Genomic DNA, 63,391 nt, shown 5'->3' with positions numbered 1-63,391 from the left:
TTTGTATTACTACAATTATACTGTCGAGGTGCTCTGTGCTTTTTGGTTGCACATTTTCAGTTAATTTGCTCTAAATCTATCTGATGCAAAACTGCATTATAGCTATGAATGTTATTTATGAGCCTGAATCGACCTTTCACACCATGTTGACCAGCAGGCAACGTTTATCCTTAATGAAATGTATTGACCATGAATACAGAAGATTATTTTTCTGAGAAATATTTTTGAACTTATTTTAAAGTGTCATAATGAAGCACAAGCTGGGAGAAAACAAATATACTCATTTTAATCTTGCTATTAAAGGGGACGTGATCTGTATATCTAGAAGCCTAGATGAAATGAAAGATCCACAAAATACTGAATGACCTTTTCTGCACAGGTAGGAAGTACATTTTTCTTTTGTGAATTTAATGAGAGGATATAAAACTGGAAGCTTTTTTGAATGGGATGGTTTAATAACTTCTTACAGCTCTAGTAATAGGACTGTATTTGTTTAGGTCTCTATTTACCATGTTCTGGTTTTTAAATTATTTTGAATAACCAAGAAAACTGAATCCTGCAGGACAATAATGTTGCCTGTCAAATATGTCGAATATTGTTTTTTTTTTTTTTTTTTGTGACGTGCTGTACTGTAGGAGTGATCAGCATCAGCGGGGATCAGCAATGTCTCTTTGTAGCGATGCCTTAATTACCTCTTTTTTTGCTCAAAAAATAAAGGCTTAACTGCTTTTTCATCTTTACAGTGATTTACTTTTGCTTCTGTGAGTTTTCTCTCAGTGCACCATCCCACATGTATGAGATTTACACATCTGATGCTCAGGTTCGAAGCAAACGAGATGGTGCACGAGTGAGCTTTGCATTGTTCCCATTGGCCCCCGAAGCCAAAAAGTGTATTTTTTTTCACTGATTTCACTTGTTTTGCTTCAGTTGTAGGAAAAGTGAATTCTCCATTTTCTTTTCTCCAAAAAAGCTGATGATGGCTGACAAAGCTTACTACCCCTTTTTCTACACCATACTGAAATCACACACACACACACACACACACACACAGTCTGAACTGCTTGTCCCATACGGGGCCGCAGGGAGCCGAAGCCTAACCCGGAAACTCAGGGCATAAGGCTGGAGAGGGAGGTGGAGGGGACACACACACAGGACAGGACAGGACACCAGTCCATTGCAAGGCACCCCAAGTGCGTTGCAGCAGCCTGGTGCCTATCCAGGAATCACTGGACACAGAGCAACAAAGGCTACACCCTGGGCAGGTCACCAGTCCATCACAGGGTAGTCACACACATCATGACCACATACATCACCAATTTATCTAAAGCACATGTCTTTGGATTGTAGGAGGAAACCAAAGCCCTTTTTTTTTTAACTGTACAAGCATTTCATATACAATGTATATTTTCATTACATATATATATTTTGAAGTTTCCATAGGTCCCACATCCTCTTCATGTAACCCCTTTCACTGGGCTTACTTGTGTAGTAGTATTCCAACAGTTCCCTATTCTCATCTCTTGTCCATGTATGCCTTGTTCTAGTTCCAATAGCCCACTTATCAGCATCTCCTGGTTCCCCAACATCAGGCACAGACCTTGTTAATCTGGGCAACATCTGAGCTGGCATGACTCTCTTTGTTTCACTCTCATATCCAAGGTAGGCAGAGCCAAACATAAGGAGGTCTTGCCTAAGGACCCCCTACTAGAGGAGGGACCATGACCAGGATTCAAACCCCAGTCTCCCATGTGAAAGGCAGCAATCTTACCACTACACTATCCAGCCACTTTCTACAAACAATCCCTACTGTGACCATCACTGAGACCAACCAGCTGATGTACAACACAGCAACAGTGATTCTTGAGATGCTTGGATACAAGATAAATACCAAGCATAAGAAGCAGTATCCTCCATGGAAAAGAAGGCTAGAGGCCAAGATCAAGGCAGCACGAAGGGAAGTTAGCCAGCTATCGGAACTGCAGAAAGGCGTGATGAAGACCCTGCCTAAGAAGTACAGCAAGCTGTCTATACCTGAGGCCTTAGAAACTGCCAAGCAAAGACTCACAGCCTTGGCTAACCGCCTGAAGAGGTACACAACAGAGATAGAGGGCAGAAGAATAAACCAGATGTTCTCCACAGAACCATCCAAAGTGTACACTCAGTGGCAGGGTAATAACATGAGAGCGGACCCACCAAGGTTGGAGACTGAGCAATACTGGAAAAACAGATGGGAGAAGGAGGCATCACATAACAACAAAGCCCAGTGGCTAGTGGATCTAAGAGCAGACCACAGCAACCTCCCTGAACAGGATCCAGTAACCATCACAGTGGCAGACATCCAAGCAAGAGTCTCAAGTATGAAGAACTGGACAGCACCAGGTCCTGACATGATCCACGCCTTCTGGCTAAAGAAGCTAACTGGACTCCATGAGCACCTGGCAACACAAATGAACCAGCTGCTAATGGATGGGACCCACCCTGAATGGTTAACAGAAGGCCGGACAGTCCTGATCCTGAAGGACCCCCAGAAAGGGGCAGTCCCATCCAACTATCGCCCGATAACCCGCCTCTGCACAACATGGAAGCTGCTCTCAGGTATCATAGTGGCTAAGATGAACAGGCATATGGCTCAATACATGAGCGGGGCCCAGAAAGGAATTGGTAGAAACACCAGAGGAGCAAAACACCAGCTACTGGTAGACAGAACAGTCACTCGAGACTGCAAGACCAGACAGACCAACCTGTGCACCGCCTGGATTGACTACAAGAAAGCCTATGACTCGATGCCTCACTCATGGATCCTGGAATGCTTAGAACTATACAAGATCAACAGGACACTAAGAGCCTTCATCAGGAACTCAATGGGGCAGTGGAAAACAACCCTAGAGGCCAACTCCAAGCAAATTGCGCAAGTCACCATCAAGTGCGGCATCTACCAAGGGGATGCATTGTCCCCACTGCTGTTCTGCATAGGCCTGAACCCCCTCAACCAGATCATCACCAAGACTGGCTACGGATACCGACTACGGAATGGAGTAAACATCAGTCACCTCCTCTACATGGATGACATCAAGCTGTATGCCAAGAGTGAACGAGACATCGATTCCCTGATCCACACCACCAGGATCTACAGTAATGACATCGGAATGTCATTTGAACTGGATAAGTGTAGCCGGATGGTAAGAGAGAGAGGGAAGGTAGTCAGAACTGAGGGGATTGTACTACCAGAAGGCAACATAGCAGATGTTGAGGACAGCTACAAGTACCTTGGAATCCCGCAGGCGCATGGGAATCATGAAGAGGCCGCAAGGAAAGCAGCAACCGCCAAATACCTGCAGAGAATAAGGTAAGTCCTGAGAAGTCAGCTGAATGGGAAGAACAAGGTCTGGGCTATCAACACCTACGCCCTGCCGGTCATCAGATACCCTGCTGGCATAATAGGCTGGCCAAAAGAGGAGATAGAAGCCACTGACATCAAGACAAGGAAGCTCCTGACAATGCATGGAGGGTTTCACCCCAAATCCAGCACCCTGAGGCTGTATGCTAAGCGGAAAGAAGGATGCCGAGGACTAGTGAGCATCAGAGCCACTATCCAGGATGAAACAACAAAGATCCTTGACTACATCAGGAAGATGGCCCCGACTGATGAGATACTTAGTGAATACCTCAGGCAGCAGAAACCCGAGAAGGAGGACGAGGAAGAATAGGAACCATCATGGAAGGACAAACCCCTACACGGTATGTACCACCGACAGATTGAAGAAGTGGCTGATATCGAAAAATCATACCAGTGGCTGGACAAAGCTGGACTGAAAGACAGCACAGAGGCACTAATCATAGCAGCACAGGAACAAGCTCTAAGTACAAGATCAATAGAGGCCGGGGTCTACCGCACCAGGCAGGACCCCAGGTGCAGGCTGCGCAAAGATGCCCCTGAGACAATCCAGCACATAACAGCAGGGTGTAAGATGCTAGCGGGCAAGGCATATATGGAACGCCATAACCAAGTGGCTGGCATAGTGTACAGGAACATCTGTGCAGAGTATGGGCTGGAAGTCCCAGGATCAAAATAGGATACACCCCCAAGGGTGGCCGAGAATGACCAAGCTAAGATCCTGTGGGACTTCCAGATCCAGACTGACAAACTGGTAACGGCTAACCAACCGGACATAGTAGTGGTGGACAAACAGAGGAAGAAAGCCATAGTGATAGATGTCGCTATCCCAAGCGATGGAAACATCAGAAAGAAAGAACATGAGAAGCTTGAGAAATACCAAGGACTGAGAGAGGAGCTAGAAAAGATGTGGAAGGTGAAGGCAACAGTGGTCCCCGGGGTAATCGGAACACTTGGGGCTGTGACCCCTAAGCAGGGAGAGTGGCTCCAGCAGATCCCCGGAACAACATCCGAGATCTATGTCCAGAAGAGCGCGGTCCTAGGAACAGCTAAGATACTGCGCAGAACCCTCAAGCTCCCAGGCCTCTGGTAGAGGACCCGAGCTTGAAGGAGTAAGACCGCCTGCAAAAAGGGGGGCGAGTGGGGAAATTTTTATATATAGTAGGGGAGTGCAGTGGGTTGGACCAGGTCCTGCTCTCCAGTGGCTCTGGGGTTCGAGTCCCGCTTGGGGTGCCTTGCGACAGACTGGCGTCCGTTTCTGGGTAGGTCCCCTCCCCCCTCAGCCCTGTGCCGCCAGGAAAGGCTCCGGTTTGCCAGGACAAGCGGCTGTGGACATTGCGTGAGAGTGTGTGTGTGTACATACATCTGAGTGACAGCATGAGGCTTTACTGACATTTGAGGGTATGCTTGAGGTTTGATTTTTTTGGTGATGTTACAAAGCTGTTTATCTGCACTGTTTATTTTGTATTCCTTTTTTGTTCATGTTTATCAAGGAGCCAATAATTTTGAAGACCACTGTAAAATGTGGTATTCTTTCCCCATTTGTACTGCGCTGAGGAATCGCTGGTTGAGTTTGTCTGCTTAATGACAGCAGAGTCCTTCTTGTTACATGAACCTTGCATGTGTTTGCAGTTTCATCACATTTAGTTTCTTTAACCACCTTACCCGTCCACTGTGGCCTGTTGGTGTAGCACTGGTGTCTATCTGAGATCGGGTGTGGGTTTGATCCCCATTCAGCCTGCGTGAGTTTCCTCCGTGTGTCCACATGGGTTTCCTCCCACAGTCAAGACATTTCAGGTGAGCTGGTGACTTTAAATCTCCGCTGAGCTATTTGTAAAGTATCACTTGGGATAAATGATCAGTAAATCAAATCACACAAACTCATTCATCATGATACTGCCTTTCAAGACAATTCTACACATTTTATTGTGTTTTTCACAGGTAAGGTTTTCCTTTGCCTTTTCTTGAAGCACTTCATTTAAAACATTTTTTGCTTTAGAGCTCATCACTGTGACAGATCATGGTTTTTATACCATGATGAAAACGATTTCTGACAGATGTTTCTGAGAGACGGGAGTGGCCTATAGTTAAGAGATATCTGAGATGTCCAGAAGGGGTGCCAAATATGGCGGGTCTGTTTGTCTTATGGGGCACTCAGCGACACAAAGCTTGTGTATTGAATTGAAATTTCTGTTCTCATAAGAGATTTTTCGTGATCCCATAGCTTGTTCTGTGAATTATGAGTGGTGTCCCGGTAGTATGAGCTGTACCGTGGCACATGCAGAATAAAAACGGCCTTCACCGAAGAAATGTGTCAACTGATCAGGCAAGACCTGATATTGTTTATATAAACATAATACAAAATGTTACTAAAATACACCGCATGTTCCCTGTCAGCTAAGAGGGAAGCAAAGGACGGATTTCCTTTTCCTGACAGCCTGCAAGCAAACATTTGACAGATATTGTTATTACAAGAGAAAAACTGATATAAAAATATATGCATACAATTTCGAAGTGGTTCTAGTGTTTGAATTTTATACTCAAACAGCTAGGTAGCGCAGTGACTGCTCATCCTTGGTTTGACTGGAGCCGCAGTTGATGTTCTCAGACAAGATGGTTTACAGGGGCTGTAGGAATAGAAAAGAAAGCGATTAACTATTATATGCAGAAATAGCACAGTTTTCAGGTAATATGTCAATAATGCTGCTGAGCTTCCTTTGCTTTTCAACCCAGAAAGACTTGAGGCAGGAGTAGCTTCAGGTCCCACACTTTTCCCATGTATGCAGCAGGAAGTTGTTTGCCAAAGGAATTCAGTTTATATATCTCTAGGATGAAAGAGGCAGCTGCTGGAACTTGAGCCATCGGTGTTATCGTACCCCTTTGTTCTTGCAGGTTCCGCACAGGCAGCCAAAGAGCCCGTTGATCATCTGGATCCCACAGAGAACCAGCTCCAGGATGCTGGTCAGCACGAGGGTGGAGAACAAGCCTATGTTGAACTGCACTATGTTTGGGGGCTCCGTGCACAATGACCAAAGGTTCTTGTTCTGCAGGTAGCTGTCTTTAGCTTCCCTGAGGCAGAAAGAAGGACAAGAGGAAGGGCTGTGAGTGTGAGTGTGTGTGTGTGTGTGTGTGTGCAGCATGGGACAAGTGTTTCCATGTATAGTGTCTCTTTGCTTACATTCCCTTGAAGGGCGTGGACCACAATAGGATGGTACGACAGGTAGGACCATTGACCAGACCCATTACTGCCACAGTGAAACTGTAGAGGGCACCAGCTACGCCAACGGCAGCAAACAGGATGGACAGGAACATCTGCAGCGGGAGTCGACTGGATCTCAAACACCTGACGCTGGTAACCTGCACTTCGTCATTCAGCATTTGGTGAACTAAATACATCTTTTCATTTAGCCCAAATGATCCAGGGAGGAGATGATGAACATTTGTGTTAAAATAAAAAAGAATCACATTTTAATTATAGATATGTGCAGCATACATATTCTTGCTGCAGTGTAGCAACAGCGCACTGACCCCACAGCGGTTACCGCAGCAGCCGTCCTTCCCTGTCATTTGGATGTGGATAGCTGGGACGAGCACCTGGGGTGTAGGGGAAGGAGACGATGCAGCAGTCAGCAGTCATCCTCTTTCTTTCGCTCTCTTTTTATTATTAGCATCACCTTATTATCAATGTTACTGATTACAACAGCAGTTAAACTTATTAATACAACTTAACACAATGACATCATGGTATTGCTGAAAGTAATATGATTGAAGACCAGTTCTTAGGTGACTCATTAAATACATTTTAAAGCAATCTGTTTTACCCTTTTTTTTTTTTACTATACACAGGTTTAACAGAAGCAACAGCGTCACACCCTTTGGCACTCAAACGAAAAACCTTGGAGTCAAGATTAACTCAGGCTTTTAACCTAGGGTCTGTCGATGGGCTTCGGGGGATTTGTGAAGCAGAGATTTGCTTCGAAAATAATACCATCCAACAAAATAAGTTAAAAATATAATGTTATTTTCAATTAGATAATTCTATGTGAAGGTAGTGAAATCTCATTGCTTGAATTTAAGTGCACCATTTGCTCTGAAATTCATTTATGGATATTTTTCCAAGAGGGGATCTTTATTTTCTCATTCCGATTCTCAGATTCTTAAAAGGATCTGTGGCCTGGAAAATAGTTAAGAGTCTGAAGGATGAACCCAACGTTCAATGCAAAAACAAACAGGTGCCATCCTGCTGACTTTCCATGTTCGGCCGTCCCACTGTGTGTTTATACTCAACACCGATTATTTCACGATCCCATTGAGCTTGGATCCATCCTGCAGCATTAATCCCTGTTAACATGGAATTCCTGCTCAACTGTTTTCATTTCCATGTGTCTTATGCACACCCTGATCAAAAAAGCTCATCCTAACAGTATCCTTTAGCCATCTGTTCTGCATCTTGAAAAATTTTTTTGTTGTTTTGCTAAAAAAGTGGTTATTTTACCTAAGCTGAGGGTGATGATTTTTTTAAAAATGCCATAAAAAAATTGTATCACGTCAAGCCCTTGTACAAAAAAGGTTTCTCATATTTCCCAATATGTTATATATTATTCTGTATTGATGTGACACTTGCAAGCATGAACAAATTATTTGATGTGGTGAAACAGCCACAGGTGTGACAAAATAGATCTGGATCATATATGCACTTTCTTTTGGCCCTGTTGTCCCGTGTACAGATGACACTATTATCCCTGACCTTGTATAAATGAATCCAAGACACCACTCTGCTAATATCACTTACATTACATATTTAGCAAATGCTTTTTTTCCAAAGTGACTTCCAACGAACTCTATGTAGTGTTATCAGCCCACACACCTTATTCACCATGGTGACTTACACTGCTAGATACACTGCTTACACTGGGTTACTCATCCATAAATCAGTGGAACACACACTCTCTCTGTCACTCACACACTATGGGTGAACCTGAAGAGCATGTCTCGGGACTGTGGGAGGAAACCCATGCAGACACAGGGAGAACATGCAAACTCCAAACAGAGCGAGTGGGGATCGAACCCACATCTTCTGCCACCAACCAGGCGCTGGGAGACAGCAGCCCTACTCATTGCACTGTTGTGCTGCTGTGCCACCCAATATCACTTGGCTCACTGGAAGGTCGCAGTCACCCATTTGTGGCAAAAACTGATGAAAAGGAGAGAAACTGTTGGTTGTTCCTCCCACAGTGGTTACTGGTAAAAATCTACCAAAAAATATATTGTATGGACTGTGAACAAAAAACGTGACATGCTAGATGAAAACGGCCATTATTTCTGGATTCAGCACACTGACACAATGGGAAAACAGGTGTTAGTCTTCAGTCAGAATGAAGAAGGCAGGGCGGTGTGATTCATAGCTGGTGAACAGAGCAGCACGTTGCTGCCGCAATAACAGAGTCGCAGGTCCGAGTGGCCGGATGGGCCAGTGACCCAACTGCCCAGGAATTCACAAAACAAACATTACAAAAGGTGTGTTGAAACTGTAACAAGATCCCCACCCCCACATAGAAGAAGGTGCTCGCACTCACCATGAGCCCCCCTCCGACGAGGCCCCCCATGTATTTGACCTCCTCGGTGATGCGTTGCCCGTAGCCCTCTCGCTCCTCCGTCACGTACTTGGTCTTCCCGTCGGGGAAGAAAAGGACGATGTTGCACAGGATAGAGATGAGGGCCAAGGGGTACAGCGCAGCCCCGATGCACCGGGCACATTTTGCCGTGCACATGCTGCCCTGACGTGTTGCGAAGAGGACTCGGCTGGGTGTCGCTACGAGGGCCACACGGGACTGGGTTTTGCTCCTATATCCCTCAGATGCTCCTGGCTCTTCCCACGTCCGAGAGTTCTCCCAGGGTCCTGCTGTCGTTTACTGGAGGAATTCCTTCTCCTTAGTTCTCCTTCTTCTCTGTAACTGTGACCAAACAACTACCTTGACTCACTATAGAAGTGCTGGGACCTGGGGGTGGAGTCTAGAGGGGGAAGTTCCCTTGACCAGCCTTTCTGTACCAGAAACAACGGGTTATACAGTGAGGGTTGGGGGTTGGGGTTGATAAACTGACTCTGTGTGTGTGTGTGACTCTGTGTGTGTGTGTGTGTGTGTGTGTGTGTGTGTGGCTACACTGTGATGGACTAGAGCCCCTTCCAGGGTGTACCCCTCCTCAACCTTGCACCCAGTGACTCTAGGATAGGCTCCTGACTACCACAACCCTGTTCAGGACAGGCAGTTATTGAATAGATGGATGACATCCTCTTATTAAAAACATAATGTTATTTTATTATTTTATTTGGGGTGCCTCGCAACGGACTGGTGTCCCATCGTGGGTGTGTCCCCTCCCCCTTTGGCCTTGCGCCCCGTGTTGCCGGGTAAGGCTCCAGCCTGCAGCAACCACGCTCGGGGACAAGCGGTTGTTGACAATGGCTTATTTTCTTTGTCTGTTTGCAGGAAATAAAAGTGGATTTGTGCAAGCAGGAGAGGGTAACACCATGCAAGAGCAGACGTGCCTTGGTAGGTGGGGTAACGCACGGGGCTGGAAGCTGCTGGCTGATGTGGGCAAACAGCTCCAGGTACCGCAGGTCGTTGCGGTTACTTCATTACATACAGATATAGTGTTGTATTCAGAGTGCGAGTGGATCATGTACTTTATAGAATTAACTGTGGCTAAATCAGCTACGTCATTGTTGGGGGAATTTGATGTTAGAGGCCGCTTGTTAAGTTGAAGGAGCTGTCTGAGATGGCTGAGAAGATGAGTCAGTGGCTATGGATGAGAAGAGAGCAGGGTAGTTGGGGTTACAGGTAGGAAGGAAGTGTGTAGGGGGGAAAAATTAGTGACTGCTAACTAGTAATGGGAGGAAGCTGGTGGTAATTAAGAATTGCAGCTTTGTGACCTTTTCGCTGGCAGTTATGGAGGCACTCTGTGATGGTCTGAGTTTGTGAAGGTGCTGCATTTGCAGCTATGTATGGAACTGTGGTTTAATGTGGGTAGTTGTGTGTGGAACTGTGGTTTTTGTTGAGGGTGAAGGGCATCTAAAGTCTGTGGACTGGGTTCTTGTGTACAGCCGTTGTAATATACGCATGGGGTGTAACATCTTGTCCTGTGTCTCTTGAATGAATGTGTTAACTGAATAGTATGATAGGAGCATTATGGTGGCGATGGGACTTAACCCTTCTAATTAAAGTGGTGCACTAAGCTGCGGTTTCAACTACTTCATGTAGCCATCTGCACTTAGCAAAACAGGAAACTAATAATGCACTAGTGGTCTTCGGCTGAAAGACACATGCAAGCCAAATATAAAAGTTAAGACACGAACAAGCCAGAAGCTATGAGACACCAAGCCACGGCAATGTCTAATACCAGGTATTTCAGTCAATAAAATCTGAATTAAATAGGAGCTTTTAGAAACAGGACACCTTGTATGAGCTAAATTAATAGTCCTACAAGCTATCCTGTTGCCACTGTTTCACATTATAACATGAAACCAGTATATTTTTTGAAGATGAACTTCTCCTTTACACTATGACCTGTGGACAATCCTGTCGCATCCGAATAATGTGCAATAACTGAGGCTGGTCTGACTTCCCTAACAGGACATAACTGCTCTGAATGAAATACAGCACGATTACTTCTCTGGTAATGAGTCACTGATAAACCCGAAAAACAAATACATCTTTGAAGGGATGTTTAAATTTTATGGGCAAACAGTTCCCGCTGCCATGGTGCTCCTCAGCTTTATGGGAGGTTTCCGAGGAGCGGCCTGATATGTGACTGCAAACAGAGGACGGCTGTCCGCTTGCAATGTCTGCTCAAGGCGAGTTACCAAGGGAAAGAATCCAAATTACTCATCCACAGGCAACTCATTCATCCTTAATTTGTTTACGGCTGAAATACTGAACTAAACTGATTTAGAAATCTGCAACTATAGGCTTTCCGATGGAGACATACGCGTCATGACCTTCCACCTTGACTCGTAAAAAACGCAAAATCCATTTAGAAAGCATAAAACGATAACTGAGACAGGTTGGTTGGGGGGAGGGTGCAATACCTGCTGTGGGAGTGCCACAGAAAGAATTTCTGCTTGTTCCACAGAAGTGAAATGTGTTTTTTCAACAGAATGTTGAATGTGTAACACACATGCTGAGGCATGTCCAGTTCAGGAAGTCCTCAGGTGTGTGGTTTAAGTAGGTCAACTTATAGCAATTACATTTATTCATTTAGGGGACACTTTTCTCCAAAGCAACTTACAATGTTAAGGTTGCAGTGATTATATGCTTACAATCATTTATATAGCTGGGTAATTTTACTGGAGCAATTTAGGGTAAGTACCTTCCTCAAGGGTACTACAGCCAGAGGAGGAGCTCAAACTGGCAACCTTTGGATCCAAGGGCACTAGCGCTAACCACTACACTACCAGCCGTCCCTCCCATTGACTCTTTTATGACTCACTTTAGGTAACTAATTATTCTGGTGAGGGTTGCAGCAGCCTGGTGCCTATCCAAGAATCACTGGACACAGAGCAACAAAGGCTACACCCTGGGCAGGTCGCCAGTCCATCACAGGGTAGCCACACACATCATAACCACATACATCACCAATTGACCTGAAGCACATATCTTTGGACTGTGGGAGGAAACCAGAGGCCTTTTTATTTTTATTAACTGTACAAGCATTACATATACAATGTATATCCCAGTCATGGCCTACCTCCAGTAGGGAGTCCTTAGGCAAGACCTCCTTACGCTTGGCTCTGCCTACCTCGGATATGAGAGTGAAACAAACAAAGAGAGTCACGCCGGCTCAGACGTCGCCCGGATTAACAAGGTCTGCGCCAGATGTTGGGGAACCAGGACATACTGACGATAAGTGGGCTACTGGAACTAGAACAAGGCATGTATGGACAAGAGATGAGAATAGGGAACTGTTGGAATGCTACTACACAAGTAACCCCAGTGAAAGGGGTTACATGAAGAGGATGTGGGACCAATGGATACTTCGAAACCCAACATCAAGACTAACGCCTAAACAACTAGTAGCTCAGTGTTCCAACATAAATTATTAGTCCTACAAGCTATCCTGTTGCCACTGTTTCACATTACGACATGAAACCAGTATCTTTTTCGAAGATGAACTTCTCCCAGTTTCCTCCCACAGTCCAAAAATATGTGAAGAAGAAAGCAATAGTAATTTAGGTCCATACCTCACTCACCATGTAAAACACAAGTTGTTGCCAAGATTTTACTTTGACTCAGTGGTCTAACCCTTACCTTAGAGTATACAGTGGATAAGAGACTTTCAATAAGTGTACACTTACGCTTGATGTCCCACCATGGATGTCAACCAAGGCAGTGAAAAGGTTTTCATTTTTATCTTCCTTAAAATTATCCATTTGGTTTTCACTGACATATTGTTAGTTACAAGATCGTGTTATTGATGAAAAACCATTTCTATTGAACTCAGTCTTGACATCAAAAAAACGTTTCAATAACGGTGTTTAGACTTTTCATGTCCAGTATATGCGGTCTGTAAATACAGAAAGGGGGGAGGGAAAAAAAAAACAACAAATACAGAATTTAGATTCAGCAAGGAAACAGAAAAAAAGGATATGAGTGTATGTAAGAACAAATGTTGAGGGAAAACAGAAGAGGTCCCAGCACCGATTCTTGAGGTACACCGCTGCAGAGAGCAAACAGGAGATTCTGTTACTGTTGTTGTTGTTAATTCCAATAATAATAATAGTAGTTGTTCACAATATGAGTGACTTATAAAAGCCAAGTAAGGCAGGAAAAGAAGCGATTTGGCTTTGCTCGGGGTGAACATTTGCTTCGACTTTTGCGCTGCTGACTGGAAGGCAACTGTGCTGGGAAGGTCTACAGACAGAGGTCTGGGAGAAGTAGAGCAAAGGTTTGAGAGGAGAGACCAGGGGAGAAGAGAGAAGAGAAGAGAAGAGAAGAGCAGAGCAGAGCAGAGCAGCGCCTAACCCTACACTCCTCCTGGACAAGAGGCTCGTGTGCTCGGCGCTTCGCCATGGACGCGCTCAGGTCCGTCCTGCTCGCTTTCGTCATGCCAGAAAAATGTTACCAAGAACTCTTCGTCAAGCTGAACCTCTTCCACGGTGAGACGAGAAGCGAAACGGAAACGTGGTGAAAACTTGCGGTTAACGCGCATGAGTGAACAAGTTCTGTAAAACGCGTCTACTCAGAATGTTAAAAAAAGGAAGTGAAAGTAACGCTGACGTGCCAGTGGGCAGTTTAACCGAGTCAAATGCTCGGACTCACACTCGGTGTGACACTGTGGTTAGTGTTTTTTCGGGTTCGAGACGTTTCGTTCGCAGCGCTTTTGTTTTCCTCCTAGTCTATCTGTTAGGGAGCAAACACACAGTACATAACTACATCTACATTTATAAATTTACACGCAGTTTGTGGGAAAAACACCGTTACTTTTTTTTTTTTTTTTGCTTTTTGCAAGAGTCCATTGAGTTATTGCGTAAACAGACGACAAAACGGACAAGTTCTGTGTTTGAAGAAGTCAAACTCCCTACATGGTCAGTGAAAGGACAGCCCGCGAGCTCTCTGCGCATGCGCACCTGCGGGCCCGTAGCGGAGGCGTTTGCTTTTGCACGAGGACACGTTTGCACGCGAGTGCGTGGACTTCTGAATGTCCTTCTCCCAGTTTTTTGAGCTTCCACGTGTCCTAAACTACTGAGCTACAGTCAATCGGCTGTGGAAATGCAGCTGGTAGCCTCCTGGTGAGAGCTGCTGTCTTTGAACCCAAAAGGTTGCAGGTTTGAATCTCACCTCCAGCTGTAATACCATTGAGCAAGGGTACCTACCCTAGAAATTGCTTCAGTAAAAAATACCCAGCTGTATAAATAATTGTAAGTAGGTTATGAGTCATTTAGAGAAGAGCAGCTGCTAAATGAAGTAATGTAACGGCAGTGGGTGTAACGGATACGGGAGGACTAAACAGCAGGTTACAGATTGAGAGCACAACAGTAGTAAATGTCAGGGTTACTCACAATGATTTTACTTTAATCACACACACACGAACCGGAGCTTAACCTGGCAACACAAGACTGGAGGGGGAGGGGACACACCCAGGACAGGACGCCACTCCATCACAAGGCACCCCAAGCCAAACCCGCTGCGCCACTGCACTCCCCCCCGCCCCCTTCAGTCAGTAAATGATTAAATAAGATGAATGAAAGTATTTCCAGTGACTTTTGAGTATTCATCTCTCAGTGTTTGGACTGCTGTCAGTTTCACTCCTGCAGCTGAGCTTTCACTGTCGTGTTTCGCTTCTCTTTTCAGTGCCATGCGTGAGAGTCGTCCTGAGGCGCACGCTGGGTATCTGGATCATGCTGGGCTCCGTCACCGGTGAGCACAGTTTCTTCCACGCCATTCCATCTGTCACTTTTACAGAGAGGGGTGAGCGGTTCACGATTAAGGATTCCATCTGCGAAATCGTGGATTGTGAAATTCACAGACTAGGCAACGTTGTCTTCTTTCATCAGAAATGTGCCTATGTTACGAAGATATTTAACAGAGCTGTAGAAATAATCTATAACGCCTTCCCTCCGTCATCCTCCACAGTGAAACTGCCCCAGATCTTTAAGATGATGAGGGCGAAGAGTGCGGATGCCCTGAGCTTCCCCTCCGTCCTGGTGGAGCTGTGCATAGTGACTGGAACCCTAGCCGACCGCATCGCCCGCAACTTTCCCATCGAGTACTAGGTTTTGCTCCTTGATGGGATTGGGGACTCTGGTGAACTATACATTGCTGAATTACACATGCGGTGTTGCTATTTTGGTACAACATTATTGTGTACGTGTTGATCATTTTGAAGGGTTTTTGAGAAATTTGCAGCTATTTTAGTGTGCGTCTTACATGTGTGTTTCGCAGTGCTTGGGGTGACGTGCTCTTCATATTAATCCAGACCGTGACCATCGGTTTTCTCATCCAACACTACAGAGGACACACAGGGAGAGGTATTTACTGTCCGTAGTGGACCTATAATCTTTCTTTTTTTTGTTTTTTTGCTTCTGTTTTCTTCTTAAATATTCCTTTCTTTAGTGTTTCCACCCTTATTTTTATTATAAGGATATTGAGGAAAATGTACGAAAATGTTTTGCTACCTAATATTATCATTGCATATTTAGCTGCGTTGTCAACACATTTGTCCAATGCGAAACGTAATTTCATCCATTAGTAGCGGAACAATTTAGGTCCAGTTGCCTTTCATCTGTGATCAGCATCTTCCTCAGGCCACCTGTTTCATCATTCTGTGTGCCAGTGATACTGTGGTAATGCGGCGGCTGCACTGGGTTTTAATGAAAAGGATCAGTGAGAGATCAATCCAGTCGTGTGTTCTCACTCTAGGTTTGCTGTTCCTGGTGGTCTACAGCAGCCTGGCGCTCCTCCTGACCTCCCCTTTGGTCCCCAAGCTGTTTACCACAACAGTGCAGGCTTCAAGCACACCCGCTTTGGTTGCAGCCCGGGTACGAGACAGCCGTCCACCGGCAGCTGGCCGTGTGTCAGTTTCATGTTGATGTAAAGTGTCACGGTCAGACATCGATATCTTTACGTTTCTCAGCTCCTCCAGGTGTGGACTTGCTACCGGAGCGGTCACACGGGCCAGCTGTCGGCCCCATCTGTCTTCCTGCTCTTTGTGGGCTCTCTGGCGCACGCCCTCTCCATCTTCGTGGTACGCTGGCTGCGGGATTCGGAGGAGCCGACATGACGTGACGAGCGTAGAACCTGTAGTCTTTACACTTTGGAAACAGCTTCTTTACACCTCTCCCTACTTCTGCCTGACTCCACTCTCCTTGTGCCCTCTTGCTCCAGGAAACGGGGGATTATCAGATGACGCTCCCGTATATCATCATCTTCTGCTCCAACGGCCTCCTAGCATGTCAGATGCTGTGCTACTGGCGCCGTGCTCCGGCGCTCAAGACAAAGGCGGAGTAGAGAAGAACGCAGCAGTCGTGGCCTCTCCGGCTTCATCGTCCTTCGCCAAGGACCCTCTCTTGACACACTTTTGCACTCGGTGCCTCAGAAGTTTATAATGAGCCAAGTTCAAAATAACACATTGATAAGCTCTTCGTTTTGTCATGAAATGTTACCTTTTCCACAAACGCATACTCTGTGCCATCCTGGGACATGTGCCAATTTACGTTAAAGCTAATGTACGAACGTGTATACCACCTTACGCACACAGTGTAATTCCTCAATAAGCTGTCAAACCAAAACAGTGTTAAGTTTTATAGGATTACTATCAGTATACAGACACAGGGCTCATATATTTACTGGTAGAAGTATAAATTGAATACCGTTGTAAAACTTAAGTTTTACCTTGTCTTTTTAAGCAGCTGTTTCTTTTTAAAAATATTGACAGGTGATTTTTTTGTTATAATAATGAGCCACAGTTTTGCTTTAATCAAATCCTTTTGGGGAGTGCTGTGTTATTAATTATGCAGACAGTGTTTTAGGCTTCAACTTGTCCAATACAGGTCATGCTCACACCTACAGAGGACATTATATTCCAAGTGACGCTCCAGACGTAATCGGAGAATCGCATGTTGGGGAATTGTGTTGTACCACAGTTTTATAAGTTCGGAAAACCTAAATAGTCATGTTTTTGAATAAGACTTTTGAATGAATTTGATAAAAGTAATTTAGTTGTTCCTTCTTTCAGCTGGTGCGTGAACCATCGATCCTCCTTTATCATGCGCAGAACTGGAAATCAAAAGGTGATATGTAAAGATTTCTGTCATGTAACTTTGTAGCACTTACCCATTAAAACCCATTATGTTTCTTCACAAGTGCCTGCAAGCAGGTCTGAACACAACATACGGAAACACTGTGCATTTGTACCACTAGATGGAAGCACAGTTAAGGTAAAAGTACTTCAGAAATCACAGCGAGACAATATAGTTAGGGTGATCAGAAAAGTTTTAAAAAATCAGCTATAAACATGCCCCTTCACAGATGCAAAATTTGTTATGTTAAAGATAAATAAAAATGTAAAACAACATCCTAAATCCTAAAATGGGTTTTACCTGAAACAAGTACTTGCGGTTCTCCAGTCTTTATAAAAATTTCTTTGCATATTGTTTTAAGTGTTTTTAAACAGAAAAACTATGATTTAAAAAGGCAAGACAGGGAACCACAGGGATGTGGGTTTTTGTGTTTTTTTAAACTGGTCACTGTTTTTTAAACTGAAAAACTGTGATAAAAAAGGCAAGACAGGGAACCATAGGGTTGGCCAGAAATAATACACTTTGAGCACATTAAAATGAAACACAAAAGCAGAATCTCATAAGGGATTTTATCTGTTCACTGCTCTAGTTATCGCTGCGAATTCCTTCAAGTAGGTAAAGTCTCTGAAGCTATGAAAAAATGAATTTCTGTGATTTTTTTTTTAGGCCTTGTCCTTTTAGTACCTTTGATTTCATGCCAGTTTTGGGCCTGTGTGGTAGATTTACTGTAGGTGTGCGTGATAACTGCCTGCGTGGGTGAATGAATCCTTCGGTACGCTGGATTTGAAAGGCCCAAACGCCGACTTGAAGGGCGTGAGAATTGATAAATATCTACAGTTGCATGATTACAGATAACATTTCCATCTGATAAATGAAATAAGGCTTCTGATGCTGTGGTACTGACCAAGACACTGGACTCGCACTGCATCATGTAGAAATGTCCAGCTCTATTAATGTATAAATATATAAGAAAAATCTGCATTTCAATGAATTCTGACAGTTGACCTGATTCATCATGAACTCTCCTCTGAGTTATTTTTATTTTTTTATTCATTTACCTGAATCTTTTACTTAGAACAACTTAGAATTTCAGGTTGTTCCCCTAAGCACCTTGCAATGTCTTACCCTTCTGTACAGCAGGGTAGTTTTTACTGTGCCGATTAAGAGTAAGGGCCTTGATCAAGGGAGCTACAGCAGTGTTTTATTGTACATGGGACAAGCTACTCTGAATAAAAGCTTCTGCGAGGGAAAATAAGGTAACTGAGCAGAGATTCCACACTCTTGCGTGACTCGGCATCCGAGGACTGTGCCAAAAATGTAGCAGAAGTCAGTGAACCGTGGAGCAGCAACCAGCTTTCCTCATGTGTCATGGCTCACCTGCTGAAGAGATGACTTTCTCAGGAAAGTGACAAACAAATGATGCTTCCTATAGCTGCCTGGATCAAATTTAAGACCTTGGTTATGGCCTACAAATGCATCAATAGAACTGCTCCCCACTATCTACAAGACTTGATCATCCACGACAACCCAACCAGACTGCTATGCTCTTCCACATCTGCCTGCTTGGTGGTCCCGCACAGGGAAGGTAAAGCACGAAAGTTCTCAGTTCTGGCTCCGTTGTGGCGGAATGACATTCCCCCTCTCACTCAGAACTGCTGAATCTCTGTCCACATTTAAAAAGGGTTTTAAAATTCACCTCTTCCAGACTTACAGACAGTTTTATGCAGCTACTGGTGGGATGAACTTTGGTTTCTATGGTGTAAAGAAACTAACTGTACTTAAGAATCACACATCTGCAACTATGTCTCTTTCTCCTAAAGTAATGAACACATTCTATTTTCTATGAGATGTACATCGCTCTGCAGAAGAGCGTCTGCTAAATGAATAAATGTAAATGTAAATGATGGGCGATTTGCTCCAAGGTGTCCAATGCTATGCTTTACACTGCGTTTATAGCAATACTTGGTGGAAAATGCTGCTACCACATTTCTGTATGTGACGTACTCCTTTACCCGGAAGTATTGTCATCAGCCTGTATTTCTTTTAAGGTACTTTTAGGATTGGACGATATAATTCTCCCCATGAGAAATAAAGGAAATAGCTTCTCCTAAAGGAAATTGTCCTTACTGATCATTAGAAAAAATTAAGCAGAGGGAGAAGTCTAAGTATGGAGCACAGAGAACCAGAATCATTACATTGCCTAAACCATACAATCTGAAATAGCATAAACAAGAAAATTGTACCAATATTATATTATTGATTGTAAAACAAGTTTCTACATTGTGGTACACTACACAGTAAAATTTTCTCATTCGCATAAGTAAGATTTTTTTAACCACAGGTTCTTAATTTTAAAACTTATTACAATTTATGTTATAGTTTACAGTACCTTTTATTCAACATGTTGCACAATACACACACACACATTTTCAGAACCGCTTGTCCCATACGGGGTTGCGGGAAACCGGAGCCTACCCGGTAACACAGGGCGTAAGGCCAGAGGAGGAGGGGACACACCCCAGGGCGGGACGCCAGTCCGCCGCAAGGCACCCCAAGCAGGACCCGAACCCCAGATCCACCGGAGAGCAGGACCCGGTCCAACCCACTGCGCCACTGCACCCCCGTTGCACAATATTATGATAATTTTTAACATACAATCATAACCTGCACAGTTTTCTGAAGGGTATTAACCTGTTCACTTTCTCTGCAGCTCAGCATGATCTTACTAAACTGATACTTTTCCTATAGCAACCCAACCCCCCAACCCCCCCGATACCCCCCACGTAAAAAGTACTGACACACACTCTATCCAGTATTTAAATGTCATGGTCAATTCATTGAAATTACAGCTCATGCTCATTTTAACAGCTAAACCATGTTGATGTATTCATGTGGCAGAGATGGGGTTTGGGACAACCCAGTGCGAGTTTGCTCCCGCCATTCCTACCCCGACCCCCTCCCCCACTAAGAGTCAAACTAGCCTGAATTGCTGTCCGATTTCCATGAGAAAGGTGGGCAGCAGCCTGCAGAGGTCAAACCCAGGCCAAAGAAGATGGGAGATGTATGGCGAGTCGGAGGGCAATGCTAATTTTCTGCCCCGAGGCAAGGCCTAGAAGAGGGGAACAAAGATTTTAGTGGGAGGTCAGCTGATCAGGTGGGGGTGCTGCACCCACATAGACCGCACGTGTATGGTCAAAGGTCCCAATGCACCTCCCACGCAAGCGCGTGGACAGTTACAACAAGGCTTGGCCCCCTTTATTCATTTAGCTGATGCTTTTCTCTAAAGCGACTTTTAATGTAAGCTACCTACAATTATTTACCTATTTATTATACAGCTGGGTAATTTTACAGGAGCAATTTAGGATAAGTACCTTGCTCAAGGGTACTGCAACTGGAGGTGGGATTTGAACCTGCAACCTTTGAATCCAAAGGTAGAAAATCTGCTGAGTTTGAAATTTAAAACATTGCTATTAGTTTTCATTCGATATTTTGTCTATCAGCCTGGGGGTGGCTTTGATTCGTGTTTATTTTTTATTGTCATCAGAAGGAAATTTACAAAGACCTGTAGTAGAAGCTTTTTAAAAACATCAGGAAAAAATGTTTAAATCAGTTCCACCGCTCTGGTGTCATGGTTAAAACAACTCTTTAATGGAAGGATATATAAATGTGCGCTCACACAGGTAAACGGTTTTGGCCAAACAACGGCCTAAATAAAACACACGTGTTGCGTTGCGTTCATAGCTGTGCCATCACTAGTTGTCTGTTACAGCACAGTCCCAGTAGTGCAAATCATTTAAAAATACACAAAAACTGAGTCCGTTGCTTCATTCTTTGGCGTCGCCGGTCGGTCAAGATTCAAGCAACGCATCTCGTTTCATCAAAAAAACGGTATCAGTTTCAATATGAAGAATGTGCAGTGTTTATTACCATGTCATTTATTAACGGCACTCCTTTTCCTTTTAAGAACATTCGTTGTAGTTCCAGTGCTGGGTTAGAATTAATAAGTCTTTGGTAAATGTAACATTTCCATTTTCTTTTCTGGGTCCAGGGGGTTGCAGCACCAAACATGTAACATGTAGGTCCGCTCTCTCCTTTCTTCAGAAATTCTTTTTCCAAAGCACCATAAGCTTCATTTTTAAGGCACGGGACAGTTGCGACATGCTCTGTTCTTCGTCTCGTTCAAGTATCCGATGCGGGCGTCTTGGAGCTGGGCATCATGTGTAGTTGAGGGTCATGTTCTCGCTAACATAGTGCATGTGGTGGTACCCTGGGTTGAGCATGTCATTCCTCAGCATGTACATGTTGATGGAGCCTCTTGGATCCACTTGTAGAGTTTCAGGGAGCTGATCAGGGGGTCCACACGGGGTGGGCGACACCAGCTCCGACTGGACTATTGCTGGCACTAAGCCACACTGCTGGACACTGTTGCCATAAGGCAGGCTGTTGAAGAAGAGGAAAGGGGAGTTAACAGCACTGGACGAGGGAAAAATTTTTTTTAGAAATCATTACTACTACATTGATCGTCTCAATTTGACTTAGGGTTGGGAGAAGTATAGCAAAACCACCCCGAAAGTTATAAAAATTCCTAATTCTTTGTTAGAAAATATACCAGCCATAGGTTACTCACGTGTTCGAAAAGAACAGCACTGTTCTTACATGGGACGGGAAAAGAAAGCAAAAGGTATGTGTGCGCGCCACCCGGGACTCACCTGTACGGGCCGCCGCCGTTCACGTAGGTCTGCGCGGGGGCCACATTCGGGGGGTACTGCACGGCCGACATCTCCCACTGGTACTGCTGAGGGTATCCTACGGGGTCGTCCCCCACATCAGGGTAAGCCTGCGAGGGCCCCCTGCCGTAGCTCTGCCCGGCTCCCGCGGCGTGAACCGGCGCGGTCGCCACGCCAGAATGCGCGTGGGAGGAGACGAGATCGTTCATGGGCTTCGGGATCTTGATCCTGCGGCGGGGTTTGTACTTGTAGTCTGGGTAGTCCTTCAGGTGCTGGGCGCGCAACCTCCGCGCCTCGTCCATGAAGGGCTTCTTCTCGACCTCCCCCAGGAGCTTCCACTCGACCCCCAGGCGCTTGCTGATCTCCGAGTTGTGCATCTTGGGGTTCTCCTGGGCCACCTTCTTCCTCTGGATGCGCGACCACACCATGAAGGCGTTCATGGGCCGCTTCACCTTGTCCTGGAGCTCCGCGGACTGTGCCTCGGCCGGCTTCTCCACGGGACGCACAGCCAAGTGGCCCATAGGGGAGAACCCGCTGCCGGGCGCCCGGGGCGGGGTCGGAAGATCTAGAAACTGGGCCGTGGGCTCCATGGCATCGAATATTATATGGTGTAGAGCTCAAACGCGGTAGGGCTGTCCTGTCTGTGGGACGCGAGGAGCGCGTGTTTCTCCTGCTTGCAGTTCGCGTTGAGCGCAGGACGCGCCTCCAGCTCCGTGTCCTCCAGGTGTCCGAAGTCGCTAGAAAACAGGCCGATCAAGTCTCACTTGAGGACACTTGAGGAGACTTGAGGAGACCCGGTGTGCCGTGGGGATCCTCTCCGTGGTGAGAGATTTCAGTCTTTCGTCCAGCAACGCAGCGATGACTGAGGAACGACGGTGGGAATGAGAGTCATCCTTATGCGTTTTTGTACCTGTAAGGGGGCGGGGGGTGTCCGGCCAATCCGCTCAGCTCCCCTCGCATCTGCATCTCTATAGCAGGAGCAGGGGTGTGGTGAATGTGTGAAGTGCGCGCTAAGGGGGGATGGGGGCCGGGGGGGCTATAGGGGTATGAGGAGAAAAGTTTTTTTTTTTTTTAAAAAAAAAAGCTTTACATGCCCAGGAAGACTGTATTCTAAATAAATTTAATTGACCGCTGCAGTCCCAAAGATACTATTATCCCGCGTGAATCAGGGTAAAAGGCTTTAATTAAGATAAACACAGATTAATTCCATTTAAATTCTGTACATGTGCAGCATGGTAATCCTGCGCCTGTGTCTAAAGCTCTTCGTCCGCTGTTGGAGCACTTTCGCGCATTCTGAGCTGTGCGTCACGCCGGAGAAAAAGTGAATAGCAGAGATTCTCAGGGATTCAAGAGCACCTTGGTGTGCTCAGGTATACGAACTGGTGTGCTTAGTGCTATTTCCCGAATGAGTGTTAAGATGAACAGGAGAAGAGGTCATACCTTGGAGCACTTGTTTCCTCTCTAGTTTTTATTCACACCATATGACGTGTGGAAGCAGGTTCCAAACCTGGTCAAGCAAGAAAGAACAGTTTCTGTGTACTGCAGTGGTCATGGTGAGGGTGAGTGGGTTGTTCATTCCAGCCATCTGGAATAAAGAACAGCAACCACATTTATCCTTGCAGTTCTGTCTCCTCCAGAAGATGAGCAAATCCCTGTGGGGAGCAGTGCTGTGCCCCCCTCTCCCCCCAGTCCTCATCCATCCTCAACCCCCTGTGGTGCAGGTCCCCTCCAATGGGGCATCTCAAGGTGTTTGGGTGTGGAGACAGCAAGTGTACCACTACACACTTGCTGTAGAACAACTGTGCTCATTATAATGACATTCCGAATGCAGGACCATGCCCCCCCCAAAATCTGTACTAACCACCCTTTCAGTCAAACCTCTTCACATCCTGACAAATGTCCTCCTTTGTAAATCTAATCAAAACTTTTGCTGAGATGTATGTCGCTTTGGACGAAGCGTCTGCTAAATGAATAAATGTAAATGTAATCACTAACACTTGTAAAAGCACTTCACCATACATACATAATATTTAACGTAATTTAAATTTAATTTTAGAGGCAGCATCATTACAGTTAGCCATGTTCTTATACTCTTAGAAAGGGAAACATAACAATGCTGAGTTTTCAGTTGCTAAAAAATAGATTAACATCAGCACGAAAAGCACTTATACCGGGTACAGTGGTCCCCCCTTATCCACGGGTTCGCTTATCGCGGTTTCAGTTACCCGCGGTCCAAAAATATTAAATAGAAAATTCCACATTTTTTCCGTAATTTTTAAATTGCGCGACGTTGTGAGTACCGTGATGAAATCTTGCGCCTTCCCGCCCGGGAGGTGAATCATCCCTTTGTCCAGCGTATCCAGGCTGCATAGGCTGGGGTCCAGACGAAACCTCCCTAGGACAAAAACCCCTCGGACTGTCCTGGGCGGGGGTTGTCCTACACTCGCATACGCTACTCGCCTATTAGTCACTTAGAAGCTCCCAGAGACTGTCGCAGTATCGGAATGCTTCTGTTCAAGTAACCCTTTTTTTATTTTTTAAAAAAAAAAAAAGAAAAAAATCAATACTTACGAGGACCTGGGCACTGGTCCTTAGTTTTCTTTCTTCTTCTTCTGTAGGAGAAAACTGTATATATAGGCTTCGGTACTATCCGCGGTTTCAGGCATCTGCTGGGGGTCTTGGAACATATCCCGCGCGGATAAGGGGGGGCTACTGTATTAGAATATCTGCCAGAGACTATTTCAGCACCGTGCCGTGGATAACATCTGAACATCTTTACCTATAATATAAACATGTGTTCTCTAAATTGCAATATCATAATCATAAAGTAGAGAGTTGCCTTATGCACAGATCAAAAACGACGCACAGATCTTACCAGATACATTACCTTAACACCACAGGGCTACTACTATTACAGTGTACACAATTATGGTACAGTACTTATAATAAAAAATATGAAAATATGCAGGGGAGCAGGAGGGGACGAACACCACTTTTTCTCTGACCTCCAAAGATGTATTTTTCTCCCGTTTTCTGGGAGTTTTTTTTTTCCCTTTCCTCATTTGCCAAGCGGCTAATTTCAAAACAGCAATCCAGCAAATTACTTTTCTTTTCAGAAAGTCTTTGGTTTTAGTCACTTTCTGGTGTCTGTTGGTGTCTGCACGAGCTGTGAAAAGCGGCACATGAAATGAAATGCTAAACGCTTGTTTGTTGATGTGATGAGTTAATGACATCTCTCGATCTCCATTGTCCTCAGCTCATTGTTATTTTGCCGACCTATAAACACTTTTTGTCTCCTTTTAAGCCGCCCTGGACAAAAGGGTCAGCTAGAGAAAGAATAATTATTTATTGTAAAATAAATCTTTATTTTTGTGATGCTTTCCCACAGCGACTTAGAATGTTCTTTACCAGTTTATTATATACAGTGGGGTAGTTTTTATTGGACAATTTCAGGAGAGTTCTTTGATCAAGGGCACTACAGTAGGAGGTGTAAATTCGAACCCGGGTCTTTTGAGTGCCAGGTCTATGCTACTGGCTGAGAAGCCATAGAAATAGAAAATACAAACCAGTGTACTCTACAGTATAGTGTACAGTGTATAGTGTGTGTGTGTGTGTGTGAGAGAGAGAGAGAGAGAGAGAGAGAGAGAGAGAGAGAGAGAGAGAGAGATTAAACTTGTATTGTAAGGGGGACATAGTGGTATGGCAGGTTTGACCTGTGCCCGCTCTCTGGTGGGTCTGGGGTTTGAGTCCCCCCGGTTGGGGCGCCCTGTGGTGGAGTGGCATTCCATCCTGGGTGTCCTGCCCACCCTTGGTCCTGCACCCTTACATTGCCAGGTTAGACTCGGGTTTGCTGCAGCCCTACTCAGGACAAGTGGTTTCAGTGTGTGTGTTTGATAGGGGTGTCTGTGTGGCAAGTTCATGAGTCACCCTAGAAAAGCATTATGTAACTCATTAGAAGGTTAGTTTGCGTGTTCGGGATCTTTGGTTGGGATCAGCAATCAATATCTAGTATTTTAGTTTATGAGGTTGTTAAGGTGTTGGGCACCTTGTGGTTTATTGGGTTGGTCAGTGTGTTGATCATTCCAGCGATGTGTCATAAAGAGCTTCTGTTTTCATCAGCTCAACATCTTACCTGCTGCTCTGTTCCCACCAGTCTTATAGCACAGTTAATCCTGCAGTTCTTTTTTGTGCAAAAATTCAACAATCCCTGTGGTCAGCAGTGCTGTGCCCCACCCCACACACCCCACCCCACCTGTAAGTGTTTGGGGGTGGAGGCAGCAGGTGTGAAAATCTTTCTAAAGGTGCCAGTTGGTGCCTGATTGTCCCCCTTGTAATGACCCCCCCCAGTTTGCATAACGGCCAGTCCAACCCTGGACCGTGCCCCTCCCCCCCCGTTTAGAATATGTTTCAAATCACTGCCCCGCCCCCGACCCCAACTGTAGAGTCTCTTTCACACCACCCTTCCGACCAAACATCTATATCCAACCAAACGCAGATCCCTTAATTACAACTTCAGTAAACGCACAATCTTCATTAAAATATGCATGTTATAAGATCAAGCTTCTGATAGATGAGATGAATTAGAAAGAAAAGTATTTCCAGTTCCTTAGATGAGAAGCAGAGGCATTGCCACGGGTCATTTGTTCACAACTCCGTGGGTATGAGAAAGGTTTACGTTCAGTTTAGATGAGCAGTACAGCTACACGTACATTCAAATTATTAATAACTAAAGAGTGGGAATATCGTCACTTGAATGCTGAATATCCTTATGAAGAATCTAAATATCTTTATTTACCATATAAATATATTTTATTTATTGGCGGGCCAACACAGCGCGTGAAAGCCAAAAAATTCGTAAAAAAACAGAACAGAAAAATTACGGAACATGCTGCCATAAAAAAATAGCGCTTATAAATCTGGTATATACTTATAAAAACAAACATTTATTATTATGATTACATTTACCTGACGTTTTTCTCCAAAGCGACTTACAATGTTAAGGTCACAATTATAAGCTTACAGTTATTTACCCATGTATAGAGCTGGGTATTTTACTGGAGTAATTTAGGGTAAGTAGCTCGCTCAAGGATACTAGAGACGGAGGAGGGGATCGAACCTGCGACCTTTTGGGTCCAATAATAGCTCTTATTATTCTTATTCTTATTCTTATTATTATTATTATTTGACAAATACATTGGGGACCGGGAGAGAGATCATCCTGTGGTACTTTTACCCCATCAGTGTTTTTTCCCCCTTTTCCTTGTCCTGGGAGGTTTTTGCGCGTCTTCGGTGTTAAGTGATCTAAAATAATGTAATTAATTGCCATACGGCTTATTTCAACTGAAAACTCCAGCAAACTGCATTTTTTGGTTCTTTGGTTCTTGTTTTTAATTTGTCTTCTGTATGAGCCGATGCTGTGTCGCCACTGAAGATGAGCGCAATAAGTTAATAGCGAAAATAAATGTTGAAGTGACCGTTATGCGATACGTTGATCAGTGTTAATTACAACACAATATCTCATCCTTCGCTCTCATCATGCTCATTGTCACCTGGACACTTTATAAACACCTTTCTCTTGTTATGTAATCTTTTAAGCTGCCCGCGTATAACAAATCAATAAATGTGATTACTGGAGTGGAAAAGTGCAACCCCCCGCAAATATACACCATATACTTCTATATAATAATAATAATAATAATAATAATAATAATAATAACGCACCCTTTTTGTACCACACAGCTTACTTATATTGTGCACTTTGTACATGTATTTTATACACTGTTTTTACTGTATTTCAGTACTAGTCACTCACCCATTTACTCACACTATCACATTTACAATCGTGAAATACAGGAAATTGCATTAACATTGATAACACGATGCCAGTGACAACGCAGAACACGAGGACACTCGCCAACACACTTTCCGTGCGCTCTGATTGGATGCACTGATTTATAATAAAAAAATAATAGGATGGACTGTATTGTTATCAGACGCTCTCTGCTAACAATACAGTATCTTCTTAATTTTTCTAAATAAATAAGTGCATACAATCGGATCGGATCTTTCACTTTGGAGAAAAGGCTCTGCTAAATGAATAAATATAAATGTCAGTGTATGTGTAAAAAGCCCATCACATCAGCAGCAGGAGAGGTTAGGATGCAGACACGTGATTCTACAGTACAGTTAATTTGTCGCATCGCACCATATGAACCAGTGTACATAGGTGCATATATTTTTTTTCCATTATCATTATATACACTGTTCAAGTTGATTCTCTTAAAAATAGAATAAACGACCACTTTTACTTATTGACTTTAGTGCAGTTTTAGTTTTGTTGTGTTTTAACTCTGTATATGTACTTTATCATTCACCTATTCCACTAAAACAGCAATAGGGGAGACGTGTTGCGAAAAGGGAATCACCTAAAAATTGTAGGTAAGGTGTATGGTAATACCCTGGGAACAGGTGAGGGGACCGCCCATCTTGAGCGGTAAATGTTACCAGGTAAGTTTTCCTTTAATTATTTATTAAGTATGGTTTTAAGCCTTAGGGTACATCCTTTAGTGTTGTAAAGGTTCTGCCATGTGGTTCTTATGTTAGTTGGTCTTACTGATTTTAGTATTTATTTTAAATTTTATTGTTTGCATGGCAGTTTTTATGATTAATTTATTTATTGAATAAAGATTTTAATTATCGGAAATGATGAATGGAGAAATTTATTCCTGTCGAGTTGGACAGTGTGCAGAACCAGACACCCATGGGTGGGTTGGTGATCTATTCTGATAAGAAGAAAAAAAAAAAAAAAAAAAAAAAAAAAACGACCACTTTTAACCTTGGTGTATTTTTTGGTGTGTTTTAAGATTCAGTCTCGCAGTGTTTATACCAGTTGGTTTTGTGGATTTTATTCGATTTTATTGCTGATGTTTTAGTATTGGCATGATGGCTTTTAGGATTTATTTGTTTATTGAATTGTAAACGGCGGAATTGATGAATGGAGACATTTTACCTCTAATTAGACACTTTTACTGTTCTGGTAACCTATTCTGATTCGTTAAGAAGGAAAAAAAAAACAGAAGAAAAAGAAGGGCTATTTCTACAGATTTTTTGTTCCGGTGTTTTACTCACTAACAGCTCTACGAACTTGTCTTTTCTCTTTCATCTGCCTCCGTCTGTGTCGTGAAGATGATAATTAAAAGAATAAATGGGAACTGAATTTGAAGTGAAATAACTTCAATGTGAATGTGGGAAAATGAGCGCACACTTAGGGAATGGAGGAGCCCGGGGCACGAGGGGTTAACCTTACGAGCTCAGAGGAGATGCTTCCATCCACAGGTGACCCTCCCGAAACTGGCACCAGTGGGGGGGAAATGCTCCCTCCCACAGGACCCCCCACCGCGCGCGCGCGCACTCGGAACAAAGCGCTCCTGGTGGCACGTGATCTTGGCGGCGCTCCAACTACTATGCATTTTTTTTTGGCTCTTCAGAAGACCCCCGCGGGCTGTTTACTGTTTTGGGGGTCTGAATGGGCGCTTTGCTCCTTTATTCGTTTTAAAAAAGAGCGAGTTACGCGAGACCTTAAAACTTAATGTGCGTTTTTTTTTTTCCCCACGGTACCACTGGCGCACGAGACGTGGATTCCGCGCCGTCTCTTTATTGGAAACGTGATTACTGAGCAGTGATTTCCTTAGTTATTGTTAGCTGTGCTCCGCTCTTCAGCGCTCCGCGTCACCTTCTTGAGAAAAGAGATATAGAAAAAATAAAATTAAAAATTAAAATCAATAAAATTATATACAAATTATATACCAACCTTGGTGAAGGTGAATAAGGTGTGTGGGCTAGTAACACTAAAAAGTATCCATTGTAAGTCACTTTGGAGAAAAGCTAAGTGAATAAATACATATACACATTTATATACTGTATCTATACATAATAATCTCCCTCCCACCCCTACATGGGGTGGTGTGTTTGTGTCTTCCTCAAGCTCCAAGGCCTCTGGTAGAGGATCTGAGGATTCTGCACAGCATCTTATCTGTTCCTAGGGCTGTGCTCTTCTGGACAGAGACTTCATATGTCGTTCCCAGGATCTGCTGGAGCCCCTCTCCCAGTTTGGGGCTCACAGCCCCCCCAAGTGCTCCTATTACCACTGGAACCACTTTGGACTTCAGCTTCCACATACATTCCAATTCTTTCAGCCCTTGGTACTTCTCGATCTTCTCATGCTCCTTCTTTCTGATACTGCAGTCGTTTGAGATTGCTACATCTATCAGTCACCCTCTTCTCTTTGTCAATCACTATATTTGGTTGGTCAGCCAGGAACTTGTAGTCCCACAGGACCTTAACTCTGCTGTTTCTAACCACCTTTGGTGGCGTCTCCCCTTTGGACTTGGGGCTTCCAGTCCATATTCTGCACCGCTGTTCCTGTACACTACCCCAGCCCCTTCATTTTATAGTGGTGTGCAAAATGGCAGGATGACAAAGGGTTCAAAGGTCAGGGTTATACTGAAAAAGTAAAAATATTCAGTGTCGAAAACATTCCGACCAGGACAGAAAAGTGATACAAACCAAGTGGTTAGAAATGTGACTGCAATTTTATTTCAATGTCAAATAAATAGTATACAGAACCCACTGTAGAAATAAAAAGTAATGTTCTTAAACAACCTAGACATAAGTGTCTGGGGAAAAAATGTCTCCACTGTGGTAAAAACCTTCACACTGCCAGTTTAACTCAGTCACATGACATCACGTGCACTTTGGTCCTTGAAATTCCATCATCCTCCAAAAACACACCAAGGTAGGTTACGGACGAGCCACATCCCCCACTGCATGTTCTGAGGTCCTGCAGTAATGAATGTCAATAGTGGTGAAGAGGTGACACCCACACAGAGCCCCTCAGAGCACTGGACTGGGAAACACTGAAAACAAACATAGGATTCATTTTTTTTTTTTTTTTTTTTTTAATCAATAGCTGTGCATCAACCCAATTTGCAAATTAAAACCATGTTGAAATAATGTAAACAAAGTGTGTTGCACCACTGCTATAAGAATCCACTGGTGTGATTTAGTTCACTGCATATTTTGGCACAAAAATATGTAACATTCAATTCAATATAGCAAACCAAAACTAGTGGGGGGAAAAAAAAAAAGCAGAAACCATGAACTAAGTGAAGGGCATCATTTCTAAAAAGAAAACATCTGCTTTAACACCGTGTCTATACAGTACATTTAGCTGGAGTTCACCTGGGACACTGTTTAAAAATGCAAGCACCAGCATTAGGTGTGAAAACCATTAAAACATCAAAACCATCATTTGAGCACCTTTAAATTTCAACAGAAAGAAAAATTTATACTCATCGGTATCCTGAAAGGGGCCACCAAAGTCCACTGTCCATACAGGTGGGAGTTTGACTGGTAGAAACTGTTCAATGTCCTTAAGGGAGGTTTGAAGCAATCAGTTCAGAGAAGGCATGATGGGACCAAGGTGTCTGAACCATTCCCAATTTTTATTAAAAGGGTGCACATGAACAAGGTAACCGTGAGGGGCGCAAGAGTCTCCATATCGGAGACTCCGGTCACGCACATCACTGAAGTAGGGTGAAGGAGAAGTGAGAACGTGAATCAAGAAATCTGTGGCGTTTCGGCTGCTGTCAAACAGTGTGAAAGACTGATATGTGAAGGGGCCAGCGGATGATGGAGACTAGGGGGCGCTCTAGATCAGGTCAGCCACATTCATGGGCATCTCCTCCACGGTGGTGTTATAGAAGGTCTCGATGTCCCGCAGGGTGCGCTTGTCTTCCTCCGTTATCATGTTGATAGCGACCCCCTTTCTGCCGAAACGGCCCCCTCGTCCGATCCTGGGGAGACCGCCACACAGCCACATTAGTTCTCTGGGACCAACTTGAAGCATTTTTAACACTTCTGGTCGACAGCTTAACATAGAACTAGAACCACTTTAACAACATCACCCAGAGCAAATTGGCCAGTTAGGTTTCAGAATTTGGCCAATGCTCATTACCATTAACTATTTGAAGAATGCGACACCGGCACCCCCACCTGTGAATGTAATTCTCTCGGTTGGTCGGCAGGTCGTAGTTGATCACCAGTGACACCTGCTGCACATCAATACCTCTGGCCTGCAGGAACAGGGCATTAATCAGCTCTCATTTAGCACTTAAGTGGCTCTCGGTTCATCTCCGTGCAACAGATCTTGAATTTCTGCTCTAGAAAAACCTGTTTTTACGAAAGCAGCCGACAGGCCCGGCAGTTCTGCAAGAAACAAGGCGGGCTGTGGGTTTCGGTGAAGCTCTGTCTGCTGTTACAGTTGTGAGCAGGGATGGAGAGGCCCAGCCACAGTGGAGAACAGCAGCTTCAATCTGCCAAAGAAAATAGTGCTTCCCACAGCACCAGGCAGCAGCTGGGGAGTCAGGAAACTTTGGCCAGTTTCACAGGGATGGAATCAGGGAGGTGTGTGAACCACAGTGGTTACTCAAGGTTACTTAAATGAGCTGGGTGGTGGTGAGACCAGCAAGCTTGACCCATGGAAGGATATGGGGGGGATGATTTGAGATGTGGACTGGTGAAGACGTAGAAACCCCAGATCATTTATGATGTGCCTATGAAGATCTGTTATACAGCAGCTAAAACCAAGATGCGGGGGGGGGGGGGGGGGGGGGGGGGGGGGGGACTAAAGCAGCTCACCAGTAAGTCGGTGGTGATGAGGACACGGCTGGATCCTGAACGGAACTCCCGCATGATCAGGTCCCTCTCTTTCTGGTCCATGTCACCGTGCTGAAACCGAGGGAAACCCAGCGAGATCCTGTTTACCAGCGCAGCAGCAAGATGACTGGGTGGGATAAAACTGACACACTACTTACAGCAAGTACACTCATGTTCATGGGACCCCCCCATTTGCAGAACGTGACCCAAGAAATATGTGCAAATAAACCATGCTGCAAACCCTCCTCGGCAACTTTTAAAAAAAAAAAAAAAAGGTATGAAGGGCTGTGAAAAGGCTTATTTCCACACTTCTAGGGGGACAATCAGTTCCAAACGGTCAATAAACCTCCCCTTCTTGTCCCACTCAAAAGGGATCCAAAGGACCACCAGTTCTCAGGTTTGTCCCCAATGTGGTGGATCAAACTCCCTCTGTCTCTCAAAGTTTATGAATCCCTACCAGCTTTCAATAAGGGTATCAAACCCATCTCTCTCCTGTTTTCCTGACAGCTACAAAAATGAGTGCAACACCATCTGCTATGATTATCTGTATATTTGCTATTTAAATGTCACTTCTGTAAGTGGCTACCTTGAGGGATGTGAACCAGCAACATGGTGGTATCAGACAAACAAGCTGTGCTTTGTTATTCCTGTGTCAGTGCTTAAAGCTGTCATTTATGCTCTTTTTCTTATCCTTCAGTCCTATATTGCTTTGGGGAAGAGAGGCTGCCACATGCAAAAATAAGTGTCGCATGTATGATGCAATCATATGGCTACAAGATCAGCTTCTTCGCTTTGCAATTTTCCAAAGTTGCATTAGATACATTTTCAAGTACACGTCACGGTTCACTTTTCAAACACCAAAGGATCAAGAGTCTCACCAGGGCAGAGACAGTGAAGTCCCTGGCGTGCATCTTCTCAGTCAGCCAGTCCACTTTCCGGCGAGTATTGATGAATATAACAGCCTGGGTGATCGTCAGGGTCTCGTAGAGGTCGCACAGGGTGTCCAGCTTCCACTCCTGATGAAAGAAAGCAGCAAAGCAAGACCAGGTTCAGACCAAGACCCAATTTACACTACATTTTAACCTCAGGAGCTGTGACGTGGTCCAATAACTGCACCTCCTTCTCCACGTTGATGTAGAACTGCCGGATGCCCTCCAGGGTGAGCTCCTCCTTCTTCACCAGAATGCGGATGGGATCACGCATGAACTTCTTTGTGACCTCCAGCACATCCTGTGGCATCGTAGCTGACAAGAGCACCACCTGGTGGAAGGCAGGAGGCAGCCTTTAACCATCCATGTTAAACGTACCTGCAGCAATTTGCACCGAGACCACTGGGGTCCCAATTTGGAGGAAGCCTAAGACTCTAAACAAGGCAATTTAAGTCAAGTCAGTGCCCATTACAAGCGCAGCCCCCCCCCCCCGATTCAGGGATGGCCAAAGTCAGTGTAGAATATTTCTCCAAGTTCACCACTCACGGCACTTAAATCAGGTGGAAACACACAAGCTGCAGCTCACCACATTATGTTTCAAGCATATGTTCAAGGAACGCACTGTAATTTTCAGCTCCCACAACCACGATGTGAGGGGTGCTTTAACCACACAATTTGCATGCAACAAGAACTTTAGGTGAAGGCAAAAATGGCAATCAGCTTCATAATAAGTACTCCTGATGCTGCAAAATTCTATGTTGCATGGTATAATTACGGTGATATTTACATGGTCACCTGCCACACAAAGCGTGCAGATGCATCAGAAGACCTTTCTGGAAAAAACCAGCCAGGAAAAGAGGAAACAATAAGAACCCATCATCATTCAGGAGTAGAAATGACAGTCAGCTTGGGAAGCTGGTAGCATAGTGGTTAGAGCAGCTGCTTTCGGACCAGGTTGCAGGTTCAACTCTCACAATTTTAATCAGATTTTTTCTCATTTTCACTCATTTTAAATTAGTATTAATTTGAATGAACCTCTAAGTGAATAAACATACTAAGGCATACCAAATTTATTTTGGAAATATTCAATATTTTTACAGACTAACCCATACATTAATCAGAAACATTTAAACCGATTGTGACAGACGGTAAAGGTGACTTTGGAGTTACAGAAAATACAAACTACAAACATTCTTCTGGTCCCAGGTGTGTTTACAAGTTGCAGTTTCCCCACTCCAGTTAAGCATTAAAAACACAAGGCCATCAATTTAACAGGTCATTTTTTCTGCCTATAGACCATCTATATCAAAGTTAGTATGTTCAGAGGTACTCAATCCCAGCAAGCCATTAGTTACCTGTACGCTGGTGCTGAGCTTCTGGAAGATCTCATAGATTTGATCCTTGAATCCCCGGCTCAGCATCTCATCAGCCTCATCCAGAACAAACATCATAATGTGCTTTGGAGCTGAGAAGAGGATGGAAACACATTTCTGTATTTAAATGATACTATGCATTTTACATAAAGAAATGTGAGACATGGAACGGAACACTCGGGTCTTACGTAGAGGCAGGGGTGCGGTTAAAGAACTCAATATTGTTCACGAATGTAAGGTCCTGTCAGCAGGAGACACTCACAGAGATACCTGCGGTTGAGCATGTCAAACACGCGCCCTGGGGTTCCCACCACGATGTGGGGAGCCTCTGCCTGCAGCCTCTGCATTTCATTGCGCACGTTGGTGCCACCGATGCAGGCGTGGCAAGTGGCACCCATGTAGTCCCCGAGAGCAAGCACCACCTTCTGTATCTGCAGGAGGGAGGGGCAGACGGCGCTGAGGACATGGAGCAGCTCAAAGGTCCAGCAACAAATGGATGAGGGGTTTACATCAAACATCCATCTGTGCAGGAAAGAACAGTGTACAAATATGTATGTGAGCTCACCTGCTGAGCCAGCTCCCTGGTGGGGGCCAGGACCAAGGCCTGAGTTGCCCTCATATCGATCTCGATCCGCTGCAGGATGGAGATGGCGAAGGTGGCAGTCTTCCCAGTGCCCGACTGGGCCTGTGCAATGACATCATAACCTGGAGAACAGGAAGAAGGTAAAGGCTGGTGTTACAGTGACAGCCTGCAAAGAGCCACCTACACAAAAAAAAAAAAAAAAAAAAAAAAAAAAAAAAAAGTGTTGAGCCCTGCTACATCTGCCACCTCCATCATTCAAGTACATAACCTAAACCAAGATGCACCTGTGAACCAGGAGGAACCGTCTCTGTTTACTTACATTTATTCATATACGTAGCACTGTATACAAATCGCCAAGCTGACTAAGGTTTGCACATGAACCTACTTAGAATTATTTACCCATTCATGCAGCTGGGTAATTCTTACTGAATCAGTTCAGCATAACCGCACTGATCAAGGGTACTACAGCAGGTGCAGGGATCGAAAGACAGGCCCTTATAATAGCAAGATGATGCTGTTAACCACTATTCCTCCTGCTGAATGAAACACTTATAAAAATAAAAAAAGTCAGAGGGTTTCTAACCCAGGCATCCAAAAGACAAATGTGACCACCGAAGCCCATTATGTCCACAGCTGGGGGGCGGCAGCAGTGGGTATTACTATAATACAATACACACACAGTCTGAACAGCTTGTCCCATACGGGGTCACGGGGAACCGGAGCCTACCCGGCAACACAGGGCGTAAGGCCGAAGGGGGAGGGGACACACCCAGGACGGGATGCCAGTCCGTCACAAGGCACCTCAAGTGGGACTTGAACCCTAGGCCCACCGGAGAGCAGGACCCGGTCCAACCCACCGCGCCCCCCCCCCAAAATAGTTTACATTTATTCATTTAGCAGACATTTTTCTCCAAAGCAACATACATCTTGTAGAATACAATGAGTGCATTACATTAGCAGGAAAAAAGACAATATTATTATAATAATTATAATCCTCACACAGGACTCGCACTCACTCTTGACACAAGGTAGAATGGCTCTCTGCTGGATTGCAGACGGCTTCTCGAAACCATAGGCATAGATTCCCCTGAGGAGGGCCTCGCGCAGGTCCATCTCGTCGAAGCTGTCCACGATCTCGTTCCAGTTGCTCTGGACCGTGGGCAGACAGCAAAACACATCAAACTCCACAAAGCAATTCCATTGGCTCGTTCCCCTAATATCTATTCGTTACCCACAAGTCTTTGCTCCTTTTTGCTTCCCAGTTCCATTTGGTCACACCGAAAAAGCTGGCTGTACTAGTTTTAGGGGGACTCGCTAGTTCTGTAAAATTTGGTCACTAGTTCGAGGGGTGGGGGATGACCAAGTGTGTGACGAACCATTCGGCACGCAACCGTCACTGCCGCTTCAGCGGCACGCCGGCGATGGCCGTTGGTTGAGAAACTCACCTCAATGATCCCGTCCGGCTCCATGCCCTCGGGGCCATTCTCTCGACACCTGCGAGGAGCAGATGAGTCAGTGTCCTAACACAGGCACAACACATACTCGAGGAGTGTTACTCATGATACAGTTGCAAAACACACCAACTTGACAACTCAGAGCAGCGTGTGCGCGAGAGAGCGTGTTGTTGTATGTATGTGTGAGAACTGTAGCTACGGTAGTATCTATCACTGCTGCAAGTCACCTTGGACCAATTAAAAAAAAAAAAAAAAAAAAAAAAGTCAGATAAACAGCACACGGTATTAAGGAACACGCTGCGAGACACTGAGAAAAGCCTGTTACGTGAACAGGCCCTGAAGCTCCGCCTCCTCCGGTCAAGGCCTCCACCTTCTCCCGGGAAATCATGTGCTACAGGTCCCGCGGGGCAGACAGCGACACCACCGTCACACGGCCGCCCGGCGGGTACAGCGCTACTACTGCCACTGATCTCCGTGATTGGATCGGAACCTACCTGTGGCTCAATATGCAGTTTGAGCTCAACTAATACACCCGAACCGAGCTGAAACCAGCAGTTCCCGACTCCCGGGCCGAATCTAGCTACTTTCGCAATCGCCCACCGCACCGGCGACGGGTCCAATTAACCACAGCCAGGTTCTGTAAAGGTGGTTTAAACTTTAAACCGAAAATGAAGCGGAACGGATTTTCCCGAGCGAAGCGTGACAGCCGAGACAGACAGTGCGAACCCTTCCGCTAGCCGTTAGCTGTACTACTTCAGCATTCCAACACGTGCTCCCAACTAGTCTAATCCTATTTCTGCCCTTTATACAATAGAATTTATATCCTCATGATAGAAAGGCAAAAGGAAGACATAAAGGAGCGATTTAAACCGCGACCTCTCCTACCTCTCTTCATAATCAGCCGACATTATCACAAAGGGATCGAGTGCTGCGAAAAAGTGTGATATATCTCAACGTCATCTGACAAGCCGTCCTTTGATTGGCTTAACTGGCCATCAGTGTGCAGTAGAACGCGACATTTGAACATTTTATTGGCTAACAAAAGCGTCAGTTTGCCGAAACTTGGGATCGCATTTCTCCTAATAAGGAAAAAAGGGCGGAACTTAACCTGACGTCCTTCCCTAAAACACTTATGTGGTCGTTTTCGGGATTTCATTGGATTTCTGGGACATGACGAAGAAGTCTTGCGACATAAGAAGCAGACGTAGGTCTTTCCAGCGAAGAGAAGTTTCTTTAAAAAAAAAAAAAAAAAACAACAAAAAAAACAGAACAGAATGCCGTGAGTGTAGTTGTTTGACATTCAGAATAAGGCCTAAATATCACAGCATTTTTTTAAACTCCATAAATAAAGCTTAAATCAAGAATAAATTATGTCTTTGTGTTTGTATATCCATATAAATATGATTAGCAAGTACTTTTCCTCCACTTGAGTGGTGACGGATCTGTATTGTTGCAGCCATTTTTGAGGAAATAGGTGAATTATGACTGAGGCTGTTAGTTAATGCAACAAATCTATTAATGTGGTTGAACTAGACAGCTGAAAACTACAAGTTCAGCAGTGTATAGCTGCAGGCTCCATTGAACACTGCTGCAGTACCCCTAAGAAAATAAAATGATCAACTAAACAAATCAATGATTATACACCAGGCTTTTAAAAATAATTGGGAGATCAGATGACCCCCTAATTTGGCAGAATTCATTTAAGCCATGTAGCCTCCAACCAAGCATACAGCATGGTGAGCACATCAGTATTGCATTAGCTCCTGGTCATATGCTTCCTTTTATTTGTAACTTGTACCACAATGTATGCATTTTAAAAGTTATAAAACAGCTGCATGTCTCATTTTCAGTCTTCTCTTAACTAACAATGTTTAACTTAAGTGGACTGTAGCCATAGTCAAAAAACACCATACAGAGAAACAGAATACAGCTGTTTGGGTCCACAGAATCAGACTTTTCAAACAGTTTTGTATATGTATATATACACTGTATATATGTGTATTTTTTATGAAATGAAATAAAACCGACTGCTTCATCTCCTCCCTCCTTTGTGAAATAGCTTATCAGTTGCTGGCATCAAGATGACAAGAACGCATTTATTTGTTTGGCCATGGCCAGCAGTGATATTTTAGAGTTCCTCATTGTGTTCATTGGTAACTCTGGGCAAGAGCACAGTTGACCTCAGTCAACCACAAGATACAGAAGATAAAGTTACAAAACCAGGGAGGAAAAGGGGTTTTAGAGACAACTGGAAAGGGGGAAAAGATGTCCTTATTGTAAAAGTCTCTTGGCTGTCAGTGAAAATGGCTGAGCGGTCCATATGGTCGACTCCTGGTTCTCTAGCTCATTCTCATGCTGTGTGCATTCAGGCCTCAGAGAGAAAGTTTGCAGTCACACAGTTCTTTGTACATGAGCCTCCGGAGCCGGGGCATGTCTTGCTGGCCGAAGTTAAAGGGCTGTCCCAGGGCCAGGCACTTGCAGTACTGGAAAAGAGGAGCGAGAGACAAGATGGAAGAGCAACAGCAGGAGCAATGCAGCGGTCAAAGAGATTGGACTTGCAAATCTTTGAGAATGTAAGCCACTTTTAACAGAATAAAGTAAAGTATGAAGCAGTGAGAGGAAAGAATGACCCCAAAAGTAGGCTTGCAGAAACTCACCTGAAGTACAAATGCCCCACAGTCACTATCATTGTTCTGCCTGGCAACATTCTGAGACAGAACACAGAGAACATGTGGACTTGCAATGGTTTTTAACAGCCAAAACCAGAAAATTTATCTTACTTAGGCAAACTCATTAAACCCTTGTTTAATCAGCTATGATATTTTAGAAGGTGATTTGCTAACATTACTTTAGTAAAATGCTCAGTAGTCTTTGCCTTGAAGCAGAACATTTATATTAGCAAGGGTCAATGAAATCAGCTTTTCTTCACAATCCACAAATATGAAACAATGCATACAGACATCAGAGATACATTTCCTATACCACAACAGTGACTGGTACATTTTCTTTTTTTTTTTTTAATTTTACTGAACTGCTTACAAATACACAGTCAGCCACCAGCCTTGTGGATTTTTGTACACTATACACAAACAGGGGAGTGTTGCACCTGTTGAAACACAGCCTACCATTTTGAAAACACCTTTCCATCCAGTGAGGAAATCTCTCTGTTCCTTCTTGATAGCCTCTGCCTGCAGGTACTTTGCAATGTGCTGTAACAAAAAAAGACGTCACACAATGAGGCTTTTGTAAAAGGGATCTCATCAATAAGTGTAAGTGTGGAGATGACTCAGCAGAGAAAGGTGAGGATGAAGTAAGCCAATTTCAAGTCACTCAGCTGTAGATTGGACGAACAAAGGAACAGTTGCACTGGAGAACAGTGTTTAGACAATATAACATACATGGTGAGAGAGAAGGACAGTATGTCAGCCTAAAAGTGCACAAAAGCCTTGCTAAACAGAGTGAAAAAGAGGATGCGGACTCAGAGGATGCGTACCAACTTAAAAGACAAATCAGATGTTCCCACCAAGACCCTCACCTTGGGACATCGGCGGTTTAGGGTGCGCTGGGAGTCAAAGTAGGTGATGACGCGACGTGGAACATCCACGCACACCAGTGACCAGTGAACCTCGAGGTGAATGGGCATCAGCAGGAGTTCCTTCCGGAAGATGTCAACCTGCAAAGGTTGCGTAGGGAAAACAGCAGTAGGAGACCAAGCCTGTGAGGAACTGATCTGCTGTATCTCCGTAACCTTTGACCACAAAGACCCTCACCAGTGTGACTCACATTTTTTGTCCACCGTTTGACTCCTTCATATCCTTTTGTCCTCAACTTGTCATAAAAGAAACTGTTGAAGAAATGAACCTGAGCAAAAAAACAGAAAGGCTTTAAACATTTAAGATTTTAAAACTCTCGAACAGGATGAAAATTTAAATGTGAAGGCTGTTGTATTTTTGGCTCTTACACGCAAGAATACGCTGGAACTTTACGTATACTGTATGAAGTGTGTGTGTCTGCAAAATACATACACTTACTGTAAATAACTGTGTGTACATCTACATATGCATTGGCACGTGTACAGATGCACACGTCTCACCTTTTCTGGGACAGTGTCCATCACCAGGTCACCATACATGTTCATAACCTAATGAGGAAATAGAGTAATGTGTTAAAATTAGCAGAAAAAGTGTGTAGTGCCATGGTAAGGTTGCTGTATTGATAGGAATAGCCTTTTTGGCATTTACAACCCTGCTGTACAGATTTTCAGGAACAAATTTGGTTTGAATACTGGGGGAAGGATGTACTTTTCTGAAATCAATAAGAATAAATCTTACAGCTTCAAGTCCATAAAATGATATTGTTCTTCTATCCTTGGGCAGAATGCCTGAAATTTTTCCATCTAATACTTGTACTTCAGAGACTCAAAGTCCTTGAAGTTCTGTCATAAAGAAATTACTACACCTGTTCAGTAGCAGAAAGCAACAATGAATTCCTTGGACCTACCTGGTCATTGAGCCAGTTCTGCCCATACAACGTACTGAGGTCATCCATTGTAAGAACGTGGCGCTTGTAGTTCACCCGAAACCCTCGCACCACAGCAGTGCCGGAGAGCCGCTGGTAAGACTGAATTAGATGCTGCACCACCATCTTCCTTTGGTTAGAACACAACACTTGCTCAAGCTCTGCATTTCATTGGTGTGACAGCTTCAGTTTTACCACAGGTCCTCATATGAAATTAATTCTGTCATAACTTAGATTAACTTAAGTTAAACATAGGTTTAAATTAATACAATGAATCAGAAAAACATGCACAGGTTAAAAAGATATACATTCACAGAAGAATAGAAACACACCTTAGGATTCTTAAAACTTAAATAGAACAGAACACCGGTAGAGTTGTAGAATATTCTCCTGTATAATGTAACTTGTGACAGACTACGCTACTGAAGTGAGTCTATATATATATATACATATATACATACATATATATATATACATACATACACATATACACACACACACACACACATATACATACACATACACACACACCACATTTAATTTATATGGATGAGATTGGACCATGACAAAGACCTGTGCGGCTGGGAGAAACTCTCACTGAAGATATCCTGCAGCTTCTCCACCACCTCATCAACGTGGATAGGAATCAAGCTGCCATACCTTTGCAGGAACTCATCCAGGATCCCTGGAATGCAAGAGTGGAGTCCCAATGCATTAGTCTAGATGGCCGCACACTTCATCTTTCCCCCGAACATCTATATAGATTTTTTTATAGATCTTTTTCTACCATGTCACAAAAATTGCTGGATGCACAATCAGCAACAAGTGCAGTCATCATTACCTTGGACACATGTCATGTGTTCTTCTGTGAGCACATTAGGAGGTGTATCCTTATCCTGCTGGGGACTCGATGTGTCGATGTGTGACTCGGCAGGGGAATCATGTCCTTCCCCCTTATTAGTCTGAATCTCCTCTATGAAACCATTCAATCCAAAGCACCGTGACTCTGGAGAAGGAGCACAGCCAAAGATGCACATGGTTAAGAATGAACGTTATGCTTCACATAACACAGAATATAAACATATTAAATGTAAAACTAGAAGCAACTGCCTGCACTTTCACCCAAAGGAACTAAATACAGCAGTAGTACAAAACGTTACAAAAACTGGATTAATGTAAACACTTCACTGTCATGTTGAGACACAAATCTCATTAAGTCTGACAGAAAAAAAAAAAAAAAGCTTTTGGCAGGTAAATACAAAAAATAAAATTGGGGGGGGATTTTTTTTTTTGGGACCACTCACCAGCACCCGACCCCGTGAGCTTGCCAAAGTTACCAGGGTCTCCATTCAGCAGGGGCCCTGCTAGCTGTGAAAGGCTGCCTTCTCGACACCTCCTTGCCTGTCTGTGCCCAAGATTCCGATACCTCCGGGCACGTCGGCGCCACGACTTCCACCGTAGAGTAAGGCTAGAGTGGAAGCCTGGGCACCCACGGAGCCTCAGCCTCCGTGCCTTGAGTCGGTTGTGCCCTGTCCAGGCCGGGCTGTTGGGCAAATCCCTGGCTTCATACCCAGCCCGCTGCTGTGAGTGCTGTGGAGATGAGGCTGCCTTCCACTCCTTCACACCACACTCCTCCCAGCTGAATCCTTCATATTCCTCCTCATTCACCTCTGCCTCTTTCTCTAAATATCCTACTGCCCATACCTTCTCATTCACTTCTTGCCGGCCTATTTTCAGGTGCGAAAGGCTGGAAGTGGGGCCCAGAAGGTGGGCTCCTCTGATGCCTGTAACCCCACTGCCCTCTTGTGCCCCTGCTAAGTTCAGCTCATTCTGCCAACAGTTTTGTGCAAGGCTGCCACCACTGTCCCGCATTGTCCACGCAAAACCCACCACCTGCGCCAGCTCGCCTCCAACCTGGGAAGATGACGAGATGAAGTTAGGGAATGGGAGTATGAGGCAATAAGCATGTGAAGCATTGTTTGTTCATTGCTCTTTAGAATATTATCAAGTCTGAGCTGAACTACACTGCTTGCTCACACCTAAAGCTATGCCAGCTCTATACACACATTTTCAGTGACAGTTTCCTTCTGTTGAAAATCCTTTTCTATCAGGGCTGCAGACACTGAGCACTGGGGAGTGGTACTAAGAGGCACCAGCTAATCCAGTTTACCTTTGTTAAATTGCCAAAACTCCATTTTGGGCTCTAATCCATTTCATAGGGCACTTGTGAGTTTATTTTCAACAAGGTTTAGCATTAATTAACTAAGTGTCAGATCCTTATGCGAGTACAAATAACACCTGGAAACCCCCCCCCCAAAATACACAAATCAATTAGCCTAAACAGAAACGGACGGAGCAGTACTCTCCCACAGAGGAGAGGAAGCACAGCTATTGTTAATATTTTCCCTTTTCTTTAAAAAAAATTAAAATGATCCCACCCATCATCACATTTCATGTGGCCCGCAAATCATGCAGCATGCAAATACAACAGGTAACTACTAGCATTTAACATGGGACATGATCAGGCGCGTTTGGCATCTCGGCGACTGCAACGCTGGCTGGCCAAGCGTGTGTGTGTAGCTATGTGTTTATATTGTGTGTTGCTAGCTAGCCAGATGCAGGGGCCAATGAACCCTCACACTCACCGTTATACTGCGGCTTTCTGTAGAATGTCACCTTAAGCCTTTTCGTTTGCAGTTTATATGTACCTACGAAACCGGTATGCGAACGTAAACAAGAAGAAAGGCTCTTTAAACCGTGTCCCCTTCAATGGGAGCCGGCGCCTCTTTACAACGAAGGCAGCGCGCGTCTGCCGCGTCACGCTGACGTCACCCGGGCGCGAGCCCGCGCGGAGACAGGGCGACAAGCACCAGGCCGGGGTTCGGGTGGTAGCCCGCATAATTCTCAACCGTACAGAGGTGTGGAGGAAGCTTGTGTGAAATCTGACATATTCGTTATTTTGTCCATTACTATTAGTGACAAGATTACGTGTATTACAGACATTATTAAAACAAAGTGGTTCCAAAGGCAAATCTCAATAGCCTCAAAATAATTCTGTGAGAAATTTAACATGATTTCCATTATTTACTCAGTGAGTGAGTGGGAATTGAAATATTGCTATAGTATTGGAATAATATTTTATGAGACGGTGTTTGTCGTTACATTATATTTCTGCTGGTTTCCGTTACAACGTCGTAGGTTCTAACATATGTTACTAGATAATACGGTATTTTTTAGATAAATGATTTTTACTTTACAGTACACGTTGGTATTGGTAACATCGCCGAATACGTACTGCAGATGTAAACAACAATTTCACTAAAACTTGTACAGAAAATTGATTTGTGAATTACACGGAGCCTACCGGATTCAGATTGTGTTCGATTAAAATTAGCTTTTGAAAACTACTTTAGAGTTTAACGTTTTTAAAAATATTTTTGCTTAGTTTAAGCAGTTGTTTTCTAGTCTGAAGCGGTTACACACTCAGAGTCTGGTGCCTGAATATTTTGGGACTGATGCGTGACAACTTTTTGTTACCTCGCAAATTGCTAACTATCAAGACTTAAGTGTAGTGTCAAAATCAGTGTTAGCACACATTTACCTTTGGAGCTGACTTCTTACACGCAGTAAAACTTAACAAGTTAACGTAGTGTAGTTTGCTGATTAGAAAAGCTCCCCCAAATTCCAGGACTGGGAGTCGATTCCACGCCTGCGCGAGACATGAACTACGGCTACCGAGCGCGCGCGCGGCGCGTGCCGTTGTAGCGCTGAAGCAGCCCGCCAAGAGCGCGTGCTTCAGGTTGTCGTTGTGACGTGGTGCAAATGAAATCCAAAGTAGTTCATTCATTAATGAATTTATTTATCAGAATACATAAATGGACTAAAATTCTGAGTCTAAGAATGAACATGTTTTAACTGTCATACAACTGTTATAAGACTTAAGAGGCAAAGTGAACAGGTATCTCAAGAAAAAAGAGGAGAGATGAATATTACATAAAAGATAATGACATCACATGACTAACAACAAAAAAATTTTAAAGACTGAAACATCCAACTTTGTAAACTAGTACGTTACACAAAAGGTATGTGGCATGTGCCATATCACAGGGAACATACTGTACACACACACACATTTTCAGAACTGCTTGTCCCATACGGGGTCAGGTAAGAGAAATCAGCAAGTACAGCATAACATCATAAAAAATATTTGTGCATCTTTTTTGCGAATACATTTAGCTCACTGGGAAATGACTGGGGGCTCACTTTTTGCTGACTGAAAGAAATGTTACACTGCTTTATAATAAAATGATCAGTCTGGGAACAGTGATGGATACGAACAAAATGGGTCAGATCCTGTTGTCACAAAGTGAGATGTATGACTGCCACTGAGGGCCAAAATATCCCCAAACATGAGTTATTGTGTGTGTGTGTGTGTGTGAACAGAAACTTCAACCAGCTCTTTGTGCTGAACAACTTCTCACTGACAACAAGTCTTGAACTCTTCTCTCCTTGCCCCCCAGTGCTATAGGCCTCTCTCAGCGGAATATGGTGAAGCGTTGGTTTTTGTCTCCAGTTTTCTCAAAGAACATGAAATCCTGTTGGGTGAGAAGAGTTGAGAAGGTAAGAAATGGGCAAAGCCAGAGGTGAAGTCAAACAACCAAGCCAAGGTGGAGTCAACAGAGAACTGTGGAGGACTGCAGACCAAGAGAAACCAATGTCTGTAGTCATTTCAGTTGGTTTATGTTGTCATGGCAACAAATCAAATGTAGCAAGAGAGGAACAGATTTAAATTTACTCATATATCTATCTGTGTTCAATTTTGTTTGGAATGTTTTCTTCTTAGTTTGTTTACTGGCTCCTCATCTTATGAACACAACTGAGAATAGAAATCTCCAAAGTTACTTTTCCCGCTTAGTGACAATCAGTAAAAGGCTAATAACACAGACATTCCTCAATTTATTTTGTAGTTTCGTAGTCCAGTAGAAAGTTTGGATATCAGTATAACAAATAAAAACTACAGTTTAATGGGTAACCAGGTTGTGCTTGCTCCGCTACAGACAGAAGTTTTTTTTTTTCATGGTTAGGTGAAGAAAATTAAAATAAAATACCACACTGCAATAAAAGTTTGTAACTCAGCTGTTTGTTAATTGAGGAGCCAGCGTAATTTGATCAGCTTTGAGAATGTAAAAAGCAGCTTTTAAGTGACCAGTGTGAGACTTTCACTATGATGACCATACAGTATGTCCAGAGGTGACGTGTCACTCACGATGAGGAAGCAGGCACCCAAGAGCACTGCCTTAATCTTGACATCCAGGTCCATGGGGAACTGGATGCCAAAGTTATCTGCGTCGCTGAAGATTTCCTTCACCAGCCCGCTCCACTGCTTGGAGATACGGCCAATGCACTGCTCTCCGTCCTTGTCTTTGAGCTGCACAATTGCACAGATCCCGCCACAGATGGAGATGCAACCACATTGAAGTGGAAGAAGACAGCAACAGAATGCAAGAGAACATGCAAACACAATGAGGCTGATGCAGACACAAAGATACAGCTGTAGAAGGGGAAGTACTCATCTGCAGATGAATAAATATAGAGAGACAGATACAAACAGATTGCAGATGGACAGTGACATTTACCTCACTAGGAGTATAGACTGATACATATTACAGTCATCCCCGAGACAAGCCCGTTCGAGCTACAAAAATTCGACTTAACATTGAATTTTATTTAATACCCCTACTTCCGCTTACAAGGTGTTTCTCTGCATTTCTGAGCTAAGCAGTGCAGCCAAGCAAGCCCTTGTTTGGCACTGTCACCTGTTATAATGTCAGTTAACATGTCCCCATTTGGACTATCCAAACCATGTCAGCCTGTGCACTTTGTGTCACTTCATTTTCATTGATTTCTTTTCTCTTCACTGTACTGTTTTGTTTTCTTTGCATTAAAGGCTGAATTAACATTGAGCACCATATGTATGTATGATTTGTTTCTCAGTATTTAAGTGTATAGAATGCAAAGCAACAAAACAGCTGGACAAGGAGACAGTTATACAGTTTTATAGAGTAATTAATGAAGACAGACGTCCCTGTTGTGTTATGACAACTAATGTTAATTATTGAAATAATGCTTGTCCCACTGGGAGGAGGCCTCGGGGCAGACCCAGGACACGTTGGAGAGACTACGTCTCCCAGCTGGCCTGGGAACGTCTTGGGGTTCCCCCAGAGGAGCTGGAGGAGGTGTGCGGGGAGAGGGAAGTCTGGGGGGCTCTGCTTAGACTACTGCCCCCGCGACCCGGTCCTGGATAAGCGGAGGAAGATGGATGGATGGATGGATGGATGGATGGATGTTAATTATTGAAGTAATTGTGTTGATTTGAATAGGATTTGGTGGTATTTTAGCACAAATTGGTGTCAGTGCTGCCCCAGGAGCACACAAGATTTTTACCACTGAAACTAATGGTAATTATGTCTTTCAGTTATGAGGAATTCACACCACAAAGGGTTTTTCAGCATCACATTACCTTCATGAGGCAGTGGAAGACTGTATAGGCAAAAACCAAAGATGAGGACATACAGACGGGTGTACATGGAGTCGACCGCCCCTTTACCTCAAAGTTGACATCCCCGCAGCAGTTACAGGCAAGACAGGGGCCTTCCAGCTTGAGCAGGGTCTCCCGGGACGGTCCCTGGATGGAGAACTTGGGCAGACAGGGGTGCCAGTCCTGGACCACATAGCCAATTACAGTGCCTGGAGGGGCCTGTACTTCCAGCTGATAGACACGCACACGCACAGACTTAAAATGCTACATTGCAATTAATCCTAGATACATTAATAAATGCAGTTGTTTTGTCTTCTTGAGACTTAATGACATTTAGAATCCATGTCTGATATTAACAGCACATCCTGAGGCTCAGTCTGATAACTACAAAACTACAAAAAAGATAAGTTAAAAGGGCTATAACTGAGGTTTTGTTTTGAGAATGGTTACATTTAGAAAATTTGCTCACACTATTTTCATTTTCTGAAAGTGCCTATGTATAGTATGTATAGTATTTGACCTAGTAGATGAGTTCTGTAAAGCTATGTTGGTGGTTTCTTGATTTTTTTTTAAATATGGCCTGTAAATCAACTGAAACCTGTCCATCCATCACCACCCAACTCCTTGTCAGACACACCCAAATCTGTCACACTGTTACATATTTGTGTAACAAAACAGAGTGAAACATTATATTTTCCTCTACTGCTGAGACATTTTTTCCTGCCTAACATTTATGTCACACCCTTAAATTTCAGTTTTTTTATGCAACAACATTAGCATTTGTACTATTTCTCAGCCCAGGCAATGAGAAGTGTCACACTTTGGTTCAGCCCACATACACAAGTGGCCAGTAGGAGGCGCCACACCTACCTCCTGCAGGCAGCAGGGGCACCAGCAGGAGTTGCAACGGAAGGGCCGCACCAGCTGGATGACCTCGCAGTCCATGTTGTCCATCAATTTTATGTTGAAGCTGCGAAGGGCGCCACAGCAGTTGCGTGTACAGCAGTCATTGTTCTCCTTGGCCCTGAAGATGGTCTGACCCAGAACATTCTTGATCTCGTACTGGTTGTTGGTCTCAAAACCGATGATGGCTGCAGACACACAGGCGGAAGGGGGAAAAACAAAAGTTGGAGGTGTGAGGAGCTGGACGAGACATGTGGAGGTGGAAAAGGCCAGGCAGCAGGAGGGAGATAAACAGGTAGTAAGGAAGGAAAGCTGAGCTACATGAAGCCATAATGGAGTTTTTTATTTTTTACCATGTTTATTCTGTGAAGGAGATTGGGGAAAATCCCTACCTTCCAGCAGCTCAATTTTCTGGTGAATTAAGATCTGGTCGATCTTCAGCAGAGCACAGGAGAGAAGGTGAGGAAGAAAAGGTAGAAAACCAATGAGACATCAAGAGCATGAAATGTGAACCTTTCAGGGTTGGGTGGCCCCGGTCAGGCTCGTGGATTTGAGCTGAGACCTAAAGTGAACAAACTTCTGTCATGTTCCACCAAAGGTGCAGTCAAAGAATCATCTGCTGTCTGCACCTTGGTTTGGATCCAATGGATGTTTGTTGCCACACATCTATTGCCATTAAAGGGATGGTGGCACAGTGAGTAGTACTGCTGTCTCACAGTGCCTGGCTGGTGTGAAAGGACATACGTTCAATCCCTGCTCAGTCTGTATGGAGTTTGCATGTTCTCCCTGTGCCTGTGTGGGTTTCCTTTGCATCCTCTGGTTTCCTCCCACAGTCCAAAGACATGCTGTTCAGGTTCACCCATAGTGTGTGAGTGACAGAGAGAGTGTCCCACTGATGTATGGATGAGTGACCCATTGTAAGTAGTGTATCTAGCAGTGTAAGTTACCTTCGTGAATAAGGTGTATGGGCTGATAACACTACATACAGTTCATTGGAAGTCTCTTTGGAGAAAAGCATCTGCTAAATAAATATAAAGATCAAAATGAGCAGCGGCATGAAAGTACCAGTGTGAATGATCAGATTTTCCAGCTCAGATAAGGTACTGGGCAGCATGGTGATTAATAATTGTATACTTGGAGATCATGGGGCAGCAGTTGACAAAGATGTTAGAACTGTCACCTTGTAATCTGAAGGACCTAGGTTTGAGTCCCTCTTCCTTCTTTGCAGCCTTGGTACTTATCCAGTAACAATTACCCTGTTGTATAAATGAGTGAACGATTGTAAAGCTAACATTGTAAGTCACCTTGGACAAAGGAGTCCAAAATACAGATGGTAATGAGGCAACTGGTGGCATAACAGTTAAAGCTGTCACCTTCCACTAAAAAGACTGGGGTTTGACTCCTACCTCCTGTTGTAATACCCTTAATCAAAGTATTTACCCTGGATTGATACAGTCAAAATTACCCCACTGTATAAATGGGAAATTAGTTTAAGTTGGTACGCTGCTTTGGAGAAAAGTGTCACATCAATGAAAAAAAAATTAAAATAATAATAATAATGTTTGCCCAATACTTGAGTAAAATACTCTATTTTGGATTCATGTTAGTGAGTTTTCTGGTGCATGCGCCATAGCTCTTGTGCACTTGGGAAGAACACTCAGTATTATGTGATCCAGCATGAACAGCCCAGTGTATTGAATGTTTAGAATAAATCTGTAAAAAACTATTGGCTTTGTGGTAAAGAGGGGCAGCTGCTGGACTCAACGAAAAGTTTATCAGATCCTGTGGTTATGGGGGGGGTAGATGCTAGGTGACGGTGTCTGCCGGCGATCAGTGTCAGTGTTGTTTGTCAGGGAGTGTACAGAAGGCAGAAGAGCAGGTGAATGTACCCACCTGACTGAGGTACTCCAAACCAGGTGGGACACCGATTGGGGCGTACCCTGCAGTGTTGGAGCCCGATTCGAGGGGAAGGTTCTGCATTATCTTTGAGGGCTGGATTGAGGGAGGGTTGAGCACAAATGAAGCAATAGAGGAAAATATGAGCAACAGGAACCTGTAACTAACATACCTTATCACTGGACGTACCTACTGGACTCAAGGACATTTTCTCAGAAGATGTTATAAGATAATAGTACATTTTTATTACCATGTGGGGCAGCTGATAGAGTAGGTTAGATACAAAGGTTGCTGGTTTGAATATCACCTACTGCTGTAGTAACTTTGATCAATGTACTCAGTCTAAATTTCTCTGCTGAAAATTACCCAGCTACATACACACACACACACATTTTCTGAACCGCTTGTCCCATACAGGGTCGCGGGGAACCGGAGCCTACCCGGTAACACAGGGCGTAAGGCCTGAGGGGGAGGGGACACACCCAGGACGGGACGCCAGTCCGCCGCAAGGCACCCCAAGCGGGACTCGACCCCCAGACCCACCGGAGAGGAGGACCCGATCCAACCCACTGCGCCCCCCTCGCTACATAAACAGTTGTAGCTAATTTAATGTTATAACTTGCTTTGGAGAAAAGCGTCAGATAAATGAATAAGTGTAATATTCTCCATTCAAACCCTGATGAAGTTTTTTTTTTTCCAATGTAACAGACAAAATATTTGCAAGATTATGGAAAGAGTTAATAACGTCTGAGAATTGTGAAGTCTAATGTGGAAGTGACCCATACAGCCATTCGGAATTCATGGTGCAAACTGCATTTCTGCAGTGGTGACCAATCAGCTGGGGTAAAAAGCACCCAATTCTCATGTGGTAAATAAGGTAACTTTTTAAGTTGAGGTGAGGGAAGTAAAACAAGGGAGTGTGTGTTGTCTGAGGTATAGAGCTGTCGTTCTTTATCGTTTTATGGCTCCACCCCATGACTGGACAGGTAGGAAGTTCATCACAGGGCTGTCAAGGTCTTCTCATGAGCTCATGAAATAAAACAGTAAGACAGTCAATAAAACAATATGAGGAAAGTTGTATGGCAGTGCAAGGGACTCGCCAGCCATAAAACACAGCTGCTGTGTGGTAACTCAAAATTAAATGTCAGGTTTTTAACAACTCATGAAACCCATAATCCATGACTGAACAAGATCCACAAAAAGATGAATGCAAAGTGTTTGCGAAACATGGAACCTCTCATGAATCACCATGAAGCTAACATACCACACACACACACACACACACACACATTTTCAGAACCGCTTGTCCCTTACGGGGTCACGGGGAACATACCATACTACAATATTTTTCTGTTTTGACCTTCTTTGTTCAAATTTATTTTGCATTATGCAACGCAGCTTGAGGTATCACCTCACAAAAAGTAAGGTAACTGCCTGTGTCACGTTTGAGTGGGAAAATGGGTTATTGTAAATAGTGGAGAATTGTGGGTAAAATGTGAATTAGTCGTCAACCGCTATGGGAAATCGTAGGGAATATAAGGCGGTTGGTGTCTGTTGAGGACTATCCTGAGGCACAAAGCAGGCTTGGAAAGATGGTTCTGGCAGATCCAGAGCATTAACTGTTTGTGTTTGCACCAATACCTCCTACTGTGCGCAGTTGTTCAAATAAACGCTCATAATGAATGCTGTCCATGAGTCTATCTTTGCCATATCTGAACCCAGAGCACCATGTGCTACAGTATTACAGGTGCATATTATTAGTACTGTAAAATGCAATGTGCTGCCTTGTCAAAATGAGTTTAACAGCAAAGTTTGTTCTTCCCAGCACTACCCGCTGTGCCATTGTACTGAAAAGTTGCATAGACTCACCTGTGCTCCCGTGTCCCTGTAGGTCGTCCTCTCGGTGTGTCCACGGCGTTCCAGACTCCGCAGCTTCCCGTCTCTGCCTCCTCCAAGGGTCATAAGCGCAACACTCACCGACTTATGAAGTACCTTCACACGGGTGGGGCGGTCACGGATCCACCCCTCCGGTTCCGGTGGCTGTGTCACAGTCCTCGGGTGAGGACAGCGACACCTGTCACACGTTCCAGAAGCCCCTTTGTGTTTTTGCGTGATATATAAATGCAAAATTCAACAGCCTTATCCGTTATTATTCCAATGGGGATTTTCCAGACACTTCCAGAATGTGACAGTGACAACTTGTAGAACCAGCCCTCGCCAAGTCTAAGAGATGAAAAACTGTTTTGTTACACCCAGTAGGCACCGGATGGAGGATCAAAGGTTGCACAAGTGGCACAGCGCCTGAGAGGACATGCGCTCAATCCCTGCTCAGTCTGTGTGGAGTTTGCATGTTCTCCCCATGTCTGCGTGGGTTTCCTCGCACAGTCCAAAGACATGCTGTTGAGATTTACCTATAGTGTGAGTGACAGAGTGTGTTCCACTGATGTGTGCATAAGTGACCCATTGTAAGTAGTGTATCTAGCAGTGTAAGTCACCTTGGTAAATAAGGTATGGGCTGGTAACACTAGTTTCTTGGAAGTCACTTTGGAAGGAGAAGAAAAAAAAAAAAGCATCTCCTATATAAATGAAAATGTGACCTTTGCTCTGTGGTATCCTAGCAACAGGGAAGATACTGAAATGTTCAATTTACTGGCAATTTGGCAGAGACCATTTTATATTAGCTTTCCACTTAACTCCAGTTTCCTCAGATTTATTTGGTTTTCCCCCCACTACAGTTAAACATCTTCCTGCCAAAACATGCTAAAATAAACATTCCACAAACATTACTGGATAAGGGTTTTTTTAATCAAATATGACCAAATAAAATAACAAAAGTGGCCAGGATGATGCAGAATTTTGAGACATTAAAAATGTAAACAGTTGTTTTTCTTTGGTGAGAACTTCATGAACAAGTGATTAGTTTCCTTGTAAGCACCTAACCTACCTATAGATCACCTTACCAAAGTTCACTCCCTACAGGTCACATGAATGACAGACACACCAAGGGAGTGATTGTATTGTGATTTTTTTTTTTGTACCACACATATTAACTCAATACTGAAATACTGATATGGGAATAACAACCAAAGGACAACAAAGTCGCAAAAAGTTTTATTTCTCAAGCTACAGTTATTGAAGAAAACATAATGCCAAAAATAAAATTTTCTTGGCTTCTTTTCCCTCTTCATTGACATATTTACAAATATTGGAAGGACAGTGTGGGAAATGTACAGCAAAATGGGGGTCAAGCAGTGGGGCAGGCAGATTGTGCCTTTTTTCTCCAATTATTACCATCTACCCCAGAAAAAAATGAATGCAAAGAGCAGTTAACTAATTTCCTAGACACAAAATAACTTAAAAGACTGATGAGACATTTATGAAAGTTACCATTGCCTCAGTTTCAAGAGCAGTCACAACTACCTTTACAGGACAAATAAAAGCAAAATAATTAAATTACAAGTGTACACGTCCCCCTCTCCTCTGCTCTGCTCTGCTCTGGTCTCTTCACTCCCCTCAATAAGTTTCACACAACCACTCTTGACCACAAGGTTCTCGAAACTGTAACCTTATAGAAAAACTCAAGATTACTAAAATGCGTCTACATGATTGGTTCGTGTGAAAACAAAAAGCCTCACAGACACCCGCTCTATATGTTTTTGTTTTTATTTTCTACAAGCATGTGAATTGAAACAGACACTGAGCCAGATGTTCTCTTCTAAATAATGAGAATCTGCCATCTAGTGGAACATGAACAGCATTGAATTTTGCCAACTTTATTTAGTCCAACCCCTCTAATGGACATGAACACTGTTCTGGAGACTTAATTCAGTACAACACCACAGAATGGAATTACATTTTAGTGCAAGACCAACTTAATGCTTTTGTTCTTTCTTTGCCTCTTTACACCGAAGCCCAAGAAAGTGAATCCAGTGCGACTGTCACTACTTTACCCCCCTGCAAATTAACGGCCAATTAAGTTCTGGATAACCTGACAAAGTTGTCATTGTGTGCGCACAAATTAGATTCATCTTAGGGGGGGAAGGTGCTACACTTTGGCACCCCAGGAACAGTACAAACCCATTTAAACTGGATAACTTGATCTCAAATCCTGTCGCCTTGGCAACTAAAACACAATCAAGATTATGAGTGTTTAGGGAATAACCAGATACTGAGGAACCACCTTCCCTCAAAAGACAGAGCCCTGACACACACTTTCCTGATTTGTAAGACCTATTAAGTATATATAATAGTCTTCACTCAAGAACCTAAACTTCTACTTTAGCATACTTTACATAAACCGGGTTGGATGATGCAGAAATAAGCCATGTTCGGAATTAAAATAACCATTAGCTATAACCATGACCGTTCATGGTAAAACAGTGAAATACTGTACAGATGAGATGACATGCGTTCCATAGCGCACGTCTCCGTTATCCAACAACTGTAATGGCTAAAAAAAGATTTTAGAGCCCCAAATATAGGTTTCATCTACCATTAGGCTCAAAAGGCTAATATTTCTTGTTAAACCCATCATGCTCTGGTTAAACCAAACTCTGAAAACAAGGACCTCTTCCTGGTCACTTTTTTATAAAAGAACCTCAACATTGCTCTTTACATCACTGATGCTAAGTTATCCCAGTACTCTGAAATATGGATTTTTATCTGCTGCAACAGGGATGAGAAAGCAAATTCTACATCAGCACATTGATCCACCCAATTTTGAGAACCTAAAGTTGCTCCCTATTTGCAAAGAATTCACAAGTCATGAAGTCAGAGTAAAGTAACTGGACTCTCACACTACGGAAACTAATTAAAACACTCCCTTGACGCCTGGGCTGGGGGAACGGGAGGAGGGTACACTCATGGATATGGCTTTTATTTGCTGCTTATGTGCATGTGCACACAAGTGCGAAGCGCCGGATTCCTCACCACGTCTCCTTTAAGAGGGAGAAGCTGATCTGAGTGACGCTGAGAGCCAATCGATTAGGACTCCGGCATTTGCTCCCAGTCTGATTGACACCCTGACTGACCAAACAAAATTGTTCTAACAGCAGTCGTCAGAAAAAGTAAACTTCAGTTAAAACTCACAGACTACAGTGGATAGCTGTGACTCAAACCAATGGTGCAGGGTTGCCCAGAAGTGCTGAGAAATCACCTCCAGTGGGGATATGCCTGCTTCTTCAGTGGGGGAAGAAGGCTTGACGGCAGTGCTTCAGAAGGTGACTTGGCCTGGTCAAGACTGGTTTCTTAGAAACAGAGTGGACTGCAGATAAGTAGCTCTTCTCAGAATGCAGAGGAACAGGAGAGGTGCAACAGTCTTTCCCCATGAGCAGCCCTCAGGGGTCCTTCTTGTGTCCAGAGCGCCGATCCTGGCGAGAGTCTCTGCACTTGTGGCAGTAGAAAATGTCGGGCACGTTGGACTTCTTGATCTTGGCGCAGGAGAGGTGCACCCAGACAGCGCACTGGTTGCACTCTATCATGGGCCGCCCAGCAAACGGCTTCCCACAGTAACAGGTGATCAGGTCCCATGAGTCATCGCCTTGTGGTTAGAATTGAAAAGAGAAAATGTGCATTAGATGCAAAGACATTCCAGAAATAAAGACAAACTATTTTCACTCTCAAAACACTGTAGCTTCTGAAAGAAACCATAAGCACAAAAACAGCACAGAACATATGACCTCTGCTCAGGGCTTCACAAAAAACATCTATTTGCTGGCTTAGCAGATGCTGTTATCTAAATCGAGATTCATAGTTAATGTTTTCAAACTATTTCAAGGCAAATCCAACCAGAGGAAACCAAGATGACATAAAAGTCAAGAAAGAATGTAAAGATACCAACATTTTCCACTTTATTTTACCAGCACTTTTACCCCCATATTTTTTAAAAATTTCTGCTTGCTTTGGAACAAAAGTGACCTGTGTTTACCCATTGATCCAACAGATGGCAGTAAAGTGCATAAAAAGAACAGGAGTGGAAGGCAGCATTAACGCCACTCCATTCCACAGTGTTTACGCCTCATATCTGGTGTTCCTGAGTGCTTGTGATCGATAACATCAGGAACACCACACATTTATGGGCAAAGTTAATAAAAATATTTTTAAATTATACGCTAATTTTATCACATCCATATCTGTTATTCTAACATTCTGCAAATAACATAACTCAAGTCACCAAACGTAACTTTGTGGTACACAAGACTGAAGATATGAACCAATAAAATGTAGCCCACACTGCAAGTTGAGAATCCACTGTACTTCATATTCACTCTCATATTTGTATACTATCCCTTGGTATTTTCCAGAACTCATTCCATCATAATTAACATTTGTTAATACCAGCATCCCATGTACTCATCCTTCCAGCTCACCTGACTCCACCATAATGTCCTCATCTGCAATCCAGGTTTCTCCCTCACTGGAGCTCATCTCTGCCTCTCTGGTGGACTCCTCAGCTAACATCTCCTTCAGATCCTCCCTGGGAAGCTGTGTGCTCTGCTCTGTTAGCTCCTCCCTTGTGTCTAACTCCTCCCTGTGGGAGGGACCTGTCTCTGAGTCAGTCTCGCTCTTCACTGAACTCTTGAGTTTTTTCAGGCTTTTGGGAGGCTTGGGGTTTTTGCTGCGCTTGATGCGTGCTCTTTTGTCACCCCCACTCCCTCCACTTCCACTTCCACCCCCAAGGGACAGCTTCTTCAGCTTCCTGTCCTTCTTGCGCTCTGCCTTGCCCCCTGTCTGTCTCTCATAGAGGGAGTCCTTAAGTCGCATCTTATCCAGCAGGGAGCTGTCTGAATGCAGCCGGTGGAGGCTCTTGCCCTTGTTGGCGCGCGCTTTTCGGACGAACGTGTGGATAGTGCGTAGGTCCGAGCCCCCATCGGACCAGCTGGCACCGACCGTCGAAACTCCACCCTCTGCTGAGGCTCCAGAGCCATGAGGGGAACTGGAAGGGGCTGGGGACCAGGGGCGCTCCTGAGAAGGTAGAATACATAAACATTAAGTTAAACGCAAATTGCTGCCATCAGGACACAATTTCCCTAAAGTAAATTAACCCAGAAGGCACAAGCTACATCTAGCTGACATTGTCATTTTCCCGACAACCCACACAAGCTGCTAATGGAACCCATTACTAAAGGTAATCAAAACTGTCCTGCTCTGAATCACACAAAAACACTGCAGATGAAAACTGTGGAAGTGGAAGTTCCATTTACCTCTTTGGTCGAGGGGATATAACCAGCATAGGCCAAAACAAAACTACAAAACTTGTTGAAGTCCTCCACTGTCCTCTTCCTCCTCTCCGGGGGCTGGTGCGCACACACACACACACACACACACACAAAGACAATCAACACTTAACTGAATTCCATTAGAGACATTTGCATTCAAATCCACTGTTCTGAGGGGGAAACCCAAAGGGGAACATTTCACTTGAACAGAGTTGCTCTAAGTGTATGAACAACAACCACCAGTTGATAGGGGACATCACTATAGGAGGAATTAAATGCACTGTAATAGGTACCTATATGTACAATTAAGATCCTGATCTTATTCTAACCAAAATATCTAATGTTACAATGTCAAAACACAGCATCACTCATGGTAATACTGTTAAATTCCTTCAGACTACACAGGGATATTACAACATATCTAAAAACAACTTCACATATTAGGTCTTGAACTGGCATTGATTTCTCACTTGGATTTGGGCCACAAATAGAGGATAAATTTATTTCCATTACAACAGATTTATTTTCTTTTGACAAACCCATCTAGACATATTGCCAGTATATTACACCGCTTTAAATCCATTTACAACTGAACACAATGCTGTTTATATTGAATACACACTGATCCCAAATGGAACCACAGCGGGGAAGGAGGATCCCAGGAAAAGTGGCTCATAGTCCAACGTGGCAATGGACACCCGCTCTTTAAAAACACTTACCAAAGACTCCGTTTTGCATTTCCGTATTGAATCTGTAAGCAGGGAAAACAAGAAAACGTGACTGTAGAAGGCAACCTGACAATTCAAATTTCATAGACTACTCACATAACTACGCACATGAAATGAAGTTGTGGAAATAAACCTTCAGTTAGAGTGAATAATGCTTTTCAACAGCACCCAGGTCATCTCTGTCATACTGGTATGACAGAAGGAGTTAATGCAGCAGAGTACTTCTGTATTTTGTACCAAAAAAGCAAGTTGCAAGTTACAGCATCGTCCTTAAACACCAGCATAGGAGCTAACTGGCTAAACCACCCATACAGCCAACTCCAGTCCAGCTGGCTGGCTATACTACATTTAGACACTTTTCTCCAAAGCAACCTGCAACTCAGAGTAAACAAAAGAGCCTCAACAGATGAAGAGCTTTAGAGACAGGATGACAAAAGCACAGCTTGTTTGTTAAACTACCATGTTGTTGGTTCACATCCCTCAAGTAGCTGCCCACAGAAGTGACATTTAAACAGCAAACAGACAATCATAGCAGACTGTGTTGGACTCATTTATGTAGCTGTCTGGAGATTAGGAGAGAAATGACCGAAAGAGATGGGTTAGAGACCCTTCTGAAAAGCTGGAAGATATTCAGTAGCCCTGAGGGACAGAGCTCGTTCAACCACAAGAGCGGCTAAACCGTGAGCTGACAAACTTTCGATTTTGCACCACCAAGTGGCCAGAGGTGGAGGAGTACAGTGCTCTTGCTGGTGTGTGTGTCTGTGTGTGTGGTGGGGGGGGATGTCCTGTAGGTGGTAGCATGCAGATCCTTTTGACCATCTTGCAGACTGTTACCAGAGCGCTTAACTTGACGTGGACAGCTAGAGAATTCACCGGAATAGATGAGGACCTGGGGAGATACGTGGGAGCCCTGTGGCACGTCAAACTATTCCGGATCACTTGTGAAAGTGTGAAGGCAAATGCCAGATGACCAAACACAGGAAACTGCGGTAATCCAGGCGAGACATCGCCAGCAGCTAGAGCGGGAGCCGAGCGTGACAGAGCCCAGCGGTACGTACAGAAACTGAGAGAGCCGAATACGGAGCCCTGAGGAACACCTGTTGAGAGAGACCGCTGCTGGCATCAAGATGTGGAGAATTTTTAACAGTAACATTATGGTAATGCCATTAACTGTCTCGGGAAAAACTGGGCAGACCCTTCAGTCTGGGCGGAGGGGGAACAAGAAAATTAAATTGCCAAAATAACAAGTATGATGGACATCAACTGTATTTGGGAGGGAGAAAGCTCTCGCTTCACTGTTGCACAGCAAAAACAAAGTTCAGTCCCCAGCCACACAAAACACCCCAGCTAACTCCAGCCTAACCGGCTGAATAAACCACCGGCGACGTGTTTAATTACACCCTCATGTGTTAGGTAGTCGCCTAAACTACCCACCTGACTAACAACACACAGTAGAACGACTAAGCTCCCAGACAGCCTACACACACACACACACACGCAGAGTCGTTAGCAGTCCGGCTAAACTAGCCGCTCAAGTCAGGCAGCGCAGCGGCTAGCGAAACTAGCCACATAATTAGCCCCACGCTAGCATGGCAGCTAGGTAAGTGAGCTAACCATCCGGGTAACTCCGCACTAGCATGGCAGACAGCTAGCTGAGCTAACGAGGTTAGCCGAGAAACGAGGCCATTTTCCCGAAGAGCCTGTCAGTATCAGGTAACAGTTAAGTTAGCTGGTTGTTTTAAAAATAAGAAAAAAATAAGTTAGTAAAAAAACCGTGTACGGACGTGACAACAGAAGCAACGATGATGGGGATTATTTATACTAAAACCACCGCCACTACTACAACGGGAGAAGGGCTGCTAGTTTTTCGGGGTTTTTTTCCATCGCAGAAGCCGCGGGAGTTCGCCGCCGATGTCCTAACTACCATGTGTCCGGAGGACGGACGGGTGTCGAAGCCACCGCGGGTCGGGAGCGATCGTCCGATCGACCATGATCTGCCCGGAGTGGACAGCCAGGCGGCGGCTTCCGAGCCCCGGCCCGGCGGGTGTCCACACTGCCGGTGAACTCCCAGAACACAGCTAGCTAAGTGCTCCCTTCAGCGACGAACCTCACTGCAAGATTTTTTTTTTTTTTTTAAACTAAGGAAAATTACCCATCGAAGGCGCGGTACACGCGGGTTTCTGAGCGGACACGCCACTGACTGGCCGCCCGCCGAGACGAGAGGCTACGAGCCGCAGTGCACTGCTAGAAGAAGACCGTCCGACCGCGGAGCGGCTCACTGCGCTGTCCGGTGCGTTCGGTTCGGAGAGAAATTAAAGTGCGGCGGCGCTACCTTGGTGCTCCGCCATGATTCCCAGCATTGTCCCCGGGGCCTCGTCACTGGCGGCGGGCTGCGTCCTCCGTCTGCCCGGCTCCCCGGAGCGCCAGCGCCGGCCGGGACTCTCACTCGGTGGCGCTAGTAGGACGACACAGGTCGCGCTTCTTTATTCAGCCACAGAAATGAGGGAGAGGGCGGCGATCGAGGCTCCACGCACGGTCCGTCGCCTCCTGCTCCAAACTGTCAAAGCCCGAGTCGAGGAGCGGCTAGCAGGGCTGCTAACGGCCGCTTCTCGCGGTCCCTCCTCGCTCTTCAGAACGTCCTAGTCGCTAAAACTCCTGGAGCTCCGAAATTCTTCCTTTGTTCCGCTCTCACACCATGAACAGAGTTCTAGGCTGCGGTGGCGACGATGCTGGCAGAAAATACGCGGCTCAAATACGTACCAACGATTCTTAACAACATACTGAAACTTGGTAAATGCGCCTTTTTTTTTTTTTTCTTCACCGAGCCCGTCCGCGCGCGGAGCTCCGGCGTCACCCGCGATCAGTACGCAATAACTGGCAACCTCTCGCGCGCCCCCGTGCGGTTTCCAAAATAACGTACCCAACATCCCCCCACACACACCCCACCCCAGCCGCGACTGGTCTTTTGGGTAATGTAGTTTAGGCGTTGAGAAGGTCCGACGCGTTCAGAATGGGGAACTTTGACGATGTTGTTAGTGTTACATGGGAATTTCTGCGAATTCATATGACCTTTGAGCAATTTGTTTGAAATTACTTGATTCCCCCTGCCTGTTCCATGTCTGTTTTATGGGTGCCCCTTTTTTGCAAAGAAAATCGGCTTTTGAAATATTAAAAACCTTCAGTTCAGTTGGAAATTTTCTTTTGGGGCAAAAATGCTACTGAGAGATGTGTATTTTATAGACTACCCAGTGTTTTTTACATATCTTTAGATCTACCCTAACATGTACTGTGTATTTAACCTAGATAACTTTAAACCAACTTTAACATCTAAGAACATTTGCAGATACAAGGAATTTGGCATGGGGGATGTGTTTAGTCACATTTGATACAGAATGACATCAAACAAAAAAACACCTTAAATTCTGAACGTGTCATTAGTAAATAAATAATAGAAAACCAATGCAAACAGTACACCATAGTTACTTGCAGGGATGTGTTTGAGCATATCTAATTAAAATGGGGATAGAGAGGGAAATAGCACTCAATCACTTACTTTCATTAATCGCTTGTGCTGGTCAGAGTCACATTGGTCCAGACCCTATCCTAACCAGTGGGCTCAATCCTGGGGGGTATACCCGGGACAGAATACCAGTCCATTACTGGGTAAATCGACCTTCACACTCACACTTCAAGTAATTTAGAGTATTCAGTTCACCTGAACTGCATCTCTCTGGACTGGGATAGGAAACCAGAGCACCCGCACAGACAAAAGGAGAACATACACACTCCACATTGACTGAGCTGGATTTGAATCTATGTCTGAACAGCTCTGGGATGTGAAACAACAGTACTACCCTCTGCGCCACCATGCCACCCAAAATAACAGGAGGATTAGAAATAAATGGGTGTATTTGTATTAAATTAGTTTGAAGTTAGATGGCAGAGATTATTCTCGTTACAAAGAAAAACATCAGTTCGGGAAGGAACATTTTTGATAATCTTAAACATGCCCACTATACCACATTAATGACAGAGGATGAAGAAGACTTATTAGAGAAGTGGACAGTGGAAAGAATTGGAACTACAAGTAATTATTTAAAGACATAAAAACATGAACAACAGTAACCTTTTGTGTTCATGGCAAAGACATAGAAATTTTTCATTTTTGTCTCTTGGGATTAATGATCAACAGCAAGGGAACTAGTAGTCAAGGGTTACTCTGAAGACTAGCAGTTGGAACAGCTAGAATTAAATATCTGGAAAAGAGTCGCAAATGCTGTATCCACAAGAATGAAGATTACAACTGTTAAAGTGCTGGTATTTTCCGTAATGCTATATGGTTATGAAAATTGGACAATGAAAAGACAGGACAGGAAAAGCATGGACTTTTTGAGCTGCCATACAGGAGAATACTTTTAAAGACACCAAGAGCAGCCAGGAGAGCAACCAGATGGATCTGTTGTCAAATCAAGCCAAAACTGTCTCTGGAAGCAGAAATGATAAGACTGGGGTTATCATACATTGGACACATCATGAGAAGAATGGATTTTCTTGAAAAGATGATGATTGGAGATGATGGAGGAAAAAGAAGAGGATGACCAGTAACAATCACGGTGACGATGG

The 63,391-nt window shown here is 44.2% G+C and overlaps 7 protein-coding genes across 10 annotated transcripts; 1 reads left to right on the top strand and 6 right to left on the bottom strand.

The window, feature by feature from the left end:
- Positions 1 to 5,293: 5,293 nt before the first annotated feature.
- tm4sf21a (transmembrane 4 L six family member 21a) lies at positions 5,294 to 12,831 on the bottom strand. Of its 2 annotated transcripts, none has more exons than XM_018731476.2 (6): positions 12,744 to 12,831; positions 8,971 to 9,348; positions 6,923 to 6,988; positions 6,573 to 6,706; positions 6,271 to 6,463; positions 5,294 to 6,021 (listed from the first exon to the last, which is right to left on the bottom strand). In XM_018731476.2, exons 2-6 carry the CDS (start codon positions 9,163 to 9,165, stop codon positions 6,013 to 6,015), a joined length of 597 nt encoding a protein of 198 aa, XP_018586992.1. In that variant the 5' UTR covers positions 9,166 to 9,348; positions 12,744 to 12,831; the 3' UTR covers positions 5,294 to 6,012. The 2 variants fall into 2 exon arrangements, with proteins under 2 accessions (XP_018586992.1, XP_018586991.1); XM_018731475.1 differs by having other exon boundaries at positions 8,971 to 9,437; positions 12,744 to 12,807.
- A 394-nt stretch (positions 12,832 to 13,225) lies between these two features.
- Positions 13,226 to 17,458, top strand: LOC108921773 (mannose-P-dolichol utilization defect 1 protein-like). Of its 2 annotated transcripts, none has more exons than XM_018731473.2 (7): positions 13,226 to 13,470; positions 14,740 to 14,805; positions 15,022 to 15,154; positions 15,331 to 15,416; positions 15,808 to 15,926; positions 16,022 to 16,132; positions 16,273 to 17,458. In XM_018731473.2, exons 2-7 carry the CDS (start codon positions 14,787 to 14,789, stop codon positions 16,393 to 16,395), a joined length of 591 nt encoding a protein of 196 aa, XP_018586989.1. In that variant the 5' UTR covers positions 13,226 to 13,470; positions 14,740 to 14,786; the 3' UTR covers positions 16,396 to 17,458. The 2 variants fall into 2 exon arrangements, with proteins under 2 accessions (XP_018586989.1, XP_018586987.1); XM_018731471.2 differs by having other exon boundaries at positions 13,227 to 13,544.
- Positions 17,459 to 20,860: 3,402 nt separating this feature from the next.
- On the bottom strand, positions 20,861 to 22,383 carry sox19a (SRY-box transcription factor 19a). Its single transcript, XM_018731097.2, has 2 exons — positions 21,896 to 22,383; positions 20,861 to 21,626 (listed from the first exon to the last, which is right to left on the bottom strand). Exons 1-2 carry the CDS (start codon positions 22,351 to 22,353, stop codon positions 21,401 to 21,403), a joined length of 684 nt encoding a protein of 227 aa, XP_018586613.1. The 5' UTR covers positions 22,354 to 22,383; the 3' UTR covers positions 20,861 to 21,400.
- Positions 22,384 to 30,850: 8,467 nt separating this feature from the next.
- On the bottom strand, positions 30,851 to 37,933 carry eif4a1b (eukaryotic translation initiation factor 4A1B). The gene is made up of 11 exons (XM_018731375.2): positions 37,854 to 37,933; positions 36,960 to 37,008; positions 36,531 to 36,663; positions 35,497 to 35,636; positions 35,194 to 35,362; positions 34,914 to 35,023; positions 33,746 to 33,889; positions 33,508 to 33,645; positions 32,612 to 32,701; positions 31,967 to 32,046; positions 30,851 to 31,767 (listed from the first exon to the last, which is right to left on the bottom strand). The coding sequence occupies exons 1-11, from the start codon at positions 37,874 to 37,876 to the stop codon at positions 31,623 to 31,625; spliced, it is 1,221 nt and encodes a 406-aa protein (XP_018586891.1). The 5' UTR covers positions 37,877 to 37,933; the 3' UTR covers positions 30,851 to 31,622.
- Positions 37,934 to 38,735: 802 nt separating this feature from the next.
- On the bottom strand, positions 38,736 to 45,229 carry senp3a (SUMO specific peptidase 3a). 2 transcript variants are annotated; one of them, XM_018730817.2, is made up of 11 exons: positions 45,088 to 45,229; positions 42,791 to 43,400; positions 42,328 to 42,492; positions 42,060 to 42,171; positions 41,469 to 41,616; positions 41,062 to 41,109; positions 40,752 to 40,829; positions 40,504 to 40,641; positions 40,094 to 40,177; positions 39,626 to 39,676; positions 38,736 to 39,451 (listed from the first exon to the last, which is right to left on the bottom strand). In XM_018730817.2, exons 2-11 carry the CDS (start codon positions 43,356 to 43,358, stop codon positions 39,341 to 39,343), a joined length of 1,503 nt encoding a protein of 500 aa, XP_018586333.1. In that variant the 5' UTR covers positions 43,359 to 43,400; positions 45,088 to 45,229; the 3' UTR covers positions 38,736 to 39,340. The 2 variants fall into 2 exon arrangements, with proteins under 2 accessions (XP_018586333.1, XP_018586332.1); XM_018730816.1 differs by lacking the exon at positions 45,088 to 45,229 and adding an exon at positions 44,132 to 44,288.
- Positions 45,230 to 46,021: 792 nt separating this feature from the next.
- Positions 46,022 to 52,785, bottom strand: LOC108921492 (phospholipid scramblase 1-like). The gene is made up of 7 exons (XM_018730964.2): positions 52,693 to 52,785; positions 50,821 to 50,919; positions 49,320 to 49,362; positions 48,895 to 49,115; positions 48,094 to 48,255; positions 46,753 to 46,914; positions 46,022 to 46,081 (listed from the first exon to the last, which is right to left on the bottom strand). The coding sequence occupies exons 1-7, from the start codon at positions 52,783 to 52,785 to the stop codon at positions 46,022 to 46,024; spliced, it is 840 nt and encodes a 279-aa protein (XP_018586480.2).
- A 1,144-nt stretch (positions 52,786 to 53,929) lies between these two features.
- LOC108921762 (PHD finger protein 23B-like) lies at positions 53,930 to 61,772 on the bottom strand. The gene is made up of 5 exons (XM_018731451.2): positions 61,101 to 61,772; positions 58,760 to 58,791; positions 58,026 to 58,118; positions 57,192 to 57,786; positions 53,930 to 56,362 (listed from the first exon to the last, which is right to left on the bottom strand). The coding sequence occupies exons 1-5, from the start codon at positions 61,126 to 61,128 to the stop codon at positions 56,160 to 56,162; spliced, it is 951 nt and encodes a 316-aa protein (XP_018586967.1). The 5' UTR covers positions 61,129 to 61,772; the 3' UTR covers positions 53,930 to 56,159.
- Between the last annotated feature and the right edge of the window lie 1,619 nt (positions 61,773 to 63,391).

This window comes from Scleropages formosus, chromosome 25 (assembly GCF_900964775.1).
Source record: "Scleropages formosus chromosome 25, fSclFor1.1, whole genome shotgun sequence".
Taxonomy (NCBI): domain Eukaryota; kingdom Metazoa; phylum Chordata; class Actinopteri; order Osteoglossiformes; family Osteoglossidae; genus Scleropages; species Scleropages formosus.
The sequence above is the reverse complement of the archived record's forward strand: the minus strand, read 5'-3'. Positions and strand labels throughout refer to the sequence as shown.

Excerpts from the sequence above, each read along its gene's own strand:
- tm4sf21a (XM_018731476.2), bottom strand. The coding sequence starts at position 9,165 with ATGTGCACGGCAAAATGTGCCCGGTGCATCGGGGCTGCGCTGTACCCC. Across the intron at positions 6,989-8,970 it reads TCGTCGGAGGGGGGCTCATG|GTGCTCGTCCCAGCTATCCA; the intron begins GTGAGTGCGAGC and ends CCTACACCCCAG. Across the intron at positions 6,464-6,572 it reads TCCACGCCCTTCAAGGGAAT|GGAAGCTAAAGACAGCTACC; the intron begins GTAAGCAAAGAG and ends TTTCTGCCTCAG.
- LOC108921773 (XM_018731471.2), top strand. The coding sequence starts at position 13,457 with ATGGACGCGCTCAGGTCCGTCCTGCTCGCTTTCGTCATGCCAGAAAAA. Across the intron at positions 15,155-15,330 it reads GCCCGCAACTTTCCCATCGA|TGCTTGGGGTGACGTGCTCT; the intron begins GTACTAGGTTTT and ends TGTGTTTCGCAG. Across the intron at positions 15,417-15,807 it reads CAGAGGACACACAGGGAGAG|GTTTGCTGTTCCTGGTGGTC; the intron begins GTATTTACTGTC and ends TTCTCACTCTAG.
- sox19a (XM_018731097.2), bottom strand. The coding sequence starts at position 22,353 with ATGAACGCCTTCATGGTGTGGTCGCGCATCCAGAGGAAGAAGGTGGCC. Across the intron at positions 21,627-21,895 it reads AACGGCGGCGGCCCGTACAG|CCTGCCTTATGGCAACAGTG; the intron begins GTGAGTCCCGGG and ends CTTCTTCAACAG.
- eif4a1b (XM_018731375.2), bottom strand. The coding sequence starts at position 37,876 with ATGTCGGCTGATTATGAAGAGAG. Across the intron at positions 37,009-37,853 it reads TCGGCTGATTATGAAGAGAG|GTGTCGAGAGAATGGCCCCG; the intron begins GTAGGAGAGGTC and ends TGCTCCTCGCAG. Across the intron at positions 36,664-36,959 it reads AGCCGGACGGGATCATTGAG|AGCAACTGGAACGAGATCGT; the intron begins GTGAGTTTCTCA and ends CCCACGGTCCAG.
- senp3a (XM_018730817.2), bottom strand. The coding sequence starts at position 43,358 with ATGCGGGACAGTGGTGGCAGCCTTGCACAAAACTGTTGGCAGAATGAG. Across the intron at positions 40,830-41,061 it reads TGGACACTGTCCCAGAAAAG|GTTCATTTCTTCAACAGTTT; the intron begins GTGAGACGTGTG and ends TTTTTTGCTCAG. Across the intron at positions 39,452-39,625 it reads GTGGGGCATTTGTACTTCAG|TACTGCAAGTGCCTGGCCCT; the intron begins GTGAGTTTCTGC and ends CCTCTTTTCCAG.
- LOC108921492 (XM_018730964.2), bottom strand. The coding sequence starts at position 52,785 with ATGACCCTTGGAGGAGGCAGAGACGGGAAGCTGCGGAGTCTGGAACGC. Across the intron at positions 49,363-50,820 it reads GTTTGGAGTACCTCAGTCAG|ATCGACCAGATCTTAATTCA; the intron begins GTGGGTACATTC and ends GCTCTGCTGAAG. Across the intron at positions 46,915-48,093 it reads GCGGGGATGTCAACTTTGAG|CTCAAAGACAAGGACGGAGA; the intron begins GTAAAGGGGCGG and ends GCAATTGTGCAG.
- LOC108921762 (XM_018731451.2), bottom strand. The coding sequence starts at position 61,128 with ATGCTGGGAATCATGGCGGAGCACCAAG. Across the intron at positions 58,792-61,100 it reads AATCATGGCGGAGCACCAAG|ATTCAATACGGAAATGCAAA; the intron begins GTAGCGCCGCCG and ends CCCTGCTTACAG. Across the intron at positions 56,363-57,191 it reads GGACATTATGGTGGAGTCAG|GCGATGACTCATGGGACCTG; the intron begins GTGAGCTGGAAG and ends TCTAACCACAAG.